Source organism: Buteo buteo, chromosome 7 (assembly GCF_964188355.1).
Source record: "Buteo buteo chromosome 7, bButBut1.hap1.1, whole genome shotgun sequence".
Taxonomy (NCBI): Eukaryota; Metazoa; Chordata; class Aves; order Accipitriformes; family Accipitridae; genus Buteo; species Buteo buteo.
The window spans coordinates 47,777,311-47,832,237 of NC_134177.1; the positions used below are offsets into that span (position 1 = coordinate 47,777,311).

General features: G+C 47.8%; 2 protein-coding genes and 1 long non-coding RNA gene across 7 annotated transcripts; 2 read left to right on the forward strand and 1 right to left on the reverse strand.

Moving 5' to 3' along the window:
* The first annotated feature begins 247 nt into the window (after window positions 1-247).
* On the forward strand, window positions 248-7,977 carry TEKT1 (tektin 1). Of its 5 annotated transcripts, none has more exons than XM_075033130.1 (8): window positions 248-466; window positions 3,333-3,576; window positions 3,962-4,127; window positions 4,413-4,541; window positions 4,939-5,082; window positions 6,347-6,569; window positions 7,167-7,402; window positions 7,673-7,977. In XM_075033130.1, exons 2-8 carry the CDS (start codon window positions 3,387-3,389, stop codon window positions 7,830-7,832), a joined length of 1,248 nt encoding a protein of 415 aa, XP_074889231.1. In that variant the 5' UTR covers window positions 248-466; window positions 3,333-3,386; the 3' UTR covers window positions 7,833-7,977. The 5 variants fall into 5 exon arrangements, with proteins under 5 accessions (XP_074889231.1, XP_074889234.1, XP_074889236.1 ...); XM_075033133.1 differs by having other exon boundaries at window positions 7,206-7,402; XM_075033134.1 differs by having other exon boundaries at window positions 253-466; window positions 3,430-3,576.
* A 618-nt stretch (window positions 7,978-8,595) lies between these two features.
* FBXO39 (F-box protein 39) lies at window positions 8,596-12,108 on the reverse strand. Its single transcript, XM_075033139.1, has 3 exons — window positions 10,958-12,108; window positions 9,657-9,833; window positions 8,596-8,896 (listed from the first exon to the last, which is right to left on the reverse strand). Exons 1-3 carry the CDS (start codon window positions 11,969-11,971, stop codon window positions 8,768-8,770), a joined length of 1,320 nt encoding a protein of 439 aa, XP_074889240.1. The 5' UTR covers window positions 11,972-12,108; the 3' UTR covers window positions 8,596-8,767.
* A 1,845-nt stretch (window positions 12,109-13,953) lies between these two features.
* Window positions 13,954-23,687, forward strand: LOC142033259 (uncharacterized). The gene is made up of 3 exons (XR_012651137.1): window positions 13,954-14,685; window positions 15,275-15,809; window positions 21,274-23,687. It is a non-coding gene; the product is annotated as an uncharacterized LOC142033259 (long non-coding RNA).
* Window positions 23,688-54,927: the final 31,240 nt, after the last annotated feature.

A 54,927-nucleotide genomic window follows, 5' to 3' on the forward strand; every position in this document is an offset into this window, starting at 1 on the left:
TCCCGCCGTCGCTGTGTTTTTACGCGCGGTGTGGGACCGGCGATGCACGTTGCCGCACACCCAGCAGAAACATTCCGCAATTCTTCACTCGCCCATGGGGACGGTGCGGCTCGCGCCACGCCGCCGCCGCCGCCGGGCGCGCGGGCCTGCGACCGTTGGCGGGAAGCGCGCGGCGTGCGGCAGCGCGGACAGCCGATTGGCTGGGGCGGCGGGGCGGGGCGGGAGCAGGCCGTGGCCGCGCGCGGGCGGGGCGGGGCCGGGCGGGGCGCGGCCTGGGCCGCGGCCGTCTTCTGCCCCCGCGGATTGCTGGAGGTTTTCGGGAATTAACAAGCCTTTTCCTTTTCATTCCTTTCCAAGTCGTCCTAGTGGCTGAGTCGATTTGACCTCTCTTATTTGACGAGCAGGACTGCTGTCAGCTTCGGGAAGTCTGCAATGATTTAAGCCCGAAAGCCACCTGAGACGTGAGGTAAAACCAAAACTTTCTTATGTTGTACGATTCATATGGGAAGATCGGTTGTAAATCTCGTATTAACAGTTTAAAAGGGTATAATCTTTTACGGCAAGCGAACAAGGACAGATTTAGGGTCGGTAGCTACAAATGAATTACTTTGTGATGGTGCCACTCGCAAGTTGGGTTGGGACAGCATCAGGTGCTGGGCTTTCAGACCAAAACTGCGCAAAGTCCCACAGGTCTTGCAGTAACGCCTTGGAGGAGAGGACCATCGCCCAGGGAGTCCTCAGCTTTCAAAGTGACTGAGCGCGTCTTCAGAAACGTAAGACATTCATTGTTCTCAACTGCTGTTCAGATACCACGGCATTTCAGTTTGTTGTGAACCAGTTTGTCATCTCTCTTTAATTTGCTCGTACTTCTAAAAGCCTTGGAACGTTACTGAGAGTACAGATGATAAAATTTTGTGCAAGACGACTAGTATGCAGCCTGATACATATTCTGTGACTCACACTGGCCAAAGTCAACCTCTGTTCAAACTAGCTTTGAGTTCAGATCTACTTAAATCATGGGAAACCTTTCACTTACTATGGAAATGGCTCCAGTTACTGCTCCAGCTGTTCATGTCACAAAAATTACTGCTTTCAACTAACTCATTTTAACACGTTATCTGTTATAAAAAAAGTATATCTAGACCAAGAGGTGGGGGGGGTTGTGGCAGAATGTAGAAATCAAGGGACGGCTCAGAGAAGCATTGCTGTCTTGGACAAATAGTTGTGGACTTCATGTGTGCAGTACCATATAAATTGATTTACAGGTCTGCCTCAGTAGTGGTCTGTGTAATTGATTCTGATCAGTGTTCAGCCTAGTCATAGTTTTGCTTTGCCTCGTGAATCAGGAGCATGCTGAGTGTCTGTGACCACAGCTTTCCATCCTCCTGCATCAGTTAGCATATATTGTTCATTTTCCTTGCTTGCCTTGCACCCCATTCTCTGCTGCTTCTTGAATCTCTAGGTCCTTCTCCTCTCAGGCTAATGGCTTCAGTTCTAATGTCAACCCTGTCTTCCGATGCCTGTATTTTTCTTTGGCTAACTGAAATAGCTGTTTTTTTCTATAAGATGGTGTTTCTTCAGCAGAAACCCCTTTTTTTGCTCCTCTGGAGTATGTGCAGATTTCTGCTTACACAGTAACTGCCATGAGAGGCACTGTAGTTACCAGTTTTAATGATCACTGAGAGAATTTAGCTACTGTTTGAAATTAAAGATCATTAGCAGTTTTCTAGCTGTCACTGCACTGTATTTGCAGCCAACAATTGCAGTTGCTTCCCACTGTTCTGTCTTGGACCAGCTTAACTTCTTTTGACCAATGCTACTTGCTTCTTTATCACTTTGCAATCTCTTTGAATCTTGTTGGGAACTCTGAGAAACCCTGCTCTGATCTAAACTACATCAGGGCTATACGGAGGGGGCATTACTGTACCATCTGATGTAATGCTCTTTTGTCTCCTTCATTTCTTCTGTCTGGCTCCCAATCTCTTTTGTCCCAGGAAAGAATATAGTTGCCACAAAGATGCAGCATACTGCTAAGGATATTTTATGACTGACTTTTTAGATACCTAGGTACTTAACATGCCTTTCATTTGCTTTCACAATCTTTATGCACTTCTGCAATAAATCGATCAAAAATTGCTGTCTGACGCTGTGGGAACTATCTCAATTAATGTACAAAGAACACGTTTTTATTTCCACACAGATGTTAACCGGGAATTGGTGAAAGGAAGCACCACTGGCTTGTGCGTCCTGTGCTTCTTCCAGCCGGTGGTGCAAGAGCAGGAGGTTGCTAGAGGTAGTGTTGCTGTTCCCACAGCAACCTGTTTGTTTACCTTCCAGGCTGTTCGGAGCCACCTCCTGGAATATTTAGTTGCACATTTAGAAAGAAACTATGTGCTGCTGCTGTGGAGATTGAGGTTGGGAGCAAACACCACCCCCCGCCCCAGCGAAGGGGAACCGAGGATGTGGCACTTAGCCAGGGTTTGACCCTGGGAGCGGTCCAGGCCGGGAGCAGTATCAGCCAAGGGATGTGTGAGGGAGAAGGGGGATCGTTTTGGGGGTACCTGTGCTGGAGTGTGGGCAAAGCTGTGTGTTGCTGAGGAGCAGCTGTGTGCATTTGGGGTGAGGAGCTGTCTCAGGAACACTGGATGAGCACAGTGCAAGAAGAGAATAATTGATAATCAAACTGCCGTGACTTTGCATATATTTTGGGCATCGGTTTCACCCTGCATTAAGCCAGCGTCCCCAGTATGCTTTGTTCTGCTTCAGCCCTTCCTAGGTGTTTCCTTTTCCTCATTTACCTGCTGTATTTCCACCTTCAGCTTTTCAGGACCTGTTTTCTCTTTTTTTTGTTTTTTTCTAAGGGCCATTACATTTCTTTTCTACAGCCTAGAGTTCATCTACCTCTCCAGCCATGTTCATAAAAGGTGTTTACTTCTCCAACCTGTAGGAGACTATTTATCTTTTATATCTGTTCACTTTTTCTCAGTTTTCTGTGATTGTCCATTTAGTAGTTCCATCCTTCCTCACAGGTCTCCTTTTCTTTCCCTTTTCTTCTCCCTCCTATCGCAGAACAGGCCATCTCTCAGTTCCACTTTCAAGCTCCTTACTCTCTCTCCTCCTAGCTTCCATTCCCAAATTCTTCTGTTTCTTCATTTTCCCACTCCAAACTCTCCCCCACACCTTAGCAAAGTCTTGGGGAGTCTTGAGTAAGAAGTCTTTTCTTTTCATATCTGTGTCATTTTACAGGTGAAAGGGACAAGACTTTTTCTCACCCTCATGGCCCTGTCTTCTCACCTTCTTGCGGCCAAATATAATGCTATTCCTGTTTTCAGGTTCCACATTCCAAGAACTGACCTGCGTTCTATCCAGAAACTTTCCAAAAAACAATGGCCAGACTATTGCAAGCTCCACCCAAGTTTCTTCCCACAGAATGGGACATTGCAAACAAGATGCAGTGTGCCAGTACAGAGTCTCAGAAATCCAGGTCAGAGCGCACGATAGCTGAGAGTCGGAGGCTGCTGGATGAAATAGAAAAGTCAACTCAGAAAACCCAAAGTGATGTCAACAAGAAAATAGGTAATCCCATGTGTTCTTCAAGTGTCAAGATGTGTTATTTGAGCTCTATGTTTAAGATGGACTTAGAAAACTGGTTGATAGTGAATAGGAATATATGGCAATGCCATGCTCTCTGATCTCATGGAAAAATTAAAAATATTTTAAAAAATATTTTGAGGCAGATTCTTTATTTTGTAACAAATAAATTACTTCTCCAAAACACAAAGAAAGCTGTTGCAACCAAACCTCCTGACACAGGGTTGCAAAACTGTCTCCATGCATCAGCACTACATGCACTCCACTATGGAATAAGTCTATTTTTAGCCATATCTAACATCTGACCCACAGCGCTTTGGCACATAAGATGGGCTTGTATTAATACCTGTTTGCAATTTTCATTCTGCAGAACAGAGACAGGAAGAAATAAAATTCTGGAGGCAAGAATTAGATAACAAACTTGAACAAATTGTTCATGAGACAGAGGTGCTGTTGACTTTCAAGACTAGGCTGGAGAAATCCTTGGAGAGCTGCAAAGAGCCACTCGTCATTGCACAAAAGTGTCTCCTGAACAGGTGAGATGATTAAGAAGAAAAGCATTCAGGGAGAGAAAAAAAAATCTAGGTAATGAATATTTAACAAATAATAAAAAAGGGCTGCAAACTAAGGGCCTGCCTGTCTTTGCAGTGGGAGTCACAGTTTGATTTAGGTGTTGTAACACTGGGGAATCAAGGCCATAAAGGAAAAATTTCCTGTGTCACAAGGAAAAGCCTTCAATTTGGAAAGCTGGGCTTCATCACATTCTGTTAGCTGCAGGCATTTGAACAATGTGGCTGATGGCTTTTCCTCTTTTTGTTTAGGCAGAGGCGAGCTGGGATTGACTTGGTGCATGATGAAGTGGAACAGGAACTGGTGAAGGAAGCTGAAGTCCTCCAGGGGGTTATTGCTTTGCTTGGACGTACATTGGAACAAACCAATGAGCAAATCAGGTGCAGAGGCAAAGAGCGTAACTGAACACTGATTAGCTGAAAAGTAGGACAGCCTTAATTCTGAGAAGTTGTAGGGTTAGGCTGAGCACAGGTCCAAAGTTATCTTCAGTGCTTAACAGTTACACGAGGTCAGTCCTAATTCATACTATTCGATCAGTAATGGTGAGAAGTTCTGTTTGTTAGAACTCAAAAGTACTTGCACATGATCCCTGGTCTTCTCATGATCAAGTCCTGTGCCTTTAATTCCAGTGGGAATTGCTTATATGGAGGCAGCTTCATGCTCTAGATGTTGGGACTTTGCAACTAATTGTATTACCTAATGTGTGTACGCATGCGTGCTAGGAATACCTGTGAGTGTCTACACTCTGGCTTAGAGTCCAGTTGTTTCTCCTCCTAGACTAAACCGTTCAACAAAATACAACCTGGAAATGGATCTGAAGGACAAGTTCACAGCTTTGATGATTGATGATTACTGTGCCAGCCTGACAAACAACACTCCTGATATCAGATATGCTGATAATGCAGTGAAAACAGAAGGAAAGTAAGTGGTTATTTAGTGTAATTAACATATGATAATTATACGGCTAGTATGAGCTGTTCCAGTAATAGCAAGATTAAAGTAACTTTGTATGAAACAGACTATATCTATCCATCATCTCTGTTATAGTTTTTTTTATACTTCTGTCCATCACTTTAGTATTTGTGTAATATGTCTGTGAAATAAGCCACAATAATCATGTTCCCAGTGAACTGCCGTTTACTGAAAGTTTTTGAGGCTTGCAGTTAGCTAAGGAAAAATTTCACACATTAATTAAACCCAGAATAGATTTACTAATCTAACTTCCTCTCCTCTCCCAGGGTGTCCTAGTGGGGAGAACACTGGACTGGGATGCATGCGGTGCAGAGTCAGTTTCTGACTCAGTTATTTACCTGTCAAATGCACCCTTTCTGTGTGGGTTTGTTAGTGTGAATGGTTTAGATGGAGAAATAGCTACCACAGAAAAACAGGCTGAAAAGAGGAAACATACTGAGAAAGCAGTGTGTATGAGAGAGGCGGTCTCACAAGGACACTGTTGGCTCTGCGAGAATTGACAACTTGTAACACCAAGAGACTGACTTGCTGCTAGCACATTAGTGTGCATCAACAGGTTGTATAACTCAGACCACACCCAGAATGGTGTTGGCTGCTATATGCAAATGACAATTACAGCTTTATATATCCATCCAATGAAACAACCCTCTGAGGAACTTTCCAAACACCTGCCTGCAAGCCACTGGTGCACAAGTATTACCCTTGAATTCTGGGGATACAGTTGGAGGGTTGGCTTCCCAAATACTGCTCCAAGCAGGTACTATAAGTGACTGTCTTATAGGCGGTGAACTGTGTGAGAGAATAAGTGAATGTTTTGTGTGAATAGTTACCGGCTATTAATAGTAACAGCTGAATTATATTGGTAATAACAGCTTGCTTAATGAAAGGTGTTCTAAGAAATACTGGTTATTACCTGTTTTTCACCCACAACAACTTAATCCTTTATCAGAGAAAGAGAAGTCATAACCATGTTGCTCTGTGACTTCAGCAAATTCATTTCCATCCTACCCTTGTCTACTTCGTTCTGAAATGTTTGCAACAGAGTGGGTCTTTATTTTGTATCTGTAGAATTCCCAGCATAACTAGCACTCACTGGGACATGCAGTTGATAGTACTTCTTTATTCTTGGTTTTGTGGAGTAATTATAGATTTATGAAGTCACGGAGGGCCTGATGATGCCAGTTGATGACCTTATATTTTTCATCTCTTTCAGTTTTGTTAGCCCTGAAGACTGGATAGATTTCTCAAATATAAACGTTGAAAAGGCTGACAAGCAGAGAAACAATTCTTTGGCACTGAGGGCGCTGATTGATAGCATCCTCTCACAGACAGTGAATGACATGCGCAAGCAATGTGAGATGGTGAATGTCGCGTTTAGAAATAGGGTGATGGAAGTCAAGGATGCTAAGCACAAGCTAGAGACACTCCTTGCAATGGTAAGTGGTAGGGGACAGTCAGTGAAAAAGTGGAAACGATGGGCTTGGGTTATCTACCCATTTTCTCAATCCAGTGGCTTGAGCTACTTTGCTTTAAGAATTTTGTTTTTGCAATACAGGCAATCCCTGCTACATTTTCTTTTTTTTTTTCCTCCCTCCTATAAAAGTTGTCTTAGATTTTATTTTCTCAGCTCTGTGTGCACCACCACAGAGGTGAATTTCTGGAGTCATGCACTCAATAAGTTTTGCTGTAGACATCAGTTAGGTCAGGATTTCTCTCGTGACTTTTTAGTTATGTGGGGCTCCTATAGAATTTTCATGATTGTGATATAAGAGCCTAATAACTTATAAAATCATGGTCAATGTGCTTGAAATTTGGTACATGAAACCTGAGTGTTAATATTAAAAATTAATTGCTGAGTGTAAATCTCCAGTTTCACTCAGAACAGTGTCACCTGCTTTCCAATGAAGGAATCATAATCTTGGCTGATCTTTGTAAACTATCCCTTGATTAAATAACCTCTTAACATAATGAGTGTTACTGTGATTCTTATTACTATAACTGTTAAAGATGTTGATGATTTCACCCATTTTAAGAGACAGTGTGCAGCACTTCCTTCTGTTGGATTTGTTAAGGTGATGAATGAGACTGCCTCACAGGAGAAGAACATTGCAGCCTTAAGGAAAGCAATTGCTGATAAAGAAGGACCTGTTAAAGTGGCTCAAACCCGCTTGGAAGCAAGAAACCATCGCCCCAATGTGGAATTGTGTTATGACACAGTGCAATACAGGCTGATTAGTGAAGTTCAAGAGATTACAAAAAATATTCAAAGGCAAGTGGAAGTGATGAAAGAGGGGAAAATCTGTGGTATAGATTACTGGGTTAATGTAACGAGTCAAAGTAACATCAGGTCCCAGCTCTTCTCCCTGAAAGGTTGGGAATTGCTTTTCCCTTAAGGGCAGGACACTTTAAGGGAAGCTGCATGGATATTGTCTCTCTGTGAATCCCCTTCCATCTATTTTTTCACTCAGAATTTTTATCCCGTGTGAAAAAAAACTATCCACATGTTTTCAACTAATGTCTGTGTTTATTTTCCCTTTAGATTAAAGGACACGCTGGCACAGGCTGAAACAGAGCTAAAAGGTCTGAGACGCCGACAGCTTTCCTTGGAGGAGGAGATCCAGCTCAAGGAGAATACATTGTACATTGATGAAGTGCTCTGCATGCAAATGAGAGAGTCTCTTTACATTAACAGCTTCTGAAGCCATCATACTGGCAGATTGTGTGTGCTCCAAAGAGCCAGCTCCTGCTGAAATTTTATTGACAAACCTCCAGATTTATTGGCTTGGCTCAATGCTGTCCTGGTTCTAGTTGTGCAAGGTAATTAAAACAAACCTAGTACTTACAGCTCTCTGTTTCACAGCTGTCTAGGCTCTAGAATGCCTGATGAAACCTCCCACTTGGCAATAAGATTCCATAATAAGAAATGTCCCTTCTTCCATGTTATTTATCTTGCGTGCAACCAATGTTATCTTTTGCTATTGAAAGTTCTAGAAGCTGTGGAAGCTAGAGCAGAAGTCTCCTCATAAGTCACTTGTTGGAAAGCTGGGCAAGTGGGAGGGGTGACTCAGCACTAGCCATGGTATGTTTTGTTCTTAACAGCTGCTCTTAAGTAAGAACTAGGCACAAGGTGTATATCAAACTTAACAGGAGATAGGGACTAGTGCTACACTGGATAGCGCATCTGATGATTCCATCAGAGTCAAGATCAAGCCAAGGCTGACTTTGGGATAATCGCTTCCTCACCCCATGTCTGACCCCATTCCCTATTTGTAAAATGAGATGGGCTTCATTGGTAAGGTGTTTGAAGCTCTACAATGTGAAGTACTGAAAAAAGAGGAGGGCCTTATTTTTACTAGAGATGCCTGTAAAGGTGGAAAAGGGCTCACTGCTTCTTTTGGTTCTGGCGAGGAAAAACAAAGCATGCGCAAGAATAAATGATACTGGAGACATAGGAGGCCGGTTCCCAAGTCCAACATTTTAATGCATGGAGTGTAAAATTGTCCCTTGCCTCTCTCTTGCTGTAATGGTATCTTCCCTTTCAGAGGCACTGCTGTCAACTCTCTTACTAATGCCTTCCAAAGGATCCATTCATTGCTTGCAGATGTCACGGGGTGTTCTTCTCTCTCCCTATGGTTTACACCATTGGGTAGGTGATGACAAAATAATTCAGCTCTGAGTCAATCAGGTATTTGAACTTCCTGTAAATATCGTACAACAGCCGATCCTCCTCACTGCTCTGTTGTCGGGCTATGTAAATCCTGACCTGTATGCATGAATGACAGTCATATCTCTCAGATACATGGAGCAGGCTCAGCCCGTTAAAGCTTGTGACAACAAGAAGCCTCTGTGACTAATGAGGAATCTAGAGAAGCCAAACTCCTTGGTTTTGAGTAAAATCTTGAGGTTTAACTGTGTTTTTACTCCAAATTCACTGAAAACATCATCTCCTGCCAAAGAATTTGTGGGAAGATCAAGGTTCCTTTTACCCCCAGAACTGATGCATCCCTGGGATCTGCACAGATCTGGGAGGATCTACTGAATTCAGAATCTAGCACGCAAAGTAGCATGACAACATGGTTTACACCAGCTGCAATTGTAGTCTGGCCCCAGTTCAACACAGCACCCCTAAAGAGTGAGGTGTGTTTACATCTTTTCACAGTTTAGTGGGATTCAACCCACTTGTCTCAATTTAAACATAGATGTAAGCACTGGACTTGGGAGGTGACTGAGAAGCCCTAGCTTGAACTAGAGGTGACAGAGGGAACCCCAGTCTAGGAAGGACTTGTGGAATTGTTGGGGCTTGTTATTAAACTACTATAGTATTCTGTACATGGCTAAGTAGGTTAGAAAGACCCATTTCTGTGAGTGGTTCTCAAGCTTGTTATAATGCTAAAACATTAGGGAAGGGAAGGTAGTTATGTTAACAGTTTCATAAGTGACCTTTCTATGGGCTTGGGGACCTTGCCTTTCTCTGGGTATTGGAGAGAGGAAGGGAATGGGAGTTTTGAAGCACAAAGTCTTACCTTTATGGTAGTCAAAATGCATTTCCTTTCTGCACGGTTTTGTAGCAGCCTCTCCATAAAGGTGACACTTAGAAATGCCCAGACTTTCAGAAATAACAACCTCTTGCATGATAAGATGAGCTGTAGCAGCTCATCATCCAGCAGCTCATGGTCGTTGTTTAGTTCAAGTGTTAATTTCTTGAAAAAGAATGAACACTCTTAGTACTACTGAACAGAGCTTGTGAGTGCAGTAACTAGAATTCAGTAAACAAGAGTTTCCCAATTTTACCAAAAGAAGTGACTGTCAGCAGATCAATTTTGTACCTTGACATTTGCAGAGAAACGATTTTATGTTATGACAACATGTATATGCTACAGTAATCTCCACTGTCCTGTTAAGATGGGAAGGGTGTCCCTTGTGTGTTACATACCATCCTAAGAGATGCACAACTTCTATTACCATTAGAAGATGCTGCACCTGCAGCTCATGCCATGGTCTTATTTGATATATTGGAAATTATCCCAGATATGAGAATAGATCTGAAGACAATTTCTAGAAAGCTTTACAGATCTCTGGTGTTTACTGGAAACCCTGCAATGCAAAAGAACTTAAAGAAAGCTGTCAGCAACCGTCAGGTATAAGGCTGTGTGGTTCCCTCAGTCATGCAAAGACCTCATGCTCATTTACATGGGTCAGCTGTTGCACACCTTTCGTGACACATCCTTGGTGACACCAAAGTGCTTTGACATGGGCACCAGTTAATTTACATATCCTGTAGACATTTGTGCATTGCCAAAATGGAGCAAAACCATCAGTGTAGGTTGATGCAAGTTACAGCTCTGTAAGCAAACAAGATATACAGACTATTTTCCTCATATGCAGATTTCCCTGCAAAAGGGTGGGGTTCAGAAAGATCAGAAAGGATAAGAATCTTACCAGTTACTAAACATGAAGGCATCTAGCCGGAATAAGCCTAAAGCTCTCTTACAAAAATTACATTTTTCTCCCTGAAAGGTTCTTTTTGCTCACAGCTGACATCACAACCACCAGTATGTTGTGTGGTTTAGCTTTTTATGAGGGCAACCTGACATCAGCCTGACAGTGGGGACTAGCATAATGGAGATTGTAACTGGACAACGATAATTACCTGAACTAGACTATAGCTGGAGCACTGGAATGGCTCGGTTTTATGAAAATTACCCTCTGAACATAAAGCTGAATTGGTCAGGAATTCTAATTGATGACTGCTGTTATGCAGAAGGCCTGTATGATTACTTAGCTTTGTGATACTGCAGTAAGATGTCACTATTGTTTCCCTTACCTGCAGAACATGCCAGTAGGCTGGGAGGAGGTTGGTGAGGGTAGGTCTCATTGTCCAGTCTGGGTCACTGAAATAGCAGCTCCGTAGACTGATGCTCCTGACTGGGATCTCCACTAGCAGGATCCTGGCTAGGTGATCATGCTTCATGACTCTTTCAAAGAAGAAGTTCACATTTAGTTTTGGGGCTCTCTTGGCTAAGTTTGCCCATGACATTCCCCAGACCACTTGCCCATGAGGATCATGGATACGACATTTGATATTCAAGGTACACAGGGAATGAGCACTGTGCTTCTGCAGGATGTCCAGCAGTTCATCAGAGATGCAGTTATAATTTAAAGACAGGATGACCAGGCTGCGGAACTTGGACATAGCTTGGTGAAACAAGGTGCTGCTGTAGACAGGAGGGTGGAGACTGAAGAAATCCTCAATATTGATTTCAGATACAAAGCTTTTATTTGTCAAGCAGCTCAGAGAATTCAGAAGCTCACAGCCTTCTTCCAAGGTTACTCCCGCACCTTTTAAGTTGAGATAATCAAGCTGTTTGCTCATTTTTTTCAGGAAGGTAGCTAAGTTCTTGATAAACTGAGCCCTGACTGTGTTTTTCCAGATCAAGCGGTCTAATTCCAGGTACTTGATGCTCAGGGATACTAGGTGACTGTTACACTTACCCAGGTGTGAAAGAAGACCTTTCATAGTGACTTGAAACTTTTGGGTAAAGGCAGTATTGTAAGGATTCGATAACTTGATCTCAAGGTGCTCCAAATACTTGCCAAATTTCTTGACATACCACAGTGCACTTTGAAGCTCCAATGTGTGTGCCCTTGATGGTCGGCCATAGAATGTGATGGTTCTCCTTCTCCAGAGGGATCCTGAATACATGGCACAACTCCATTTTTTACAGACCAAGGCAGCCCGAGATCTGTCCCTGTCATCTAACCAATGGAAGACATGCCTCAGGCAGACATCAGGTAGATGAGCCCAGGAGCTCTGCTCAGGTTCGCTGTCGTCTTCCATTGAGAAGACAGTTTTTAACTTCTCTGCCGGCTGTTGAGCCAAACCTAGATGAAGAATGCTGTGGGTAGATTTCTTGCCATTCCAAACAGAACAGGCTCCCAAGCAAAGGGATGAAAGCTTGCTACTTCACATTCAAAACCAACAATCTTTTCTTTGCCTCTGTACTCAAGCTGTCAGTGTCAAACAAGCTCTTGGGTCTAAACTACAGTCTAACCTAAATCAAAAGAAAAAAAACAATGTGTGAAGAACAAGCACAGTACAAGCACAGGACCCATCTTTTGACTTTTTGGCCTTCAGTCTAGCTAAACAGTGAAATGATATCAACTGCTGATACAGCAGCGACAGCCCCTAGAAACCTTTGGTTAGCATCAGCTGTAATTGATAATGGCTTCTGGCCTGATGCCTAGTGTCTGAAAGTATCTAGTGCTTTGGGCTATACACATTTGAACAGTACCGTTGGCACAAAACTAGTGCAACTGACTTTTCTTATCCTTCGCGGGTACTGTTCCATGATAATCATCTGAGGTAGTACCCTGCCATAGATTAAGGTGCAATCCCTGTTGAGAGTAATAAGCAATATGTGAGCTGTTCCATCGCTCAGCTCAAGCAGGATGTTCAGTCATTGTGCTCCAATGAACAGGGAGAAAGCTGGCGAGTCAGAAGACCAGCTGCGTAGTAGTAAAACACGTAAGTAAACAACCATAATGCAAGAAGTTACCAGTTCCGCTCTCAAGGCTGGGCTGTGTAAGTATTCAGCTTCCTGTGCATTTTTCCAGCTCTCATAGTCTCCCTCCAGAGTTCAAGATTTGTTTCCTCTACCTCTGACCCCTCCCTCTGCAAAGTTCAGCCATTGCCATGGAGCAAAGAGGTAATAACGTTTGTGATGTCATGACAACTGAATTTATGCAAGGGCAAACAGTGAACAGAGCTGACTTGATCCAAGTCATTTGGGCTAAAGTGAAGACAGTGAAAAGGAAAAGCAGACTTGTTTGGTAGTCAGGAAGTGAGAAATACAGGCTACAATCTACAAGCCAGGTGTAGGCTGTTACGTATTGTCTTGTCACTTTTCACAGACTAGATAAATGGATCAAGCAGCTGAGCAATAAACAGCCAAGGCGGCAAGCGATGCGTCCTCTATCTTTTCAGCTCTGAATTGCAAATGTCAGCTATGGAATGCAAACCACATCCCACTGGCATGTTAGGTGCTTGTTCTCATGAGGCCTTTTACAGGCTATTAGTTGGGTCTGCAAACAGGCAAAGGGCATGGAAAGCTAGTGTTCTGTTAGTACCTTTGCAGGGAGGCAAAAATTCAGAATGTATTTACTTCCCACCTCTATAGTGCACATGTCTTATCATGTCCACTTGGTAAATCACTCCTTAGCTCTTGGGGATGAAACTGGAAAAACACCTAGTGATACTCTCTTATGATCTACCCCAAAATCCAGGCTTATTGGCTGACAGGACTACAAGAAGATGCAACTTGAAAGTACATGATGCCAATCTCCAAACAATCTACCTTTCCTCCTTTGCATGTGCTGTTCTGTTGGGTTACAAAGTTGAAATGGATGGAAACAACAGAGGCACTGTAAAAAGATGAAAACATGCAGATCCCTGAGAGTCTGTTTACAACTACAAAGGCTCAGATAGTTCTATTTTAATTTTCTAAACAGGCATGAAAGGACAGGCTGACTGCCCAGTTCAGCTTCAGCCTGCTGCTGCTTCCCTTTTGGCCTACAGTTCTTCAGTCACACATTATCTCTCTGCCTGTATGCGCTGTCTGTTCAATTAGCACCATGTCTATTGTTAGGGATTCCCCCTTCCCATCCAAAATGCCAATCTTGAGAGATACAGCAGTCCCTGGGGCTTGCTCCAGGGGACCACCCCCCCTCCCCCCCTGCCGTTTGCAGGCTCCCTGTGCTGCTTCTCCTCTCTAGATAATGGGGTGGGGGGACAGGGACAGAAGCGAGCACCCGAATGGTCTGTTCTTTGCACTTGACTGCTGCAAACGCTCCAGCCACTCGGGTGCTTTTTGGAACGGAGGCGATGAAGATGACTGCCCGGGCTGCGAGTGGGGAAAGGGCAGGGCAACGTAAGCCCTGTGCCCCCAGTAAGTAGTTGCCGCCTGTGTCTGGTCTCTGCTGGGCTGAGCTGTCAGTCATCCCTCATCCAGCCGCTGCTCCGAAGAGGATCGTTGTGGGGATGCTGCTGCCCGGCGACCAAAATGGGGTCCTACAGCTCGGAGGCTGCAAAGGCGCGGTGGTGCCCCTGTAACGGCACCCGTGGTCCAACGGTAACGGCAGTGCGGCACGGGGGGAGAGTGCCGCCGCGCTCGTTGCTTCCTCCCGGTAAGGAAACGCCGCTGCCGCCCCACGTGCGCGGTGTGGGCGGGCGCTCAGCGGGCAAAGCGCGGAACAGCAGCGCCGGGGCCGTCCCGGGCACGCGCCTCCCGCCGTCCGCTCGCTGCTGCTGCCGCCTCGTGGCCGCAGCGCGGTACAGCAGCCCGGCACCGCACAGGTGCGCAGCACCGCCCCCGCCGCCGCTCCCGCTGCTGCCACCTGGTGGCCAAAATACGGTACTGCAGCCCGGCGTTCGCGCGCCGGCTCTGGCCCCTCCGGCGCGCCGTCGACGGCCGGCGCATGCGCGGTCCCTGGGAGCAGCGTGGCGGCGCTCAGGGCGCGGGTCTGGGCGGCAGCGGGCGAGCGCCGGGACCGCGGGTGAGGCGAGCGATCCCCTCCGGCGGGGGCAGGGGCAGGGGCAGGGGCAGGGGCAGGGGCAGGGGCAGGGGCGGGGGCGGGGGCGGGGGCGGGGGCGGGGGCGGGGGGGTGCCTCCTGCCCGCTGGCCGCCGGGCGCTGGCGGGACGGGAAGCTGCGAAGCGGCCGCCGCGGCAGGCTCCCGGTCCGCCGGAGGCGAGCCGGGCCAGGGCAGCGCCAGGCAGTTCCCCGAGAGCCGCTAGAAGGGAAGAGGGGACGGAGGCGGGCACCCCCCAGGCGCGGCCAGCGGGCGCCTCCCCGAGTCGCCGGAGCTCCCCCGGCGCCTTCCCCCGGCCCCGCTCGGCCCGTGCGGCTGCCCCCAGCTCCAGCCCCTCCCCTGAAGCCTGTGCTGTAGCCGCAGGCAGCCCCCGAGCCCTGTCGTGAGGGCAGCAAGCTGGCCCTCCCATGTTCTCGAGTCTCCCTGAACGTGGGTGCCGTTAGCAGCGGCGCGGGGAACGAGCGGCGTCTGCGGAAGCCCCTGCGGAAGGAGGGGCTCTGGCCAGGGTCGAGCTACAGTAATAACGGTCACTGCTGCCTCTTTCCCTCTCCCAGAGGCCACGCTGTGAGTGCGGTTGTCTGTTCGTCCCCGGGGATGCCGTTGACTGCAGCAGCCTCAGGCTCGCGTGGGCTGTCTCTGCCTGGCCTCCCTCTCCTCGTGGCGCGGGAGCACAGAGGGACAGGCGGAGCGCTTGCTGGCTGTGGACGGGAGCTGCTGAAGCTGGAGAGGCCACAGAAAAGTAAAGAAGAAGAAACGGAAGGCCATCTGGCTGGCAGCTGCCTCCCGCTGCAGGCAAGAGAGAGCCTGCCTCTCTGGGTGTGGGAGGATCCCTCCTCGTAGTCCGCAGCAGGTCAGACCGCCAGGGTCTGTATGCATGACCAGCAGCGCGGTACGGCCACGTAGTGAGCGAGCGAGCGAGGCTACGTGTCTAGGGGGCCTCATCTCGTAAGAGCTGCGAGGTGCTCGCGTGTTCTGTTATGTGGAGGACAGCCAAGCAACTGGAGTTACAGAAGAGGAAGGCAGGAGAGAAGGAGAAGGAAGATTCTGAGCTGGCAAGGCCTCCTGGCAGCTCCAAGAGCAAGAGCTGTGGTGAGTCCTGGGCCCTCGGGGCCCTGTCGCTCCTCTTGTGCGTCCCGGTCCCTCCCTCCCTCCCCCTCGCTTTCTCATGCTGCTGTGACGTTTGGTTTTTTTTTTTTTTATTTTTTTTTATTTTGCTTCCCTGTACCTCTCCTCTTCTGTCTATTCTCTTGTCCTGCTCCCTCTTCCTCTTCCCCACCCCCCACCCCCACCCCCATCTTTGTCCTGCAGCCAGTCGCTGTTTTTTCCTTTTCCATCTCCTTGTCCTGATCTGCATCTGCCTCTTTCCCGCCTCCCAATTTCTCTGGCCTGTTCCCCTGGCGTTCTTTTTCTCTCTGCGCCTCTATGTGCTGCTCGGTGTCCCTGCCTTCCTATCTCTCTTCTTCCTACTTCCTGTTTCTCTCTCTATCCCTTTGTCTTGCTCGCTGTTGCTGTTTATTTTTGTCATTCTAAATCTCACTGTCCCTGTCCTTCTTCCTGTTCATCTCTTACTCTCTGTGACCCTTTGTGCTGCTTCCTGCCCCTTTTTTATTCACCCTCCCTCTCTCTGCAGGGCTCCTGATACCTCTCTTTCTAAATTCCCCACCGCCCCGTGCTTCTCACAGTCTTTGTCTTTCTCGCGCTCTCTCTCTCTCGTTGTCATTGTTCTTGTCTGTCGCGCTGTCTTGCTTCCTGTCCCGTCGTTTCTCGCTGTATCCCTTTGTCCCGCTCCCTGCTCGTATTCGTATTCCTCTCTGTCCTGAGGACCGTCCCAGTTTTTGATCTCCGTCCTGCCGCTGTCCTGATTTTTCCTTCTCTGCCATGTTCCCTGTCCCTCTTTCTGTCTCTTTTTCTCTGTCCCTGCTGCTTATTTCTCCACCTCTGTCCAGACCCCTGTCCCTTCCCCCCCCCCGCCCTGTTTGCTGTCCCTCTGCCTTGCTTTCTTTCGCTACCTTTTCTGTCTGTCTTTCTCTGCCCCGTTCCCTCTCCCGCCCTTTCTAACTGTGTCCCCCTGTCCAGCTAGCTGTCGCTTCTTTCTTTTTTCTGTTCCTCAGTATTTTTTTCTTTTTCCGTATCTCTCTCCCACTGCCCATCGCAGCTGGTTTTTTCCCCTCCGATGCTGGCCTGCTCTTTGTCCCTTTTGTCTGTCTCCTCTCTGTCCTTCTGTCATGCTCCCTGTGTCTATTGAATCCCTTCATCTCTGTCCTGCAGCCCGTTGCTATTTTTTTTTTCCTCTTCCGTCCCTTTGTCCTGCTCCCCATCCTTGTCTCTCTTTCCCTTGGTTCTGCCTCCCGTCCTTTTTTCCTTTCTTGCTCCATCTCTCTGTCCTGCTCCCTATCCCTCCCGCGCTCTCTCTGTTTCTGTGTCCTTCTCCTTGCCTTTCCCCACGGTCTCTGTCTTGTTCCCTCTTTGGTTTTCTTGTTTTCCGGGTGGCTTGGCCCGGCTACCCGCGGGGGTGCTTCGGCTGGGGGGTTTGGGGTGGGGGCCTGGCCGTGCCGCTGGTGGCGGGGAAATAAAGCCTGAAACGGCAATCGTGAAGCGACGCCCTGCCTGTGCTGGGGCTGCCCCGCAGAGGCGTGGGGCCGGGCCCTCCGCAGGTCCCGAGCACTCCCCGAAACTACGTGTGGGGCCCCGGGGGTGCAGGGCTGTGGGGTGGCTACGCTCGGCGTCGCCCGTGGGCACTGCAGGGTCAGAAATGGAGAACAAGTTTTCCGTTCCTGGGGCTTGACAACAGGCTCGCGTGGCTGATTTGGGGGCTCGGAAACAGACCGAGCTGCGCAGCTTTGGGCCCAGAAACAGAGGTCCGGCCCTGCGTGTTTGGGCCTTGAGAACAGGCTCAGCAGCCGGGTTTTTTGGCTCCCAAATGGGCCCCGAGTCAGCTGGTGTGGGGGCCAAAAGCGGGAGCCAGTTTGGCTGGTTTTGCAGGCGGGTGGGAGGGTGTTGGGGGCTGTGGGGGCAAGCGGGCAGCAGGCAGGGTGCATGGACCCTCCCCATAGATGGGGTCTGGTTGTGTCGGACGCCGAAGTTCGGGAGGCCGGCACGCAGCAGGCCGAACTCAACATCTGTGATGGTCTGTGGGGGGGAAAGGCGCTTTTCAGACCCCACGTGCCCTCTTTGAGTCCAGCTCTTCTTTCTGCGCTGCTCAGAATAGTTGTTAAGTAATTAATCTCCTGACCTAATGCATATTTATTCGGCGTGTAACTCTGATGTTTAATCCTAACGCTCCGGTTTTGACAGCAGTTGATATACAACCTTATGGAAAGCCCAGACCGTTGCACGTAGCTGGAGCTTGTAAGGAGAAGCAGCTGAAATCAGCTGGAGCTTCAGTGCGGAGCTGGGGCTTCAAGGAGCCAGAACTGTAGCAAGCGGGAGCTGGAACGAGGCGGGGTGTCCGCTGTCTGGAGCGTGCATTAGCCAGAGGCAAAAGTACCTGCGGCTGTAACGAGCAGGGGGCGCGATTAGCTGGAGCGTCTTTTTGCTGGAGCGTCCGTCGGCCGGCCTGCGCTCCCAGCACGGCCGAAGAGCGGCCGGGCGCAGGCAGGGCTGTCCGCAGCAAGCAGCTCCGAGCAGCAGGGAGGCGAGTTGTCCTTCTGCCAGCGGGGAGCGCAGCCTCTTCCCTCAGGCATGCAATCCACGCCACGCTCCTCTCTCTGCGTGGAGGGTCTCTCCCGGTCCGTTCCCGCGGGCAGAAGCGAGGTGGGGGTCCCCCGGCTCACCTGGGGCAGCCCCCCCTGCGAGGGGGCGCGGGCGAGGTGTCGTCGTCTCCTCGGTACCAGGCAAAGGGGAGAGAAACCAGCCGGCGGGAGCTCCTGGGGTGCAGAGCCCTTCCGGCAGAATCCTCCCCTGCCTTTTCACCGTTGGCTGGGTGTGACAAGCAGGTTCATTTCTTTATCTCCTCTTCTCCCAGCGTCACCTTCCGCGTCACACAAAGAAAATCCTGCCTGGTTAATTCCGCTTGCTGCTCAGGTAATCGCACGTATCGGGCTGGGGGAGCGGAGAGAAACACTTGCGAGTTCGAGGGCACTACAGGTGCTCCACGTTAAACCCACAGAGAAGGCAAATCTGCTGCTAGTGCAGAAAAGCTGATGGAAAAATTGCTGTTAACAGATCGCGCCCTGTTCCTGAACTGGTCTCTTGATGTGTTTTTGTTTCAGGTGAAAGAATGAAATTTCCTGTCTGGTAAATTCAGAGCTGCCTGTTAGCTTCTTTAGGGGGTCGAGTGTTTCTCTTCTCTCTGTTCATACTGATTTTTATGGGCAAGCTGGAAATAGCCTTTTATTTTTTTATGTATAACTGAATTTTTAGGAATATGTGGTGTCCCTGTAGTTCATTTTTGAGCACCTAGATGCCAGTAGAAATGTAATGAGTGAAACATGATGGGAACTGGTACTTAAACTTGATTTTTTTTTTGGTTGGGGTTTTTTTTTTCCCCTTCCCCATTAAGAGTGTTGATGGCATGTTGTCCCGTGGGACAATCCCCATTCCGTTCAGTGGAGTCTTCAGTCTAGGACTTTTAAGTGAAAAAGTTTGTCCTTCCAAAAAGGGACTAGTCATTCCTAGGACCGAGGCATAGACTTGGAGAGTCGCTTAAGTACGTGATCGGAATGAAAGCCAACTTTCAGTTGATGTTGCTGCTGTTGGTCTTTGCTTTCATTGATTTCTCCACCACTCCCTTGTGGTTGGGAGCTCTGAATCGTAATGTTTTTCAGTCTCTAACACATTTCCACCCCCACCCCCCAAAAAAAGGAGAAGCAGTGTCTAAAAGTTAATTAGTTTCCTCACAAATGTGTGAGTAAATAAAATTTAAGTTATGATGATTAAAACCATAGAAATGACACCAGTCTTGCAGATCTGGACTATTTCTGAACAGGCATTCATCACACGCAGAAGTCGTCAGGGTACGGATCACCTGCGCTTCATGCTCTGACAAGACAAAATGCTGAGGCAGGGATGAGCTCTGAAAGAAGAAGGGGTGGGGGGGGGAAGGGAAAGAAGGATACAGGGTCACGGTTTTGTTTTGTTGTTGTTTGTTCTTCGAGAGTGCAATATTGACTGGTGCCAGCCTGCAGAGCTCTTCTGCTGCCTGACCTCTCCTTCTCTTTCATGGCTGTAATTGTCGTTTGGATAACTGTAGAAGAGCAATTAAGTTACTTGCCTCTGTGAATGTGCTGGTAATACCAGGAAGGCAAATGCTTGAACCAGTAGTGAATAACTGGGCTACGAGTAGAATTTCTGAAGGAAGAACAGCAGCAGCAACAGGAAGCAAATAGCAAGTGACCAAAAACTTGCGTGTGTCAAACGCATCAAAGCTTTCTTGCCGAATGTTGTTTGGCAGTATGTTCCAAATGGCTTTTTTTGGTAAACGTAAATTCTCAGGAAGTTCAGGTTTGCGTGTGGCAAACCGTGTCCCTCTGCGTACGCGTCCTGCTACGTAAATAGCATGGGTCAGTGGCAAGTCCAGTGGCAGGGCTGCTGTTCCCTACTCTCGACGTTGCCGTAGTAGTGTTGCAGTATTTAGACCTTGACGGACGGGCTGAGGAACGGAAGGAGAATGCCCGTTTTCTGTAAGGGCTCAGAATGCCGACCCTTTTCTCTGCCTGCCGCTCCCCTGTGCGTGAGATGAAGCTGTTTTATTTTTCTCCCTTGTTCCTGGTCTAAATATTTCTGGAGCTGTTGCTGCTGTGGGTTTGCAATTGGTGTTACTGCGTTTTTGTAGCGTTCTGGCGATGGGTCGTTTCTGCTGTGGCGAAGCGTCGAGATACAGTTTTCAGTTTAAAGCGTCAGAAACTATGTTCACTGGAACCGGTAACTCGCGACGTACGGGAAACCGATCTGGCGCATGCAGCTGTGCTCGCAGGGATGCTCGGTGGCTCCTCATCAAAACGGCACGGTGTGTGCGTGGACATCCGTAGGGTTGCGCTCTGGGTCCGAGAGCATTAACGTATTTTTGCTGTTGGAAGATGGAATGGAGCGTGTGCCTGTTAAATCTCAGGGCGGTCAAAAGCTAAGAGGGACCCTGAGTGGGTTTGGTGGCACAACTGCGGTTTTAAAAGATCTTGCCCGTTTGGAGCAACAGCCTGGAAAAAAAATGATTCCTTTTTTGCAACGAGGCAGTTCACAAGGACAGATGTATTGCTGTGCTCTTTAGCAAAAATACTCAACTTGGGACGTATAGGGTGATGAAGGCTCGGCTATACTAAGGCTTGAGAAAATGTAGGTAGGTCTCTATGTCTGTCATCTGCGTGTATCTAGGAAAGTGAGTTGTAGTGAAAGTAAAGTTGCCAATGAGTCAAAAAAGAAAGGAAAAAAAAAAAAAGCACGGTTGTCTGAAAAATGCAAAAGCTCTAGTGGCCTGTGTCAACAACTGTACCAAAGATGACGCAAAAATAGTTTTTCCTCCACTCAGTCGTACTGTCTTCACAAACCTTCACAAAAAAAAAAGGCAGCTTTGGATTCCTATCCAGCTTTGTGCTAATGTTTTTTTTTCTTCTCTCAGCTGGATGTCAGCTGGCACCATTTTGCCATGGTTGCCATAGCAAGATTCCGTAGCGGCCTGCATTTGAAGAATGTTTTTTATTTGAAGAATAAAATAAAGAGGATCCAGCCAGCAGCTCTATACAGGAGATAGCCTGCCTCTCCAGGTGAGGATGGATCCTTCTTAGTGTAGTCCTCAGCAGATCCAATCACCAGTGTGCACGGCAGGGTCTGTATGCGTAACCAAAACCACAGTACAGTATGTAGTGTGTGTGTGCATGTGAGGCCGTGTTTCTAGGAAGCCTCATATTGTAAGAGCTGTAAGGCACCAATCTATTCTCTTAGGTGGATGACAGTCAAGTGACTGCAGCTACAGAGGGGGAAGGGAGAGGGAGAGAGAGACAGACATGTGTGAACTGTCAGATTCTCTCGGCAGCTCCAAGAGCGGGAGGTACAGTGAGTCCTGAACCCCTGGGGCTGTGTCACCCCTCTTCTGCATCCCAGTCCCTCCCTGCCCCCACCTTCTCTTTCTCTCACTGCTTTATTTTTTTTGTTTTTTGTTCCTGTCCCTCTCCCTTTCTTGTTCTCTAAGTTCCCCTCTTTCTCTGTTGTTCTGCCTTTCTGTTTTCTTTTTCTCTCTGCACTTCTGACCTGTCCCATTGATAGAGAGAACAAACTGCTAATTGCTTAATGATTGTCTCTCTGTAACCTTACATACCAAAGACTGGTGTTCGTCAAGGATTAAGCCTGTCAGAGACTGGTACTTGGGAGTGATGAGCAAGAAGGAACCATGAACAATCACAAAACTTAATTAAATGTTTGATGTATTTACGATCTTGTTAAGAAGGCACAAGTAGAGACCTTGCTTGAATAGATAGGGCCAGAAAAGATAAGAACTCCTGTCTTTGTTCTCATCCTTGTAGATAATTTAGCTTAAACTAACCATATGATTTTACACCACTGAGAACTTAGATAATAAGAGCACTAACGAGCTCTGATGTATCAAAATATGTAAAAGACCATACTGTGCAGTGCGGGATAATTAGAAGAATAGATACATAGCGAACGAGAGACACAATGGGGCTGTTCAATCTGAGCCAGAGGCACCTGCAAGCAGGAGGCCTCACGGATGCAGCGAAGGCTAAGTGTTGCTGCAAAGTTTGATGAAACAGGCACAAAAAGCTAAGCAAGATGGGCCTACGTGACCGAAAGCAGAATCACTTGAGGAGGGTCAAATAGCGGACAAGTGAGGAAGACTATGGAAGACCACCGGAGGACTCCTGAAGACCACCAGAGACCTTCAATGCGCCTGCGTAAAAGACATTTGCATATGCTAATAGTTTCCCGGAAAACTAATGAATATGTATAACATTTCTTGGAAATCTAATGAATATGTATGTAGAACATGTACTTAACCTGCACAATTAGGCCCGACGGCGCACACGACTTTGGTGGGACTACCCCCCGTGCCGCCCAGCGCTGAATAAACATACCTACTTTACAATCTCACCGATTGTGGAGTCTGTTTTCCGCACGTCACCATCCCTCTTTTTTTATCTTCTGTCTCTGCCCTGCAGCCCATCACTACTTTGTCTTTCTCCATTTATCCGTCTGTCTTCTTATGCCAATCTTGTTAATTCCTCCCTGTCTGCCCTTTAGCCCTTCACAATCCCCGCCGCTCTCATCTGTCTGATGCTGTGTCTCTATTTTTCAATTCCTTTCTCTGCCCTGTATTCTGGATACACTTTTACTTTCTTAGATTCTCTTGTTCCAGGTCCCTGTCCCTATGTTTTAACTTCTTCCCTCACTGTCCCATAGCCCATTGTTGTCTTTATTATTCTCTCTCTATCTGGTTCCCTGTCCCTATTCTTTATTTTCTCTCTCTCTCCCCTTTAGATCATCGGTGTTTTTGATATTTCTCAGTCTCTCTCATCTACCTCACTGTCCCCTTTTTTAATTCTTCCTTCTGTCCTGTGGCTCATCACTAATATTTGTTTTTCTCCATTTCTCTGCCTGGTATCCTCTCCCTTTTTATTAGTTCCTCCTCTCTGTCCTGTAGCCCATTGCTACCCCCCCCCCCCCGCCCCATCTCTCTCTGTCTCCATTTTCCTACTTTTCAATCTCTCCTCTCTGCCCCGTAGCCAATCACTGTTGTAGTGAGTTTGTGTGGCAAGCTGGGGCAGGGGAGTGGGCAGGGGCTGCAGGGGTGGGTTCTGTGAGAAGACAGCAGGACTTGTCCCCATGTTGGGCACAGCCAGTTCCAGCTCCAAGATGGAGCTGCTACTGGTCAAAGCTGAGCCAACCAGCAATGCTGGTAGCACCTCTGTGATATTTAAGAAGGGCTAAAAAAATGCTGTGCAGAAGCTGTCAATCCTGCAGACACCACAGTCAGTGAAGAAGGAAAAGGAGGAGGTGATCCAGGTCCTAAAGCAGATTCCCCTGCAGCCTGCAGTGAAGACCATGGTGACACAGGCTGTCCCCCTGCAGCCCACAGAGGTCCATGGCAGAGCAGATATCCACCTGCAGCCGATGGGGGACCCCTCGCCAGAGCAGGCGGATGCACCCGAAGGAGGCTGTGACGCTGTGGAGAGGAGCCCACACTGGAGCAGGTTTTCTGGCAGGACCTGTGGCCCCATGGGAGTGACACCACACTGGAACAGAAGAAGAACACGAAGAAGGAAGAAGTAGCAGAGACAACCTGTGATGAATGACTGCAACCCCCCGCTACCTCTCCCCCTGTGCTGCTCGGTAGGAGGAGGTAGAGAAGTCAGGAGTGAAGATGAGCCCAGGAAAAGAAGAGAGGGGTGGGGGGAAGGTGTTTTTCAGATTTGTTCATATTTCTTGTTATAAGCGGCAACAAAAAATTGTACGCCAGCCCATGGGTAATCCAATCAAAGTTTATTGAAGCAAACGGCAAACAGGCAAAACAGCGCTGGGCAGCGGGGGAGTCTCCGCTCTACCAACGGCATGCGCCCCCCCCCCCCTTCAGAGTCCCCTTTTTATAGTTTTTTTTTGTTGCCAGGTTAGAGTCCAGAGTCCGGGCCCACGTGGGCTTGTTTAGTATCTTCTGTGATTGCACGCCTTGTTGCTGGGGGAGTAGTGGGATGAAGGCTGTAGTAGTCTTCTGTGTTTCTTGTCATCTGGAGCATGCGTACTTTAAAATATCTCCTTATTAGGCATTGAAAGCTAATACATCTTGTTCACTTAGCAAGATATTGCAGTTACAAAGTTTCCAACCGCACCTGCTTGCAAAGGCTAACACTGCCTTGCAAAAACGAACACATTGTGCAAAGCTTACAGAACCGGTTTGATTAACAAACACATAAATTTATCACATTTCTCATTATTGTACTCTGATTTTGACTGACAATAAATTAATTTCCCCAAGTTGAGTCTGTTTTGCCTGTCACAGTAATTGGTGAGTGATCTCTTTGTCCTTATCTTGACCCACAAGCTTTTTTGTTGTATTTTCTACCCTCCTGTCTTGTTGAGGAGGAGGAATGATAGAGTGGCTTGGTGGACACTCGTCAGCCAGGCAAGGTCAACCCACCACAGTTTCCTTCTATCAGGCTCCCTATCCCTATTTTTTAAATCTTGCCTATGTTTCTTGTATGTCATCACTTTTGAAACTTCCTACCTCTCCATCCCTATTTAAATTCTTGCATGTTTCTTAAACCCAGTTGCTTTTTAAATTTTCTTGCTACTTTTCCCTCTCTTTGTCTCCCTGACCTTAGTTAATTTCTCGCCTGTGTTTCTTGTACCCTGTTGCTTTTCAAATTTCGTTCTTACGTCTCCCTCTATGCAGCTCCATGTACCTACTTTTTGATTCTTGTACCCTGTTGCTTTCAAAATTTTCTATGTTTCCTTCTATCCATCTCCCTGTCTCTAGTTCTTAACTCTTCCCTCTCTGTCCTGTACTCTGTCACTTCTTACCTTTTCTGTCTGCCTCTCCGTCTGTCTGCTTGTTAGCTCTTGCCTATGTTTCTTGTATGCTGTTGCTTTTTGAAATGTTTCTCTCTACCTGGCTCCCTGTTTCTGTTTTCTAGTTCTTGCTGTTTCTTCTCCTGTATCACTTGAGAATGTTTCCCTGTCCCTTGTCCTGTGTTTATCTTCCTGTCCTGCCAGTCTCTTCCCCTTCTCTCCCCTGCTTCCTATTATTTATTCCTCCATCTCCATCGCTGCTGTTCTGCTCAGTCTCTCTGCTCTTCTCTCTCTACACTGTTTTCCTGCTTCTTGTCCGTCTCTTGTTCCCAGCATCCAATTTCCTGGCTCCCTGTCTTGCACATCTGTGTCCCTCTGTCCTTCCTCCTGCTTTTCTCTTCCCTTTTATCCCCCCATCCTGCTGCCTTTGGGCACTGAGCCTTGTAGCCAACTCACTGCCAGGATTTCTTATATGCATTAATGAATAAATTTTTCCTGCCTCCTCTGTCTCCCTGGATGTGGGTAGGTGCAGGGGCAGGGATGATGTGCTGTGGGGCTTTGGCAATGGCCCCTATTCCTGATGGGCTCCAGCTGGGTCTGGGATGGCCCCAGGTGTGGCCAGTGGGGCTGAGGATGGGGCTGGCCCTGCTGTGTGAAGGGGCTCCAGCTGTAAAGGGGGCTGCCTGGGCAGGGGAACTGGCTGAGGAGGGAGTGCAGGGGGGTCTGGCTGGTAGGTGCCTGCAGCAAGGAATGGCCAGTCCCTGTGGCAAGGAAGGATCCCTCTGAGCTGTCCCTGGCCTTTGTTGGCTACATGCGTGAGCCACCATGTATCAAAGCAAGCCTCGTGGATGAGGAGCATCGAGGCATCCGCTGCGTGCTGCCGAGCAGGTGAGGGTCAGGCAGCCGGCACTGGGGAGGAGGAAGGGGCAGAGGCAGAGAGAGAAGCATTGGGGTGGTGAAGGTCTCCTGCCAGCACCAGGAGCTGTGGTGAGTCGCAAGTCCTCTCTGTATCCTGGCCCACCTCTGCCTCCCTTCCTCTGTCTCCCTCTCTGCCTGCCCACCTATGTGTATGGCTCCTCAAAACTTGTTATTCTTCTGTCAACTCTGCCCAGTACCCTGTTGCCTTTTAAATTTTTAATATGCCTCTCTCTAACCAGCTGCTTCTCCCTGTTTTTTATTTTTTTTCTGCGCTGCCTTGTACCCCATTACTTTGAAAATTTAATTTCTATGTCTTCCCCTCTCTGTCTCCCTGGCCCTATATTTTAATTCCTCCCTCTCTGTCCTGTACCCAGTTGCTTGAGTCTGGCTGGGCATCGGTCAGTTGGTGGTGAGCAATTGTTTTCATTTGCTGTTTTTTTTTTTTCTCATACAATTTTTTTTAAAAAAAGTCTTTTTAATTATTAAACTTTTTATATCAACCCATGAGTTTCTCACATTTACCCTCCTGATTCTCCTGCTATCCCACTGTGGTGGAGTAAGTGAGCAGCTGTATGGTACTTAGTTGCCAGCCAGGGTTAAACAACAATGCTACATCTACTTTTATGAAGCTGCCTATTGCTATTTTTTAATTATTTCCTGTCTGTTGTGTACCCTGTTGCTTTGAAAATTTGCTTTCTATGTCTGCTTTTATCCAGTTCCCTGTCTTTATTTTTTATTTTTTTTCTCTCTGTCCTGTGCCCCTGTGTCACTTTTAAATTTCCTTGATATTTCTCAGTTTTAGTTCACTGTGGCTATTTTAAATTTTTTTTTGTCCTGTACCCAATCACTTCTTAAATTTTCCCTCTATGTCTACTTGTATCGAGCTGTGTATCACTGTTTTTTAATTCTTTCCTCACTATTGTGTACCCCGTTGCTTTTTACTTTTTCTTTCTATGTCTACTTTAACCTATTCACTGTCTTTAAGTTGTTCCTGTCTGTCATGTAGCCCATCACCTTTTAAATTTTCTTCCTATGTCTGTTTGTTTAGTTAGCTGTCCCCATGTTTTAATTCTTTTGTCTCTGTCACATACCCTGTTGTGCTGGTTTTGGGTGGGATTGAGTTAATTTTCTTCCCAGTAGCTAGTATGGGGCTACATTTTGGATTTGTGCTGAAAACAGTGTTGATAACACAGGAATGTTTTTCTTATTGCTATTCATACAGTAGTTCTGGTAGAAGTTAGGTGGTATGCACAGTCTTGCTAGAAATGAAGCATAACCCCAGAGCATTTTGGCTTTTTTATAGGAAACTAAAGCACATCAATTTTGATAACAACATTGTCATTGCATTTAATGAGCTAGTTTCTTACCTAGTTTAGAAGGGCATCTATTGTTTTCTATCTACACCCCAGAAAAATTAAGTTTAATTCCCTACCCAGTCCTATTGCTGATGCAATAGGTGTAGCTATAGTACAGGAGCAAGTAGTGTCATTTCCTGGAGGGGTTACTTTGTCTGTTCAGGGCTTTGCTTGCTGTAAATTTAAGGCAGGTGAGAACAGTGCTGCTGCTCTTCCAGCTGACTCTTATAACTTCTGGTGGTTTGCCCGTCCCCTTTCCCAGGTGATTGTGCTAAGGGTGGTGGGCGGAGGCTCAGGGTATTTGAGCCACAGCCTCTGCTGAGGGAGCTCATTGTGCTCCTGGGTTTCTCTGGTGTTGGTGCTCAGCTCTTCCTTGAGTCCTTTGCAGCTTTGGAGCTGGCTCAGCCCTTTGGGAAGAGGTGTCTGCCTGAGGTAAGAGCTTCAGGACCAGTCAAGGTTCAGCAGCATGTGTGGTAGCAAGTAACACTTGTATGCAGCTTTTTTTTGTTTTTCCTTTCTTTTTTTTCAGGTCAGTAATTTTGAGTGTTCAGGTGTAGAAAGATGGTTTAATAGTATGCATAGTTTGTTGTTTGTTTTTTGTTTTTTTTTTTTTAATTCTTCATGCATTTTGTTTTCCTGGAATTCCCAGCTTTATTGAAAAAGGAACCTTGTTTTTTTCACCAGTTCTGCTGTATGCTGTGTAAGTTGCTGATATATCTCTTAATGAGACCGATGGTGACATTGTTTAGCAGGGGTCAGGGTCAGTATCTTGTATGCATTTGTATATGGAGTTTTAGTATTTCTGAAGCAAGCAGAAGGGCCGTGAGGCACAGTGCCCTTCAGGGTTTGGGATGCCTTTCCTCATTGCCCACGGAATGCCATGTTGTCCCTAGAACCTTTGCAGCTTATGGCAGGCCCCTTGTAGATTAGAAGCCTTGGGACTTGACTTTATTTTGTGGGCATGTAGCAGAGCTCAGAGTCTCTGGGAAGCTGTAGGTTAGGAGGTGCCCCCAGAATTTGGGATGTGGCTCAGAAGAGCGGCTCCTGAGGAGTAGCCACTGAAGGGGGTTCAGGGGTGCGAATCGAGGGCAGGAGGTGTCAGGAAGCAGTGGGGTTCCTTTCCTGACAGTTGAGGAGAAGAAAAGTGGTTTCTAAAGTTTTGGGACTGCTGGGGAAAGGGAGGAGGGTTTACCAGCCCTTCTCAGAGGAGTTTTGCAGTTGGATTTGGATGTCATAGAATCATAGAATGGTTTGGGTTGGAAGGCACCATAAAGATCCTCTAGTTCCCTCACCCCCGCAATGGGTAGGGACACCTTCCGTGAGACCAGGTTGCTCAAAGCCCCATCTGACCTGGCCTTGAATGCTTCCAGGGAGGGAGCATCCGCAGGTTCTCTGGGCAACGTGTTCCAGTGCCTCGCCACCCCTAGTGAGAAATGTCTTCCTAATGCCTAAACTAAATGTACCCTCTTTAGGGCTGAAGTCGGTACCGCCTTGTCCTATTGCTGTACACCCTTGTAAAAAGTCCCTCTGCAGGTTTCTTATAGGCACCCTTTACGTACCGTGAAGTCTGCTATAAGGTCTCCGGTCTGCTATAAGCTGCATGCCGGTGAGGGGTCCGAGAAGGTGAGGCGGTCGTCGGCCGGGTCGGTGTTGAATAGCTAAGTGTTATGGGGCTGCTCGGTTAAGCATTTACCTTCCGTTCTGGAGGCGTTGTGTGGGCTATCTTTGAATTGGATGAGCGTTTGAGGTGAGCTGTGGATTAGTGAGGAGGAGCGTGGAACCGATGGCTTCTCGCGAGCGCCGCGCTAACTTGGTGTCTCTTGGTACCTTAGGTACCACGAGTGATGACGGCTGCAGGGCCTGAGACTGGAATGAGTGGGGAAGCGAACACAGTGGGACTTGTGAGGAGGGGGGAGTTGGGGAAGTAGTTGGCGTTGGCCAGCGGGATGCTTACTCCCTTTTCTGATTTGTGGGTTTTTTTTTGTTGTTTGTTTGTTTGTTTCATTGCAGATGTTGAAGATCAATGTGTCCCCTTGAAGAACATCCTGGTTAGCCCGTGTGGTTTTGTGGAGGATGGATTCGGATCCTCGGCCCTCTGAAAGCTAAGTTGAGGGCCCCGGGCTGGGGAGCGGCTGGGAGGAAGGGACGAAGCTGGGAATTGCCGGGAGGGGTTTTAAAGTTAGCGCAGGAGAGAGGACCGTCTCAAAGCAGTCGCCTTTGTGCAGGCGAAGGGAGCGGGTTGCTTTTCAGCACGAGACCAGCGTGTGCCGGGCAGGGCGGTTCCGGCCCGTGTCTGTGGTGGTGCGCGGTTTGCGTAGTCTGTCCTCCGTGGCTTAGACCTTCCTCAGATCTCAACGTCCTCGTCGCGCTTTGTGCCGGGGGAGCACGGCACGCGCTTTAGGCGCCGTCCCTAGGGTCTCGAATGCTCTTACTCATCGGCCCGGTGCCAATCGGGTGCTTCTTTTCTTGCGTTTGGAGCTCTAAAGCACGGATCGGTCTCGGCAGATTCCAGTCGGTTCTTTTTGCGGCGTTCTTTCGGGCCGCTTTGGCAGCTCCGCTCTCTAGCCGTCCATTTTCTCGGACTGGGAGTTCTTCCCCGCATCTTGACGTTCCTAGGTCTTGATGACAGGCTTCTGGCGCATCCATCATCTCGGCTTTGACAGTACCATCTTGTAACAGGCCGTTACGTTGGACTCCTCGGGGGTCTGCCGTACAGCCTCCTCGCCTCAGTGTTTTGGACCCTGTGGGTCATCTTGCCGGACGGCACCTCCCGCCCGGGAGTCATTCTTCTTGCCGAGAGTCTTCTCTCTGAATCACCTGGTCTGTACTGTTCTGTTCTGTGTTGTGTTGGTCTGTGCACAGGTGTGTTTGGCTTGGAGCCGCTCTGCCCGGGGCTGTAGAGTCAGGGGTAGGTGGAACAGCGATAAGAGTCTATGGGTGAAATGTTGATATGTCTCGATTGCTAGCATTGAGGGTTAAAAGATTTTTGAGTCATTGCATGCCAGTAGGGGAGTGGATTGCAAGTGGATTGTGAGGTAGAATATAGTAAGGCGGTAATTGGGTGTGGGTGTTAATATTGTTTATGTGGACATTTTGTGGTAAGCTTCTATAAATGGTTAAGGTATTGAGTTTTTTGTTTTTGGAATCGGTGAGAAGCAGGTGTTTGGAGCTGTGGAAGATTTCTTTTTATGCCGAGGGTGAAGTGCGTGTTCAAGAGTTTTTTGTGTGTTGGTTTTGCAGGTGATCATAGGCCACGAGGCGTTTGAAGGAACCTCACCTTTAGGTGATGTGGCTGCTACGGAGGTTGGACTGTGACATGTGCCACTATGAAAGCTAAGTATCTGGTTGAAAATCTGTGTATGGTGCAGATGGTGTGTGTTGAAGCGTTGCTGTAATGGAAGGGTAGTTTGTGGGGAGCTTGGAAGGCGGTTGGGCTGGGGCTGGGGGTTTTGCAGGCAGGGTGATTATTGAGGTCCTCGGTGCTGCAAGTAAGGGGCGATGGCCACTTGACACCCTTTGGCTGCAGGATGTGTTAGTTGAGAGTGAGGGCTAGTGTGCATGTGATCTGAATGAGTGGTGTGTTGTGAATGTGCGTAACTTTGTGGGGTTACGTGGTTTAGCTTTTCAGTGGTCTCTTGCAGGGTGGATGTAGAGATGTTTGTTAGCAGTTAGGAAAAAATAAAATACAATTAGAATAAAAAATCCCCAGCCAGTGGATTTTTTTCCCCCCCCCCCCCCCCAGTCCTGGCTGCTTTGTGAGGCGATGTTCATGGCCAGTGTTCAGACGGGGGTCTGGGTCAGGACGGGGTTTTGGCAGGCAGGGTGATTTTTGAGACCCCTGGTGCTGCAGACACAGGGTAATGGCCCCTTGAGGGTGGCAGGCTGTTGGATGGATGAGTTGAGAGCGAGGGCCGGTGTGCATGCGATGTCAATGCATAGTGTGTTGTGAATGTGTGTAACCTTGTAGGGTTATGTGTTTTGACTTTTTAATGTTTTTTTCCTTTCAGGTTGTACAGGTGAGATGTTTTCTAGGGAATTAGAATTGAAAAAAAAATTACAGTTAGAATAAAAAAAACCCCTAGCTGGGGGATTTTTTTTTTCCCCCAGTCAGGTGTGTTTTGTTTTTTTTTTTTTTTTTTTTCCCCCCCCCCAGTCCTGGTGCTCTGTGAGGTGATGTTCATTGCCAATGTTCGGATGGGGGTCAGGCTTGGGCCGGGGTTTTGGCAGGCAGGGGGATTTTTTTCTAGGCTCCCGGGAACGGCACTCCCCTGGAACATGGTAATTGCCAATTAGCGCAGGGAATTATGTTGGTCAGCAGATGGTCTTTGGAAGATAGTTGAGGATTTTGTGGGTGAAGGGTGGGGGGAGTTGGACTAGATGGCCAGCATGGAGTAGGCCAGGGTTGTGAAGTGTGTGAGTGTAACTGTATTTTTCCTTGGTGTGTTTGTAAAATATTTGGGTGCTCTTTGTAGTTTGTGATGTAATGATATTTTTCAATTTTTGTTTTTGTGCCTAGGTGTGGAAGTGGACAGTCTGTGAAGAGGAGCAGAGCTAACTCGTTTTCTACTTGAGAACAGGGATTGTGAAGGTAACATAACCTCGGGGAGGAAAACTTCTGGATGTGTAGCAACGGACATAATGGCAGTGAGGAGTGTGGAAAAGACTGATAGGTTGGAACATGGTCTGTAGACTCAGAACATGGTCTGTAAACTCTGTATTTAAATACCCGGTGCAACAACAATAAAAAGCAGTAGGATATGGCACTGTCCCTGGGTGTAATCAAGTAAAAAAATAAAAAATTTACTATTATGTTGGAAGCCATTTTGTACTGCAATTTTGGAAGTTGCTGTTGTACAAATGTATTCTAGAACTGTATTGTAAAAATGTAAAGTTGCTATTGTGAAACTGTATTGTAAAACTTGAAAGTTGGTATCGTGAAACTTGAATGTTGCTTCTGTGAAACTGTATTGTGAAACTTGAAAGTTGATATTGTGAAGTTGCTACCGTGACACTTGGAAGTTGCTACCGTGACACTTGGAAGTTGCTACCGTGACACTTGGAAGTTGCTACCGTGACACTTGGAAGTTGCTACCGTGACACTTGGAAGTTGCTACCGTGACACTTGGAAGTTGCTACCGTGACACTTGGAAGTTGCTACCGTGACACTTAAATTTAAAACAAAAGAGCAGTAGCAGATGGCTCAGGCTCTGGGAGTAAAGAGTTATAAAATAAAGGTAAAAAATTTACTTCCAGGGCAGAAGCCCTTTCCTACTGCCACTTTGCAGTACTGCTGTGCTTCACCTCAGATTTTGCAGTACTGTAGTGTTTAAGTTTAGATTTTGCAGTACTGCTGTGTTTAACTGGGAAAGTGAGAGTACTGCTGCGCTTAAACTTAATTTTAAGTTCAAAAGTAAACATTTTTAAAAAAAAGCAGTAGAAATTGGTAGACTTCCTGGGAGCAAAGAGTTAATAAAAAGCAAACCAGAAAACACTTGCTCCTGGGCAGGAAGCCAATTTCTACTGCTGCACCAAACTTACATATTCTTAATTTTTTTTTTTTTATAGATTATCTACACCTTCCCCACCCACCTACCACTTCCTGAGGTAAGTTCACCCCCAACCACCCACCCCTGGTGTTAGTGGGCTTCCCCCCAGCACCTGCCCTGGGATTAGCAGGCCCTGCCCCAGCACCAGCCCCCTAATTAGCAGCCCCCCCTGTAGGTAATCCTTCCCCAACCCCCACCCCCTAATTAGGAGCCCTGCCCCCACTACCTACTCCCTCCCTGAGCCCCACCCCCTACTTTTCACACCTCTACACCCCCCCAATGCAATAATTAGGGTAAGCTAGAACTCTCCCCATAGTAATCAATTAGGGTAATAGCTGCCATGTGCCCCACCCCTCCAGTTTTAGTTAGCTCAAGGTAGGGTTAGGGTACCATTGGGACCCAGAACCCCACCCTAACCCTAATGAGGGGGTACCCCCATATTACAGCCCCCAGTGCTCTATGGTTAGGGGACCTCTTAGACATAGAACCCCACCCTAACCCCACTGGGGAACCCCCAATTAGGCCCCCCTAATCTGTAGGGTTGTGGTTAGGGTTCTGCAGGGCTATGGTTAGGGGGGCTAGGGTCAGGGGTCCCTGGAGTCAGGGGTCCCTGCGTTCGCAGGCACTCTAGACCCCAGGGACCCCTAACCCTAGGCTGCTCTAACCATACCCTGGGGATCCCTAACCATAGCCCAGAACACCCATAACCCTAGCCTTGCAGAACCCCAGGCTCCACTGCCCCTACTCCCTGGAAGCCCTACTGTAGAGGAACCCTAATAAGGGTTACACCCAGTGGGCAGGGCCTCACCAGAGAGTGGTGGGACAGCGCCCTCTGGTGGCTGGATGTGGGTTTGGGATTAGGGCTGTTAGTGTTTGGGTTTGGGGTTAGGGTGACAGGTTAGGGTGTTGGCTTCGGGGCCAAGGTCAAATGTCACTGGGGTCCGGGGTCAAAGGTCACAGTGCTGAGGGTAAAAGTGGAGGTCTGGGGTCATGGACTCAAGGTCAAAGGTTTAGGATTAGGTTGTCAGTTTAGGGGATAGGGTTATGGTGTCAGGTTAGGGTTAGGGTGCCAGGTTAGGTTGTGAGCTTAGGTTTAGGGTGATAGGGTTAGGGTGTCGGATTAGGGTTAGGCTTACTGGTAAGAGTTTAGCGTCAGGTTGTTGGGGTAGTGTTAGTGTGTCCAGTTAGGGGGTTAGGGTTAGCGTGTTAGGGTTAGGTTTAGGGATTAGGGTTAGGGGTAGAGGTAGGGGTTAGGTTGTTGGGTTAGGGTTTCGTCTTAGGGTTACGATGTCGGGTTAGGGTGTCGTGTTAGGGATTAGAGTGTCAGGTTAGGGTTTCAGGTTAGGCTTGGGTGTCAGGTTAGGGTAGGCTTAGGGCATCAGGTTATGGTTAGGGGTTAGGGTTTGGGTGTCGGGTTAGGGTTAGCGTGTTAGGGTTCGGGATTAGAGTTAGGGGTTATGCTTAGCGGTAGGGGTTAGTGTTAGGGGTTAGTCTTTAGGGTTAGGCTCAGGGTGTTGGGTTAGGGTGTTGGGTTATGGTTAGGTTGTCAGTTTAGGGTTAGGCTCGGGTGTCAGGTTAGGGTGTCAGGTTAGGGTTAGGCTTAGGGTGTTGGGTTAGGTGTTAGGGTTAGGCTTAGGGTGTCGGTTTAGGGTTAGGGCATCAGGTTAGGTTGTGAGCTTATGGTTAGGCTGTCAGGTTAGGGTTACTGTTAAGGGTTTAGCATTAGGTTGTTGGGTTAGTGTGTCACGTTAGGTTTAGGGTGTTGCGTTAGGGTGTCCAGTTAGGGGGTTAGGGTTAGAGTTAGTTACACCATTAGGGTTAGGGGTATGCTTTGTCACAGCATTAGGATTAATGTCAGTCACACTGTTAGGGTTAGGGGGTGAGGATTAGGGTTAGGTTAGGTTGAGGGTAGTTAGGGTTAGGGGTTAGGTTAGGGCAGCAGGTTAGGTTTAGGGGTTAGGGCAGTGGGTTAGGGGTTAGGGTAGCGGGTTAGGGCAGTGGGTTAGGGTTGTGTGGGCATGGCCATTAGGGTTAGGGAGTGATTAGGGTTAAGGGTTAGGGTAGTGGGTTAGGGTTAGGTTTAGGGGTTAGGGCCGTGTGTGTGCGTGGCCATTAGGTTTAGGTTGGGGGGGGGGTTAGGGTTAGTTATTAGGGTTAGGGTGGTTAGGGGTTAGGGCCATTAGGGTTAGGGTCGTGTGTGTAGCCAGTAGGGGTAGCAGTTAGGGTTGGGAGGGAGGGTTAGGGCAGTGGGTTAGGGCTATTAGGGTTAGGGTCATGCGCGCGTGTTGCTGTTAGGGTTGCGCGTGTGTGTAGCCATTAGGGTTAGGTTAGGGGTTAGAGCAGCAGGTTAGGGTTGCGCATGTGTGTAGCCATTAGGGTTAGGTTAGGGTTAGTATCGGGTTAGGGTAGCAGGTTAGGGCTATTAGGGCTAGGGTCGTGCACGCATGTGTATAGCCATTACTGTTAGGGTCGCGCGTGCGTAGCTATTAGGGTTGGGGCTGTTAGGGTCGCGCGTGCGTGTAGCCATTAGGGTCAGGGTTGTGCGTGCGTGTAGCCATTAGGGTCAGGGTCGTGCGCGTGCGTGTGTAGCCATTAGGGTCGGGGTCGCGTACGTGTGCGTAGCTTGTTAGGGTTAGTATTGGGTTAGGGCTGTTAGGGTTGCGCCTGTGCCTAGCTTATTAGGGTTAGGTTAGGGGTTAGAGCTGTTAGGGTCGCGTGTGCGCAGCCATTAGGGTTAGGGTCATGCGTGCGCAGCTATTAGGGTTAGGGTTGTGTGGGTGTGTAGCTATTAGGGTTAGGTTAGGGTTGGGTTAGGGGTTAGGGTGGGTTAGGGGGTTAGGGTTAGCAGTTAGGGTTAGTCATGTTTAGAGTTAGGATCATGGTTATTAGGGTTAGGTTAGGGATTAGTCATTAGGGTTAGGGGTTGGGGTAGGGTTAAGGTTTAGTCATTAGGCTTAGGGGTTGTCGTAGGGTTAGGGTTTAGTCATTAGGGTTAGGGGTTATGGTTTAGGGTTAGGGCTTGTGGTAGGGTTAGGGGTTAGTCCGTAGGGGTTAGGGTTTGGGTTAGGGGTTGTGGTGGGGTTAGGGTTAGGCTTAGATTAGGGGTTAGGGTTAGGGGTTAGTCATTAGGGTTAGGGGTTAGGGTTATGGTTTAGGGTTAGGTTAGGGGTTAGTCATTAGTGTTAGGGGTTGTGGTAGGGTTAGGGGTTAGTCATTAGGGTTAGGGGATAGGGTTAGGGGTTGGGGTTATGGTTTAGGGTGAGTTTAGGGGTTAGTCTTTAGGGTTAGGGGTTGTGGTAGGGTTAGGGGTTAGGCTTAGGGGTTAGTCGTTAGGGTTTAGGGTTAGGGGTTGGGGTTATGGTTTAGGTTTAGGTTAGGGTTTAGTCTTTAGGGTTAGGGGTTGTGGTAGGCTTAGGGTTTAGTCATTAGGGTTAGTGGTTAGGGGTTAGTCTTTAGGGATTAGGATTAGGGATTGGGGTAGGGTTAGGGGTTAGGGTTAGGGGTTAGTCTTTAGGGTTAGGACTTGTGGTAGGGTTAGGGTTTAGTCATTAGGTTTAGAGGTTAGGGTTAGGGTTATGGTTTAGGGTTAGGTTAGGGCTTAGTTGTTAGGGTTAGGGGTTGTGGTAGGGTTAGGGATTAGTCATTAGGTTTAGGGGTTAGGGTTTGGGCTTAGGTTTTAGGGTTAGGTTAGGGGTTAGTCATTAGGGTTAGGGCTTGTGGTAGGGTTAGGGGTTAGTCCTTAGGGTTAGGGGTTGTGGTAGGTTTAGGGGTTAGGGTTAGGCTTAGGTTAGGGGTAGTGGTAGGGTTAGGGTTATGGTTTAGGCTTAGGTCAGGGGTTAGTCATTAGCGTTAGCGGTTGGGTTAGGGTTAGGGGTTAGTCATTAGGGTTAGGGGGTAGGGTTAGGGTTTGGGGTTATGGTTTAGGGTTAGGGGTTAGGCTTAGGGTTAGCGTTACGGTTAGGGATTTGGGTTAGGGCTAAGGTTAGGGTTAGGTCTAGGGTTAGGGTTACGGCTAGGGTTATGGTTATGTTAGGGTTAGGAGTTAGGGTTAGGGTTTGTATTAGGTTAGTTTTAAGGGCTAAGGTTAGTCTTAGGGTTAAGGTTGGGTTAGGATTAGGGTATGACTTAGGGCTAGGGTTAGGGTTTAGGCTTAGGGTTAGCATTACGGTTAGGGGTTAGGGTTAGGTTTAGAGTTAGGGTTGGGTTAGGGTTAGTAGTTAGGCTTTGTATTAGGTTAGTTTTAAGGGCTAAGTTTAGGCTTACGGTTAAGGTTGTGTTAGGGTTAGGGTTCGGGTACGACTTAGGGTTAGGGTTTAGGGGTTAGCCTTAGGGTTAGCGTTGCGGTTAGGGGTTAGGGCTAAGGTTAGGGTTTAGGGTTATGGTTAGGGTTAGGGGTTAGGCTTAGGGTTAGTGTTACAGTTAGGGTTTAGGGTTAGGGCTAAGGTTAGGGTTAGGTTAGGGTTAGGGTTTGTATTAGGTTAGTTTTAAGGGCTAAGGTTAGTCTTAGGGTTAAGGTTGGGTTAGGGTTAGGTTTAGGGTTAGGGTACGATTTAGGGCTAGGGTTAGGGTCAGGGCTAGCTTTAGGGTAAGAGGGTTAGGGTTTGTATTAGGTTAGTTTTAAGGGCTAAGGTTAGGTTTAGGGTTAAGGTTGGGTTAGGATTAGGGTTAGGGTACGACTTAGGGCTAGGGTTAGGTTAGGGTTAGGGTTTAGGGATATGGTTAGGGTTAGGTCTAGGGTTAGGTTTAGGTCTAGGGTTAGGTTTAGGGTTAGGGTTACAGTTACGGTTAGGGTTAGGAGTTAGGGTTAGGGTTTGTATTAGGTTAGTTTTAAGGGCTAAGGTTAGTCTTAGGGTGAAGGTTGGGTTAGGGTTAGGATTAGGGTTAGGGTACGACTTAGGGCTAGGGTTAGGGCTAGGGTTTAGGGTTATGGTTAGGTGTCGGGGGATGCAACGAGCCTACGGAATTCCTGACAGTTTTAGAACAGCGTGACCTTGAGCAGCTTGTAGTGTATCCTTGAGAGTCTGGAAAGATCTGAGAAGACCAGTACAAAAACAAGATAGTGATAAGAAGAACCGTCCTAATGAACTCACCAATCATGAATTGTTAGTTACTAACCAAACCAATCATATACTAACACGTACTCAAAAGAAGTGTGTAAAAAGGTGTGTTAGAACAATAAAGTAGCCATTTTGCATGATCTATTACTTGTCGTGTCCGTCTTTACTGCGACAAATGGTGACCCCTATGCGTCTGAGCGAACAGATCATTTAAAGGCAATAAATCCAGCACTAGCAAGAAGTATACCGGCGGTGATGAGCGCTGCGAAAGAGTATACGGGCAGCGAGACAAGCTGTGGAGACGGAGCCCGGTGAAGCTGAGAGCAGTGGAGTCTGCCTGGTCCGGACCTGAGCCTAGACGCCTAATAAGGTGAGCCACCAGGGACAAAACTGTTAGGATGGGGCAGTAATTAACAAAAGAAAAGGAGACGATTTTGTCTACCTGGAGAGCCCTATTAAAAAGAAAAGGGGTTAAAACCCCAGAACAAGGCTTGAAAAGGATTTTGCTATGGTGTAGGATGCAAGGCTTTCAAGCCACAACAGTTATTGCTTTAGTGTGGGTGCATGGCAATCTGTGGCCTTGAAAATGTTTGATGAGATCTCTAAAGGACAGAAAGAGCTGTGCGAGTTGGCGGTCGGATGGCATTTACTAACTGAGACTCTGAAAGAATGGAAAGCAAAATGTGTTGCGAATGATTGGCAAAAGAAAGCTGAGGACTCTGGCAATGTTAGCAATGAAAATGTTTCTGCTCAAGTAACAGCTGCAGCCAATGCTGCAATCTCAGCAGTTGCGGGCAGAATACCCCTTATGGGCAAAATCAGATCATACCCTTATTCACCTCCTCCTCTTCCTACGCCATTAATTACTTTACCGGGCGATGAGGGGCCCTCCTCACCTACTGGTGCGGCGGCAGAAGGGGTGACTCCATCAGCCCCCCCCGAGGAGAATGATGTGGCGATTAACACCGAGCCGGACAGTGTGGGCCGTACTGAAATTGAGGGCCAAAAGGACGGTGAGAGTCACACTGAATGTGAGGGCCGAATGGAAAGTGAGAACCGAAATGAAACTGAGGCAGAAAAATCTCTAATTGACACTATGCGATCTCTGCAGCTCACAGATAAAACCATACCGAAGGAACCCCTGCTGGGGGCTCTCCCTCCATCCACAATAACTGTGGTCTCGAGACCCCCTGATCAGTTCTGGGAGGGAGTTCGAAAATATGCTGCCGACTCTGGCAACTGGGATCTAGTAGAACGCCTCAGCCCGTGCTCTCTAACACCGGCGTTTCTCAAGCCTCTAGGTAAAGCAGCAGAGGCTCCTGTTACATTTCCTGTTTTCAGAGCTGCTCCAGGCACAAACCGGCACGGTGAGCACGATCCAATCGGCTGGAGAGTAGTGCAGGATTTGCAGAATAGAGTACAAAAATACGGAATCAATTCTCCTGAGGTGATGCAACTTATTCGTGTAATCAGCACAGATCTGCTGTGTCCATATAACATTATGCATCTAGTACAAGTGCTGTTTCAGCCCGTACAATTGCAAGTATTTCAATCTACTTGGAGGCAGATGGCATGCACAGCAGCACAGCATAATTTCCGACTGCTACAGGGTGACCTGATATTAGGCCTTGGAGAGGATGCTTTGCTTGGTGCAGGGCAGTATAGTAGCCCTCAGCTGCAGGCTACATGGCCTCCGATGGCTCTCGAACAAGCACACAATATAGGCCTTATGGCAATAAAGCGACCCATGGACGTGGCAGCTCCGAAGCAAAAATATGCCACTATCCACCAAGGCCCCACAGAACCCTTTTTACAATTTGTAGAAAAAATATCTGCCGCCCTGGAAAAACAGGTAGAAGATGAGGTCTTAAGGCAAATTCTATGCAAACGGTTAGCAAGAGATAATGCTGATAAGGACTGTCAAAAGATCATACAGGCTTTACCAGGAGATCCTTCTGTCCCTGACATGGTAGCTGCATGTTCTAAAGCTGGGACACTGGAACACACGGTGACCACCATAGCCAATGCTATGAGAAATTCTGGAAAGTGCTGTGGGTGTGGCAGTGAAGAGCACATCAATGTAACTTCTCCACACAAAACATCACCAGGTCAAATTTGCACAATGGTTTCGACCCCCTACCCACCAGTATTAATCCCTAAAGGTACTCATATTGCTCAACTTGTTCCTTTTTCGAGTTCTATTTCAAGAGCAGGACAGCACCTGCGATGCGATGGAGGCTTCGGCTCTACGGGACCCCCTCAGTTCTGCTGGTCTCAGGCTGTCTTGTCATCCCGACCACGTGATGTGCACGCTGTTGAATCACGGAAGATCGCCGACTACAGTAAGGCTTGCAGGGCTCCTGGACGCCGGAGCCGATGTGACTATTACTGCTGATTGTCTGTGGCTGTCCACCTGGCCCACAGAGGAGGCTGGTATGGGAGTAGTGGGGCTGGGAGGCTCTGCGCGAGCAAAGACGGCAGACACACCAGTTCTGATTACCGATCCTGAGGGCCAACAAGCAGTTATTAAACCATATGTGACGGCAGCTCCCCTCAATTTATGGGAGAGGGATTGCTTGTCGCAGTGGGGGGTGAGAATTACCACGGATTTTTAACGGGGGCCACTGTGCTGCAGGGTGTTAGACAACCCACGCTTGTTTTAACCTGGTTAACAAATAACCCTGTGTGGGTGGATCAGTGGCCCCTACTAATTGAAAAATTAAAGGCCCTGCAAGAATTGGTAGCAGAACAACTAGCTGCCGGACACGTTGCACCATCTCACAGTCTATGGGATACTCCAGTGTTTGTGATAAAAAAAATCAGGACAATGGCGATTTTTGCATGACCTGCGGCAAGTCAATGCTGTCATGGCCACGATGGGGGCTCTGCAACCAGGCATGCCTTCACCTGCCATGATCCCTCAAGATTGGGAAATCATTGTCATGAACCTTAAGGATTGTTTTTTTACAATTCCATTAGCTTCCCGAGACAAAGAAATATTTGCATTTTCTGTGCCTTCTATCAATCATGCAGAACAGGCAAAAAGATATCAATGGAGAGTTCTGCCGCAGGGCATGAAAAATTCACCAACCATTTGTTAATGGTTTGTTGCACAAGCTCTGTCACCTGTAAGGGAAAAATTCCCCACTAGTTATTGTTATCACTATATGGATGACATTCTGTTAGCATCAGACAACAAGGAGCAGTTGAATGACATGAAATATTTGGCCATGAATTCGCTACGACAATATGGGTTGGTTATTGCCCCTGGAAAAGTGCAAGAAATAGCACCCTGGAAATATTTGGGAATGGTAATTACAAACATGCAGGTTGTGCCCCAACCTGTGAAACTTAATCTTGCGGTTAAGACACTCAATGATGTACAGAAATTAATGGGATCCTTGGACTGGATCAGGCCCTATCTTGGACTGACCAATTCGCAGTTACAACCTCTATTGGACTTATTAAAACATTCCAATGATCCAACAGAACCCAGAATATTGAATAAGGAAGCGTTAAATGTAATTCACATGGTGGAACAATGTATATTCAAGAAATTTGTTTCTCGAATTGATCTGTCTCGATTGGTACAATTCTTTGTGCTAATTGCCAAAACTGCCATTTGGTGCTTTGGTGCAGTGGAATTCTGAGTGGGATGACCCATTACATAATTTAGAATGGATGTTTTTGTCATTCCAGCCATGAAATACTGCTCCTGGCTTGTTTGAACTTATTGCTGATGTAATCATAAAAGCCAGAAAACGCTGTGTAGAACTAATAGGACGTGATCCAGCTACGATTGTTTTACCTGTTCAAAATTGGTACTTTGAATGGTGTCTGGCAAACAATTATGAGCTGCAAGCAGCTATGGCGGGTTTTCAAGGACAGATTTCGTATCATCTACCGTCGCACCCGCTCCTGAAATTTGCTCGAAAAATACCATTTGGTCGGAAAAACTTAAGCCAGCCGGAACCTGTGAAAGGCCCTACTGTCTTCACAGATGGTTCTGCAATACCGGGTAAAGCAGCAGTAGTATGGTATGAAAACAACAACTGGAACGGCAAAGTAGTACATCAAAATGGTTCTCCACAAGTGGTAGAGCTGCGTGCAATGGCTGTTGCTTTTTCTATTTTTTCTACTCCTGTAAATATTGTAACTGACTCAGCGTATGTAGCTAATTTGGTTTCTCGACTAGACAAAGTGGCTTTGACCATGTCAGACAATCAATTATTATTTGATGTGCTTTTAGAACTCTGGAAAAGTATTCACCTACGAATAGAACCTTATTTAATCATGCATATGCGGAGTCATACCACTTCACCAGGTTTTTATACGGAAGGTAATGCTAGAATAAAAAAAAAAAAACAAAAACCAAAAATAAAACAAAAAGGGGGAATGGTTGGGGAACCACCATAGGCATGCTTAGATAAAGCAGTTTATGTTCTTAACTTTCTCCGTTATGGGGATAATTCTTCCCTACCTCCTCTTTCTCAACACTTCTCTCTTTTCAACACAGAATTTACAAAAGGGTATCAAAGTACATGTTAAAGATTTAGTTACTGGTCAGTGGAATTGACCATGTGAGCTATTAACCTGGGGGCGAGGTTATGCTTGTGTTTCCACAGATGCAGGCCCACAATGGACTCCCGCTCGATTTGTGCAACCGTCATCATCTGGAACATCCCAGAGGGTGCGGCAATATAAATACCACCTCAACCTAAAAACTAAGTGTAGGTCACCTTGGCCAATATAACAGGTCAAGATTCTCTGTGCATTGCAACCGCATCACAAAGCCCATGAACCAATAGACAGGATGGCTATGACTCGTGCAGCGCGCCTGGCCAGCGAGCGCATGCGTCATAGGTTGCAACTGAGGTGGATTTTGGCACCCGCTGGCCACGTGTGTTGAAATCCATTCCTCTGCAAATGTATAAATACCGGGATTTTCCAAAGAGCATCGGGCTGGTGTACAGCAAGGCCGTCGTTGCCTCTGTGGGGACGCCCACGCAAAGCTGGCACCTACCGATTGCTGGGCTGAGTTCGCGGAGCAAGACAGCACAAGAACGTACAGATGGTTCATCTACCTCACAGTCCTCAGATGGACGTAGTCATGGATACCGCCGCAAACCAAAGAAAACATCTGGATGACCCTGGCTGACGTGACCAGACAAGATTGCTTATACCTTAGTACAGGAACACCAAGCAATCCTTTTTTTGCAGGTTTAATAGGGGGTTACACTGACATCAACAGAGTTTAAGAACTTATTGATGGAGACCCTTGTGCAGCAGGTCATGGACTCAATGAATGGGAATGCCTGGTTTCCACGAATCGGACATTCACCCTCATTGCCACCCCAGGAATCACAAATTCTGGGGTCCCTGAATACAGACTGGTGTAGTATTATCTGATTTACTGCTAGACTTTGATAGTGTCAGACATGCTATGCTAGAAAATAGAGCTGCAATTGATTTCTTGCTTTTAGCACAAGGACATGGTTGTGATGAGTTTGAAGGGATGTGTTGTATGAATTTATCCGATCACTCAGGATCCACTTTCAGTAGTATTCAACAATTAAAGAAGGGAGTCAGGAAGCTGACAGAAAGCGATGAATTAGATTGGCTGACGAAGATGTTCGAGGGTTGGGGATTGTCTGGATGGTTGATATCTCTGCTCAAGACTGTGGGGGTAGTGATCTTGGTTGTGATAACTATGCTCCTGATGTTACCCTGTCTTTTCAGCCTTCTGCAAAGGGCCCTGCAGAGGGCAGCCGGGACAATATCTATAGCACAAATACAAAAAGGGGGAATTGTCGGGGGATGCAAGGAGCCTACGGAATTACTGACAGTTTGAGAACAGCGCGACCTTGAGCAGCTTGTAGTGTATCCTTGAGAGTCTGGAAAGATCCGAGAAGACCAGTACAAAAACAAGATAGTAATAAGAAGAACCGTCCTAACGAAATCACCAATCATGAATTGTTAGGTACTAACCAAACCAATCATATACTAACACATACTCAAAAGAAGGGTATAAAAAGGTGTGTTAGAACAATAAAGTAGCCATATTGCATGATCTATTACTTGTCGTGTCCGTCTCTACTGCGACAGTTAGGATTAGGGGTTAGGGGTTAGGCTTAGGGCTAGCGTTACGGTTAGGGGTTAGGGTTAGGGCTAAGGTTAGGGCTAGGGTTAGGGTTAGGGCTAGGGTTAGGGTTAGGGTTACGGCTAGGGTTAGGGTTAGGGTTAGGTTAGGCTTAGGGTTAGGAGTTAGGGTTAGGGTTTCTATTAGGTTAGTTTTAAGGGCTAAGGTTAGTTTTAGGGTTAAGGTTGGGTTAGGGTTAGGATTAGGGTTAGGGTACGACTTAGGGCTAGGGTTAGGGCTAGGGTTAGGGTTAGGGTTAGGGTTTAGGGTTATGGTTAGGGTTAGGGGTTAGGGGTTAGGCTTAGGGTTAGCGTTACGGTTAGGGGTTAGGGGTTAGGGTTAGGGCTAAGGTTAGGGTAGGGTTAGGGTTAGGTTTAGGGCTAGGGTTAGGGTTAGGGTTACGGCTAGGGTTAGGGTTAGGGTTAGGTTAGGCTTAGGGTTAGGAGTTAGGGTTAGGGTTTCTATTAGGTTAGTTTTAAGGGCTAAGGTTAGTTTTAGGGTTAAGGTTGGGTTAGGGTTAGGATTAGGGTTAGGGTACAACTTAGGGCTAGGGTTAGGGCTAGGGTTAGGGTTAGGGTTAGGGTTAGGGTTTAGGGTTATGGTTAGGGTTAGGGGTTAGGGGTTAGGGGTTAGGCTTAGGGTTAGCGTTACGGTTAGGGGTTAGGAGTTAGGGTTAGGGCTAAGGTTAGGGTTAGGGTTAGGGTTAGGGTTAGGGCTAGGGTTAGGGTTAGGGTTAGGGTTACGGCTAGGGTTAGGGTTAGGGTTAGGTTAGGCTTAGGGTTAGGAGTTAGGGTTAGGGTTTCTATTAGGTTAGTTTTAAGGGCTAAGGTTAGTTTTAGGGTTAAGGTTGGGTTAGGGTTAGGATTAGGGTTAGGGTACGACTTAGGGCTAGGGTTAGGGTTAGGGTTTAGGGTTATGGTTAGGGTTAGGGGTTAGGGGTTAGGGGTTAGGCTTAGGGTTAGCGTTACGGTTAGGGGTTAGGGGTTAGGGTTAGGGCTAAGGTTAGGGTTAGGGTTAGGGTTACGGCTAGGGTTAGGGTTAGGGTTAGGTTAGGCTTAGGGTTAGGAGTTAGGGTTAGGGTTTCTATTAGGTTAGTTTTAAGGGCTAAGGTTAGTTTTAGGGTTAAGGTTGGGTTAGGGTTAGGATTAGGGTTAGGGTACGACTTAGGCCTAGTGTTAGGGTTAGGGTTACGGTTAGGGTTTAGGGTTATGGTTAGGGTTAGGGATTAGGGGTTAGGGGTTAGGCTTAGGGTTAGCGTTACGGTTAGGGGTTAGGGGTTAGGGTTAGGGCTAAGGTTAGGGTTAGGGTTAGGGTTAGGGTTAGGGCTAGGGTTAGGGTTAGGGTTAGGGTTACGGCTAGGGTTAGGGTTAGGGTTAGGTTAGGCTTAGGGTTAGGAGTTAGGGTTAGGGTTTCTATTAGGTTAGTTTTAAGGGCTAAGGTTAGTTTTAGGGTTAAGGTTGGGTTAGGGTTAGGATTAGGGTTAGGGTACGACTTAGGGCTAGGGTTAGGGCTAGGGTTAGGGTTAGGGTTAGGGTTAGGGTTTAGGGTTATGGTTAGGGTTAGGGGTTAGGGGTTAGGGGTTAGGCTTAGGGTTAGCGTTACGGTTAGGGGTTAGGGGTTAGGGTTAGGGCTAAGGTTAGGGTTAGGGTTAGGGCTAGGGTTAGGGTTAGGGTTAGGGTTACGGCTAGGGTTAGGGTTAGGGTTAGGTTAGGCTTAGGGTTAGGAGTTAGGGTTAGGGTTTCTATTAGGTTAGTTTTAAGGGCTAAGGTTAGTTTTAGGGTTAAGGTTGGGTTAGGGTTAGGATTAGGGTTAGGGTACGACTTAGGGCTAGGGTTAGGGCTAGGGTTAGGGTTAGGGTTAGGGTTAGGGTTTAGGGTTATGGTTAGGGTTAGGGGTTAGGGGTTAGGGGTTAGGCTTAGGGTTAGCGTTACGGTTAGGGGTTAGGGGTTAGGGTTAGGGCTAAGGTTAGGGTTAGGGTTAGGTTTAGTGTTAGGGCTAGGGTTAGGGTTAGGGTTACGGCTAGGGTTAGGGTTAGGGTTAGGTTAGGCTTAGGGTTAGGAGTTAGGGTTAGGGTTTCTATTAGGTTAGTTTTAAGGGCTAAGGTTAGTTTTAGGGTTAAGGTTGGGTTAGGGTTAGGATTAGGGTTAGGGTACGACTTAGGGCTAGGGTTAGGGCTAGGGTTAGGGTTAGGGTTAGGGTTAGGGTTTAGGGTTATGGTTAGGGTTAGGGGTTAGGGGTTAGGGGTTAGGCTTAGGGTTAGCGTTACGGTTAGGGGTTAGGGGTTAGGGTTAGGGCTAAGGTTAGGGTTAGGGTTAGGGTTAGGGCTAGGGTTAGGGTTAGGGTTACGGCTAGGGTTAGGGTTAGGGTTAGGTTAGGCTTAGGGTTAGGAGTTAGGGTTAGGGTTTCTATTAGGTTAGTTTTAAGGGCTAAGGTTAGTTTTAGGGTTAAGGTTGGGTTAGGGTTAGGATTAGGGTTAGGGTACGACTTAGGGCTAGGGTTAGGGCTAGGGTTAGGGTTAGGGTTAGGGTTTAGGGTTATGGTTAGGGTTAGGGGTTAGGGGTTAGGCTTAGGGTTAGCGTTACGGTTAGGGGTTAGGGGTTAGGGTTAGGGCTAAGGTTAGGGTTAGGTTTAGGGTTAGGGCTAGGGTTAGGGTTAGGGTTAGGGTTACGGCTAGGGTTAGGGTTAGGGTTAGGTTAGGCTTAGGGTTAGGAGTTAGGGTTAGGGTTTCTATTAGGTTAGTTTTAAGGGCTAAGGTTAGTTTTAGGGTTAAGGTTGGGTTAGGGTTAGGATTAGGGTTAGGGTACGACTTAGGGCTAGGGTTAGGGCTAGGGTTAGGGTTAGGGTTAGGGTTAGGGTTTAGGGTTATGGTTAGGGTTAGGGGTTAGGGGTTAGGGGTTAGGCTTAGGGTTAGCGTTACGGTTAGGGGTTAGGGGTTAGGGTTAGGGCTAAGGTTAGGGTTAGGGTTAGGGCTAGGGTTAGGGTTAGGGTTAGGGTTACGGCTAGGGTTAGGGTTAGGGTTAGGTTAGGCTTAGGGTTAGGAGTTAGGGTTAGGGTTTCTATTAGGTTAGTTTTAAGGGCTAAGGTTAGTTTTAGGGTTAAGGTTGGGTTAGGGTTAGGATTAGGGTTAGGGTACGACTTAGGGCTAGGGTTAGGGCTAGGGTTAGGGTTAGGGTTAGGGTTAGGGTTTAGGGTTATGGTTAGGGTTAGGGGTTAGGGGTTAGGGGTTAGGCTTAGGGTTAGCGTTACGGTTAGGGGTTAGGGGTTAGGGTTAGGGCTAAGGTTAGGGTTAGGGTTAGGTTTAGTGTTAGGGCTAGGGTTAGGGTTAGGGTTACGGCTAGGGTTAGGGTTAGGGTTAGGTTAGGCTTAGGGTTAGGAGTTAGGGTTAGGGTTTCTATTAGGTTAGTTTTAAGGGCTAAGGTTAGTTTTAGGGTTAAGGTTGGGTTAGGGTTAGGATTAGGGTTAGGGTACGACTTAGGGCTAGGGTTAGGGCTAGGGTTAGGGTTAGGGTTAGGGTTAGGGTTTAGGGTTATGGTTAGGGTTAGGGGTTAGGGGTTAGGGGTTAGGCTTAGGGTTAGCGTTACGGTTAGGGGTTAGGGGTTAGGGTTAGGGCTAAGGTTAGGGTTAGGGTTAGGGCTAGGGTTAGGGTTAGGGTTACGGCTAGGGTTAGGGTTAGGGTTAGGTTAGGCTTAGGGTTAGGAGTTAGGGTTAGGGTTTCTATTAGGTTAGTTTTAAGGGCTAAGGTTAGTTTTAGGGTTAAGGTTGGGTTAGGGTTAGGATTAGGGTTAGGGTACGACTTAGGGCTAGGGTTAGGGCTAGGGTTAGGGTTAGGGTTAGGGTTTAGGGTTATGGTTAGGGTTAGGGGTTAGGGGTTAGGCTTAGGGTTAGCGTTACGGTTAGGGGTTAGGGGTTAGGGTTAGGGCTAAGGTTAGGGTTAGGTTTAGGGTTAGGGCTAGGGTTAGGGTTAGGGTTAGGGTTACGGCTAGGGTTAGGGTTAGGGTTAGGTTAGGCTTAGGGTTAGGAGTTAGGGTTAGGGTTTCTATTAGGTTAGTTTTAAGGGCTAAGGTTAGTTTTAGGGTTAAGGTTGGGTTAGGGTTAGGATTAGGGTTAGGGTACGACTTAGGGCTAGGGTTAGGGCTAGGGTTAGGGTTAGGGTTAGGGTTAGGGTTTAGGGTTATGGTTAGGGTTAGGGGTTAGGGGTTAGGGGTTAGGCTTAGGGTTAGCGTTACGGTTAGGGGTTAGGGGTTAGGGTTAGGGCTAAGGTTAGGGTTAGGGTTAGGGTTAGGGCTAGGGTTAGGGTTAGGGTTAGGGTTACGGCTAGGGTTAGGGTTAGGGTTAGGTTAGGCTTAGGGTTAGGAGTTAGGGTTAGGGTTTCTATTAGGTTAGTTTTAAGGGCTAAGGTTAGTTTTAGGGTTAAGGTTGGGTTAGGGTTAGGATTAGGGTTAGGGTACGACTTAGGGCTAGGGTTAGGGCTAGGGTTAGGGTTAGGGTTAGGGTTAGGGTTTAGGGTTATGGTTAGGGTTAGGGGTTAGGGGTTAGGGGTTAGGCTTAGGGGTAGCGTTACGGTTAGGGGTTAGGGGTTAGGGTTAGGGCTAAGGTTAGGGTTAGGGTTAGGGCTAGGGTTAGGGTTAGGGTTAGGGTTACGGCTAGGGTTAGGGTTAGGGTTAGGTTAGGCTTAGGGTTAGGAGTTAGGGTTAGGGTTTCTATTAGGTTAGTTTTAAGGGCTAAGGTTAGCTTTAGGGTTAAGGTTGGGTTAGGGTTAGGATTAGGGTTAGGGTACGACTTAGGGCTAGGGTTAGGGCTAGGGTTAGGGTTAGGGTTAGGGTTAGGGTTTAGGGTTATGGTTAGGGTTAGGGGTTAGGGGTTAGGGGTTAGGCTTAGGGTTAGCGTTACGGTTAGGGGTTAGGGGTTAGGGTTAGGGCTAAGGTTAGGGTTAGGGTTAGGGTTAGGGCTAGGGTTAGGGTTAGGGTTAGGGTTACGGCTAGGGTTAGGGTTAGGGTTAGGTTAGGCTTAGGGTTAGGAGTTAGGGTTAGGGTTTCTATTAGGTTAGTTTTAAGGGCTAAGGTTAGTTTTAGGGTTAAGGTTGGGTTAGGGTTAGGATTAGGGTTAGGGTACGACTTAGGGCTAGGGTTAGGGCTAGGGTTAGGGTTAGGGTTAGGGTTAGGGTTTAGGGTTATGGTTAGGGTTAGGGGTTAGGGGTTAGGGGTTAGGCTTAGGGGTAGCGTTACGGTTAGGGGTTAGGGGTTAGGGTTAGGGCTAAGGTTAGGGTTAGGGTTAGGGCTAGGGTTAGGGTTAGGGTTAGGGTTACGGCTAGGGTTAGGGTTAGGGTTAGGTTAGGCTTAGGGTTAGGAGTTAGGGTTAGGGTTTCTATTAGGTTAGTTTTAAGGGCTAAGGTTAGCTTTAGGGTTAAGGTTGGGTTAGGGTTAGGATTAGGGTTAGGGTACGACTTAGGGCTAGGGTTAGGGCTAGGGTTAGGGTTAGGGTTAGGGTTAGGGTTTAGGGTTATGGTTAGGGTTAGGGGTTAGGGGTTAGGGGTTAGGCTTAGGGTTAGCGTTACGGTTAGGGGTTAGGGGTTAGGGTTAGGGCTAAGGTTAGGGTTAGGGTTAGGGTTAGGGCTAGGGTTAGGGTTAGGGTTAGGGTTACGGCTAGGGTTAGGGTTAGGGTTAGGTTAGGCTTAGGGTTAGGAGTTAGGTTTAGGGTTTCTATTAGGTTAGTTTTAAGGGCTAAGGTTAGTTTTAGGGTTAAGGTTGGGTTAGGGTTAGGATTAGGGTTAGGGTACGACTTAGGGCTAGGGTTAGGGCTAGGGTTAGGGTTAGGGTTAGGGTTAGGGTTTAGGGTTATGGTTAGGGTTAGGGGTTAGGGGTTAGGGGTTAGGCTTAGGGTTAGCGTTACGGTTAGGGGTTAGGGGTTAGGGTTAGGGCTAAGGTTAGGGTTAGGGTTAGGGTTAGGGTTAGGGCTAGGGTTAGGGTTAGGGTTAGGGTTACGGCTAGGGTTAGGGTTAGGGTTAGGTTAGGCTTAGGGTTAGGAGTTAGGGTTAGGGTTTCTATTAGGTTAGTTTTAAGGGCTAAGGTTAGTTTTAGGGTTAAGGTTGGGTTAGGGTTAGGATTAGGGTTAGGGTACGACTTAGGGCTAGGGTTAGGGCTAGGGTTAGGGTTAGGGTTAGGGTTAGGGTTTAGGGTTATGGTTAGGGTTAGGGGTTAGGGGTTGGGGTTAGGCTTAGGGTTAGCGTTACGGTTAGGGGTTAGGGGTTAGGGTTAGGGCTAAGGTTAGGGTTAGGGTTAGGGCTAGGGTTAGGGTTAGGGTTAGGGTTACGGCTAGGGTTAGGGTTAGGGTTAGGTTAGGCTTAGGGTTAGGAGTTAGGGTTAGGGTTTCTATTAGGTTAGTTTTAAGGGCTAAGGTTAGTTTTAGGGTTAAGGTTGGGTTAGGGTTAGGATTAGGGTTAGGGTACGACTTAGGGCTAGGGTTAGGGCTAGGGTTAGGGTTAGGGTTAGGGTTAGGGTTTAGGGTTATGGTTAGGGTTAGGGGTTAGGGGTTAGGGGTTAGGCTTAGGGTTAGCGTTACGGTTAGGGGTTAGGGGTTAGGGTTAGGGCTAAGGTTAGGGTTAGGGTTAGGGTTAGGGCTAGGGTTAGGGTTAGGGTTAGGGTTACGGCTAGGGTTAGGGTTAGGGTTAGGTTAGGCTTAGGGTTAGGAGTTAGGGTTAGGGTTTCTATTAGGTTAGTTTTAAGGGCTAAGGTTAGTTTTAGGGTTAAGGTTGGGTTAGGGTTAGGATTAGGGTTAGGGTACGACTTAGGGCTAGGCTTAGGGCTAGGGTTAGGGTTAGGGTTAGGGTTTAGGGTTATGGTTAGGGTTAGGGGTTAGGGGTTAGGGGTTAGGCTTAGGGTTAGCGTTACGGTTAGGGGTTAGGGGTTAGGGTTAGGGTTAGGGTTAGGGCTAGGGTTAGGGTTAGGGTTAGGTTTACGGCTAGCGTTAGGGTTAGGGTTAGGTTAGGCTTAGGGTTAGGAGTTAGGGTTAGGGTTTCTATTAGGTTAGTTTTAAGGGCTAAGGTTAGTTTTAGGGTTAAGGTTGGGTTAGGGTTAGGATTAGGGTTAGGGTACGACTTAGGGCTAGGGTTAGGGCTAGGGTTAGGGTTAGGGTTAGGGTTAGGGTTTAGGGTTATGGTTAGGGTTAGGGGTTAGGGGTTAGGGGTTAGGCTTAGGGTTAGCGTTACGGTTAGGGGTTAGGGGTTAGGGTTAGGGCTAAGGTTAGGGTTAGGGTTAGGGTTAGGGCTAGGGTTAGGGTTAGGGTTAGGGTTACGGCTAGGGTTAGGGTTAGGGTTAGGTTAGGCTTAGGGTTAGGAGTTAGGGTTAGGGTTTCTATTAGGTTAGTTTTAAGGGCTAAGGTTAGTTTTAGGGTTAAGGTTGGGTTAGGCTTAGGATTAGGGTTAGGGTACGACTTAGGGCTAGGGTTAGGGCTAGGGTTAGGGTTAGGGTTAGGGTTTAGGGTTATGGTTAGGGTTAGGGGTTAGGGGTTAGGCTTAGGGTTAGCGTTACGGTTAGGGGTTAGGGGTTAGGGTTAGGGCCAAGGTTAGGGTTACGGTTAGGGGTTAGGGGTTAGGGTTAGGGCTAAGGTTAGGGTTGGGGTTAGGTTAGGCTTAGGGTTAGGAGTTAGGGTTAGGGTTTCTATTAGGTTAGTTTTAAGGGCTAAGGTTAGTTTTAGGGTTAAGGTTGGGTTAGGGTTAGGATTAGGGTTAGGGTAAGACTTAGGGCTAGGGTTAGGGCTAGGGTTAGGGTTAGGGTTAGGGTTAGGGTTTAGGGTTAGGGTTAGGGTTAGGGGTTAGGGGTTAGGGGTTAGGCTTAGGGTTAGCGTTACGGTTAGGGGTTAGGGGTTAGGGTTAGGGCTAAGGTTAGGGTTAGGGTTAGGGTTAGGTTTAGGGCTAGGGTTAGGGTTAGGGTTAGGGTTAGGGTTTAGGGTTAGGGTTAGGGTTAGGGGTTAGGGGTTAGGGGTTAGGCTTAGGGTTAGCGTTACGGTTAGGGGTTAGGGGTTAGGGTTAGGGCTAAGGTTAGGGTTAGGGTTAGGGTTAGGTTTAGGGCTAGGGTTAGGGTTAGGGTTACGGCTAGGGTTAGGGTTAGGGTTAGGTTAGGCTTAGGGTTAGGAGTTAGGGTTAGGGTTTCTATTAGGTTAGTTTTAAGGGCTAAGGTTAGTTTTAGGGTTAAGGTTGGGTTAGGGTTAGGATTAGGGTTAGGGTACAACTTAGGGCTAGGGTTAGGGCTAGGGTTAGGGTTAGGGTTAGGGTTAGGGTTTAGGGTTATGGTTAGGGTTAGGGGTTAGGGGTTAGGGGTTAGGCTTAGGGTTAGCGTTACGGTTAGGGGTTAGGGGTTAGGGTTAGGGCTAAGGTTAGGGTTAGGGTTAGGGTTAGGGCTAGGGTTAGGGTTAGGGTTACGGCTAGGGTTAGGGTTAGGGTTAGGTTAGGCTTAGGGTTAGGAGTTAGGGTTAGGGTTTCTATTAGGTTAGTTTTAAGGGCTAAGGTTAGTTTTAGGGTTAAGGTTGGGTTAGGGTTAGGATTAGGGTTAGGGTACGACTTAGGGCTAGGGTTAGGGTTAGGGTTAGGGTTAGGGTTTAGGGTTATGGTTAGGGTTAGGGGTTAGGGGTTAGGGGTTAGGCTTAGGGTTAGCGTTACGGTTAGGGGTTAGGGGTTAGGGTTAGGGCTAAGGTTAGGGTTAGGGTTAGGGTTAGGGTTAGGGTTACGGCTAGGGTTAGGGTTAGGGTTAGGTTAGGCTTAGGGTTAGGAGTTAGGGTTAGGGTTTCTATTAGGTTAGTTTTAAGGGCTAAGGTTAGTTTTAGGGTCAAGGTTGGGTTAGGGTTAGGATTAGGGTTAGGGTACGACTTAGGGCTAGGGTTAGGGTTAGGGTTAGGCTTAGGGTTTAGGGTTATGGTTAGGGTTAGGGGTTAGGGGTTAGGGGTTAGGCTTAGGGTTAGCGTTACGGTTAGGGGTTAGGGGTTAGGGTTAGGGCTAAGGTTAGGGTTAGGGTTAGGGTTAGGGCTAGGGTTAGGGTTAGGGTTACGGCTAGGGTTAGGGTTAGGGTTAAGTTAGGCTTAGGGTTAGGAGTTAGGGTTAGGGTTTCTATTAGGTTAGTTTTAAGGGCTAAGGTTAGTTTTAGGGTTAAGGTTGGGTTAGGGTTAGGATTAGGGTTAGGGTACGACTTAGGGCTAGGGTTAGGGCTAGGGTTAGGGTTAGGGTTAGGGTTAGGGTTTAGGGTTATGGTTAGGGTTAGGGGTTAGGGGTTAGGGGTTAGGCTTAGGGTTAGCGTTACGGTTAGGGGTTAGGGGTTAGGGTTAGGGCTAAGGTTAGGGTTAGGGTTAGGGTTAGGGTTAGGGCTAGGGTTAGGGTTAGGGTTAGGGTTACGGCTAGGGTTAGGGTTAGGTTAGGCTTAGGGTTAGGAGTTAGGGTTAGGGTTTCTATTAGGTTAGTTTTAAGGGCTAAGGTTAGTTTTAGGGTTAAGGTTGGGTTAGGGTTAGGATTAGGGTTAGGGTACGACTTAGGGCTAGGGTTAGGGCTAGGGTTAGGGTTAGGGTTAGGGTTAGGGTTTAGGGTTATGGTTAGGGTTAGGGGTTAGGGGTTAGGGGTTAGGCTTAGGGTTAGCGTTACGGTTAGGGGTTAGGGGTTAGGGTTAGGGCTAAGGTTAGGGTTAGGGTTAGGGTTAGGGCTAGGGTTAGGGTTAGGGTTAGGGTTACGGCTAGGGTTAGGGTTAGGGTTAGGTTAGGCTTAGGGTTAGGAGTTAGGGTTAGGGTTTCTATTAGGTTAGTTTTAAGGGCTAAGGTTAGTTTTAGGGTTAAGGTTGGGTTAGGGTTAGGATTAGGGTTAGGGTACGACTTAGGGCTAGGGTTAGGGCTAGGGTTAGGGTTAGGGTTAGGGTTAGGGTTTAGGGTTATGGTTAGGGTTAGGGGTTAGGGGTTAGGGGTTAGGCTTAGGGTTAGCGTTACGGTTAGGGGTTAGGGGTTAGGGTTAGGGCTAAGGTTAGGGTTAGGGTTAGGGTTAGGGCTAGGGTTAGGGTTAGGGTTAGGGTTACGGCTAGGGTTAGGGTTAGGGTTAGGTTAGGCTTAGGGTTAGGAGTTAGGGTTAGGGTTTCTATTAGGTTAGTTTTAAGGGCTAAGGTTAGTTTTAGGGTTAAGGTTGGGTTAGGGTTAGGATTAGGGTTAGGGTACGACTTAGGGCTAGGGTTAGGGCTAGGGTTAGGGTTAGGGTTAGGGTTTAGGGTTATGGTTAGGGTTAGGGGTTAGGGGTTAGGCTTAGGGTTAGCGTTACGGTTAGGGGTTAGGGGTTAGGGTTAGGGCTAAGGTTAGGGTTACGGTTAGGGGTTAGGGGATAGGGTTAGGGCTAGGGTTAGGGTTAGGGTTAGGTTAGGCTTAGGGTTAGGAGTTAGGGTTAGGGTTTCTATTAGGTTAGTTTTATGGGCTAAGGTTAGTTTTAGGGTTAAGGTTGGGTTAGGGTTAGGATTAGGGTTAGGGTAAGACTTAGGGCTAGGGTTAGGGCTAGGGTTAGGGTTAGGGTTAGGGTTAGGGTTTAGGGTTAGGGTTAGGGTTAGGGGTTAGGGGTTAGGGGTTAGGCTTAGGGTTAGCGTTATGGTTAGGGGTTAGGGGTTAGGGTTAGGGCTAAGGTTAGGGTTAGGGTTAGGGTTAGGTTTAGGGCTAGGGTTAGGGTTAGGGTTACGGCTAGGGTTAGGGTTAGGGTTAGGTTAGGCTTAGGGTTAGGAGTTAGGGTTAGGG

Excerpts from the sequence above, each read along its gene's own strand:
- TEKT1 (XM_075033130.1), top strand. The coding sequence starts at position 3,387 with ATGGCCAGACTATTGCAAGCTCCACCCAAGTTTCTTCCCACAGAATGG. Across the intron at positions 5,083-6,346 it reads GCAGTGAAAACAGAAGGAAA|TTTTGTTAGCCCTGAAGACT; the intron begins GTAAGTGGTTAT and ends CATCTCTTTCAG. Across the intron at positions 6,570-7,166 it reads TAGAGACACTCCTTGCAATG|AGACAGTGTGCAGCACTTCC; the intron begins GTAAGTGGTAGG and ends ACCCATTTTAAG.
- FBXO39 (XM_075033139.1), bottom strand. The coding sequence starts at position 11,971 with ATGGAAGACGACAGCGAACCTGAGCAGAGCTCCTGGGCTCATCTACCT. Across the intron at positions 9,834-10,957 it reads CCTACTGGCATGTTCTGCAG|AAATTAACACTTGAACTAAA; the intron begins GTAAGGGAAACA and ends TTCTTTTTCAAG. Across the intron at positions 8,897-9,656 it reads GCATTTTGACTACCATAAAG|GTCAGGATTTACATAGCCCG; the intron begins GTAAGACTTTGT and ends TCATGCATACAG.